Genomic DNA, 72,089 nt, shown 5'->3' on the forward strand with positions numbered 1-72,089 from the left:
ATGTTACTGGATGAAGGTTTTCTGATGATGGTTAGAGTAGTCACCAATCTGATTACAGGGGAAGGCCAGTTCAGGAACCCTCTCCATTATTGCTAGGAGATTCAGCTGGGGTCAATCTAGTAGATGCCTGGGGGTTTCCCTGGCACCTATTCTCTCCCTAACCCAAAAATGCCATCCCCCTTCATCAAGAGCAACAGCTAGGGAAACTGCACAGGGCTGAAATAGGCCCCCTGATGTGTTTGACAGTTGTATAGCTTGGTCTGTTTTTGGGGTTCCTAGCAGTGTGTTCATGACCTGTCCCTGGCACTTAAGCTGGCTTTTGGGAACCTATTTCCCATGCTGTGTTACCTCACCCAGCCTTGATGCAGGGGTAGGAGCTTGTTACTGCCTCGACTTGATAAACCATTCTTTGGTGACAACCATGGTGTCTTGCCAATTTCTGAAGGGATAAAAAGGAGTATTAGGGGCAAGGATGGGAGGTGGGGGAAGAGAGAAAGGAGAGGAAACTGTGGTTGAATGAAAACTTTAAAAAATTGGAAAAAATTTCAAAAGAAAAGAAGAGGACATGAAGGTGGAGGGGCATATGTTGAAGAGTGTTCAAGGGAACAAGAGGGGATGAGGTTAAGGTGGACATAATTAAGGAAAATATTATATGTATGCAGAACTGTTAAAGAATCAATAAAATCCTAAAAGCCAGTTTTAACTGGTTTGCAATACTATTGTTTAGTGACCATTTGTATTTAAAATATTTTAGGGGTAATAATTTGTAGATACTGTTAGCTCCTATGTGAGACTGCTACTATTAAGAGACAAGTTTCTACATTTACAGTAGGAGAAAACTGCTTCTCCTTTAAAAGTGTTAGCAAAGAATAATCTAAGGTTGTTGAGTCATTCCTTCTCATTTTTAGGTGATCTAGAGTAAACTTTGCTCAGTATAATACTAAATACTCAGAAATATGTCTATATTATTTACTTTGTGAACATGAGCTCTCTGGTGATGAACTGAGCCTACTCAGAAATGTAAGGCTGGAATTGAACATGCTGAGGAATTTGTCTTTCCCATTTTGAGCATGCCTGTGATTAAATATAGTCTCTCTAATTAAATTCCCCTTTACTCTCTCTTTAGGGAAAGTGTAGGTTTGTAAAAAAATCCCAGTAGTTCATTTCCTTTTGTAAGTAATAAAACTTTCTCTCTTGTCTTTTATCTCTTGTTTGTGTTTTGGTTTTATACTTACTGAGATACAACACTGCTACATTTAGTTACAAAATCATATACAATACTTTCAAAGTCTGGGACATTTTTACTTTTGAATTAATGTTTTAAAAAACTGGCTATTTACTTCTCTGTAATGTTGACATCACATTCAAGAATAATGCTAAAGTGGGAAACAGGGTCAATGCCTTTTAAGTAAGGAAAGGTCAGCAACCTGAACAAAAATAAAAGGAAATACTGCTAATAAAATCCAAAATCTTATAAATACCGTTGCAATGTGTATTGCAATATTTATATAGAAATAGGTTGTATTACATTTAGTCATATACATATCCAATTAAAATTACTTGAGGAAGCATCATTACTGTTTGTTCTTTTCCTATAATTCATTAACATTTGGAATAACCTTTGCTCATCAACATTTATCACATGGTCCAAAAATGGAGTCATGTGAGGAGAATTTTGAGTGATTGTAAGAAGACTCCAAGAAAAGAAGAAAAGACTTGTGTGACCTCAGTTTTTCAAAACATGGAATTGTTCTTGGAATGTATTTTTGTGTTCCTCCCAGGTATAGTGACTAGGAGCGTGTTTACTTCAGATTATTTAACAGTCTACTGTTGATTGTTTATATGCCTCTATGGAAAAACATGTTTTTGCCAAGTGAGGCCAGTCTTTTTGATCGTATACTTTATTCTAGTGACTCTTCTTAACCCTCAGATTGTATGTTGTCTTATGTTCTGAATACAGTTGACTATGGCATGAAACTTTAGTCTGCATTATTTATTGCCTCCATTCACTCAGTTCCCACCAGTGCTAGAGTGGTAAACAAGCACCAACAAGGTGTTCGCATAATTCAACTCCTTCTGCTGTGCCATCATTACTCATCCTTGTTATTCATCTCTTTCTTCAATCTTTGTATATAAATAGTAATTTAAAATAGTAAATATATAGGGCAGTCAAAAATACTTGTCTAAATAAATTAACAAATTAATATTATACAAGATAGGAAAATATTCAATATTTAGAGATGTGCAAATGTGTCATGAAGTATTAGAATATTAAAAAGGCATGAATACCTTCTAAATGACACAAATAAAAAGACAAAGGAATTCTAAATAATATAGATAAAGTCTTACATAATTTGATTTGTTGGAGTGATTATTTCCAGCTTCTAATTCTGGAAATTGATAAGAAGAAAGTAATGTTCAGACTACCTCTTTGAGGAAAGAAAGGCAGAAATGAATAGATTATTTATAGTGAGGGCTGCTCAGGTTCTTTTCTTTTCTCTAATATTCATGGGCTCTTGGGGGCATAGAAACATGATACAGTAATCTGGCATTTCAGTAAGGCTTTTACTCTCACTTGTTAAAAACTATTATGGCACTAGGTATCCACCAGTATCTCCATAGAAAAGGCAACATGGCTAATGCATAAATAACTTTTTGAAAGCCTACAATTCAGAATATCTAAGATACAATTATAGACATGTCTGTATCCTTAATGGTAACTCATCTTTTAAGCATTTTCTCCAATATTGGCACCAGCATTGTGCTATTAATGTATTTGACTGTACATAACCAGGTATCAAAGTGAAATTTCTCTGATGGTGTGTATGAAACTCAAATTTTATTTAAAGAGTCTCCTTTCTTTATGATTAGTTTAATGATTAGTTTTCTAATGAGCAGGAAAACTTCCCAGCAAATATACTTATCACTGAAATGAGGCAGTTTGTTTTAAACCTCACTGCCACTCACAACATTCTTGTCACATTGCTTCCTATAGGTCATTTACTCTTATGATCTAATATAATAGAAAACCAGTCTATTTTAAGGAAAAATAATTGATAACAAAATGTAAATCATGAATAAGATGTAAGTTACTCTGTTGCATGTGTTTGAATATCTTGCTTGCTGACAAGAGTCATCCTTCTTGATTTCTTACTGTAGAAACCAGTCCTTGTCTTACATTTTTTACCTAACTGGTTTTAGAACCATAATCCTTAGAAACAATAAATGCTGAGAATTTTCTGTAAGAAATCATTATTTGTAATAGCCAGAACTTGGAAGCAACCTAGATGCCCCTCAACCAAAGTGTGGATAGAGAAAGTGTGGTACATTTACACAATGGAGTACTATGCAGCAGAAAAAAAAAACAATGGAATCCTGAGATTTGCAGGCAAATGGATGACACTAGAAGAAACCATCCTGAGTGAGGTAACCCAGTCACAAAAAGAGAAACATGGCATGTATTCTCTCATATATGGAATTTAGAGATAGATCTGGGGAGTGCCAGCCTACAATCCCATGGCCAGAGTGTCTGGAAAACAGAACCTTCATTCAGTGGCTGATGGAAGAAGAGGCAGACTCCCACGTCTAAGCACTGAGCTGAACTCAAGAAAGCCAGTAACAGAGAGGGAGGACTGATGACCAAAGGGATTAAGACTGGGCTGGTTTAACCCCCAGAAACAGTTGACCTGACAAGGGTTAACTCTTGAATCCCAGGCTGATGCCTTGGAATCCAACATGGGAGTGATCAAGAAACGCTGAATGGGGGTGTCAGTGAGGAGGCCTAGGTAAACTATTGAGGCTTGGGCAGTAGATCAGTATTTATCCTGAGTATACACATGGACCTTGGACTCCCATCCAACAACCCTCACCCTGTACTCTTGGGGGAGGGTCTAGGCCCTGCCCTGGATGAAATGACTGACTATGGATTCCCACAAGGAGGGCCTCACCCTCCCTGGGGAAATGAGGGGATATTGGGGGGGATTGCAGTGAGGTCACAGGAGGAGAGGAGGAAAATAGAGAGGGACCTGGAACTGACTTGTGAAGCAACCTTGTTTCTAATCTAAATTTAAATTTAAAAATAAATAATAATTTAAAAATATATCAAAAGCAAGAACTCTCCTACTCTTTTTAAGGATCTGTGGTTTGCTTTCTGTTTAAATTCCAGAGAATATACTTTTAGGAAGGATTCCTCAGATAATTCATCCAGTTAGAATTTGGAAATTTTTGGAAAACTTGAGTTAAACCATTTACACAATTACAAATATAGACACAGACACACACCACCACCACCATCACTTACATCAACACATCTGAATTGGCAGCCGAAGCACATTACTTAAAACAATTCAATGAGAAATGAATTTATTTAGATTGTGATAACTCTGCTCATTAGCTCTCTGCTACTTTTTTCATCTTTAATGCTTTACTTTTTGATGCATAAGGCATTAATAATTGCCCAGAGATAGGAAACTTTGCCTTAGGCAAACTTCTATGCTAGTGCTATATAAACTTTTGGAGAGTGTATTGATCCTTTGTGTGGGAAAAAAGACAAATGAGGCCTCAAACTGTGAGGGAAATCAATAATTTCGTTGGAAGATAAAACATAACCAAGCACCTAGAAGAACTTAAAAATATAGCCCCCATATGCCTCTTCCCTCAAATTTGGATGAATTAGGTGTCATTAGTGGCACCGATCTTTATATCATCTACTAGGAAACAAAATAGAAACTGAAAGGACACTTTGCTTTAACTTCTCTCACTTCCATTCATCTGTACCTGAATTTCCCTGAAGCTGTGTCAGCACAGATTAAATTCCTTGCCTTGAAGTCTTGTTAGGTTAATACTAGTGGGTAGGAGATGTCAGCTGTAATTGAAAAGAGAAGCATAAAATCACAGGACATACACTTCTCACTTCAATTTGTTAGTCACTGAAGGTAGAGGCAGACACGACAAAGGAAAGCACAAACTCAGTCAGATTGACTTTTTGGAAGCATGACAAAATGTGTGCCATATAGGTGGAGTAGGCTAAAAATGCCCTTAACTTCCTGAGCAATGGTTACCTGAGTCATAATGATTATTTCTAGATCTATAATTTTGTTCCAAAATTTCACAGTTGAATAATATTCCAATATACATATGTACCAGGTTTTCATTATCCATTTTTCAGCTGACATCTTGATTGTTTACATTTCCTCCCTATTGTGAATAGGATGTCAATTAACATGGCTGAACAAGAATCTCTGTAGCAAAATCTAGAGTGCTTTGACAACATTTCCAACACTGGTGTAGCTTTTAGAAGAATTTCCACATTGATTTCCATTGAGTCTGCATTTGTGTATACTACCACTAACAATGAATAAGTGTTCTTATTTCACCACATTTATGCTGACATTTGTTGCTGTTCTAGTTTGAAAGTTTCATAGCATCTTTGGATATTCATAGTCATGGGTAACATGATTTAAGTAAATGATATATTCCGTTGAAATATATAATCTTGAGTTTCAGCTTTGTGATTTCTTTTGTGATTATTATAAATGCTGATGTTCTACCAGATGTATAGCTGGTAACAATTTTTCCCATTTTGTAGACTGCCTATTCACTTGAATGGTGCTATTCTTTACTGTACAGAAGCTTTCTATGTCCTTGAGGTCCCATTTGTCAACTTTCAATCTTAATTCATAAATTACCAATGCCATTTTCAGAAGGTATATACCTGTGCCTAAAAGATGAAGAATACTGCCAACAATTTCTTATATTAAATTCAGTATATTAGGTCTTATGTTGAAGCATGTTTTCTCTCGTATGGCAGGGTTACTTTGAATCTTTAGATAGGTGTGCTTAAATTTGAGTTTTCATAGTAGTGATCAACTGCTAGTGTGTAAAGTAATGTGGCCACTATGAAAATCAGAGTGACATTTCTCAAACCGGTTAAATTATCCAATCTCTGTGCCAGCTACTACTTCTAAATATATATCAAATGAATTCAAATTTTTGCGGCAAAGAGGCAAAGAAAGAAGACTAACAGTAGTGGGATACCAGATAGGGTTAGGAAAAGAGTGTGGCATGAGAACAATTAGAAAAGTGTATGAAAATGACAAAACAAAACCCATTACTCTATGTCATTACTCTACGTGATAAGTTAGATTTATTAATATAAAGAAAAATATAAATTTTTCAGCATGAAGATGAATTAAAACCAAAAGCTATCTTGTTAAAAATATTTAGAGAGAAATTTATAGATTAATATACTCAGTATTATAATATGCTTTTAAAGCATAATTTGTAGATTCAATGCAATCCTGATCAGTACCTCAAAAGGGTTCAAAAATAGCCTTTGTGTATCATGATATATACAAAATAAAGTTTATATATAGAAGACAGACAAGGCCTGAGAATTGAAACTACTGAAAACACAGCTTATTTAAAACAATAATAATTAAGTTGGTATGGCATATGTTAAAGATATATCAAAAGAATTGAATAGAGATCCCAGAAACACACCAATACAGTCAATCGGTTAAGTGACATAATTTCATGAATAGATGGTAGATTTTTTTCTTTTTTCAATGAATTATGTAGAAAATTGAACAATTTTTACAAAGGTGCATCCAGACCTATCATTTTATTTTAAAGCCAAATTAACACAAGCTAGATCATAGATCTAATTATAAGAAAATATTATATATGTTACATATAAAATGTTCAAAAATGTAAGTTTGTTGATAAGCTTCTGGACACACTAAAAACTAACCAACAAGAAAAAATTTTTATTAGACTATTCTGTGTGAATTATAATTTTAATCAAAGGAAAAGGCAAGCCACAAAATGTATACAATGTCTTTATATCAAGTACATGCAAAAAAGTACTAAAAATACTTAACAAGTGAGAAAAGTAAGCAAAACTAATGAGCAAATTATACGAGCGTATTTTATTAAAGATGGATGATGAGAATTTACATAAAATAATATTCAATGCTTGACTGTAGAAAGGACATGTTAAAACAATGAAGTACCATTATGTATCTAGCAAAAATTGATTAAATAATGAAAGTATAATTCTAATGAGAAAAGGAAAACTTTGTATTCATTGCAAATGAAAATGCAGACATATTACTAATTACAAAAAACAGTCCTGAGGTTTCTCTCTGGCTCCTTCTCTCTATCCCTCTCCCTCCCTCCCTCTCACCCCCCTCTCTCTCACACACACAGACATACTTCCTTGCTCATTTTTTCTTAATGGTCATATAACGAAAAATACATTGAAAATGATCTAGATTATCACCTCACTATTGATTTCCAAAACTATTCTCTAATTAAAAATAACCAACTATTCTTGTATAACTAATTATAAAGTGCTCAACATCCTTAGCCATTAGGGAAATGCAAATCAAAGCAACCCTGAGACACTGTCTCACTCCTGTCACAATGGCTAAAGTAAAAAACACCGATGACAGCTTATGCTGGAGAGGATGTTGAGAAAGGGGAACACTCCTCCACTCCTGGTGGGAGTGCCAAGTCGCACAGCTAATTTGAAAATCAATATGGTGATTCCTTAGGAAAATGACAATCAGTCTACCACAAGAACCAGCAATTCCACTCTTAGGCATATACCCAAAAGATGTGCATTCATACAACAAGGACATCTCTTCCACTATGTTCATAGCAACGTTGTTTGTAATAGCCAGAATCTGGAAGCAACCTAGATGCCCCTCAACTGAAGAGTTGGTAGAGAAAATGTGGTACATTTACACAATGGAGTACCACTCAGCAGAAAAAAAAATGGAATCTTGAAATTTGCAGGCAAATGGATGGCACTAGAAGAAACCATCCTGAGTGAGGTAACCCAGTCACAAAAAGACTCATATATGAATTTTAGACATGAAACAGGGAGTGCCAGTCTACAATCCCACTGCCAGAGCATCTGGGAAACATGGAGGACCCTAAGAGAGATATGCATTGTACCCCAGAGAAGCAGAATGGGACAGGATCTCCAGGATCTCCTGAGTGGACTGAGAGCATGGAGGAGGGGAGAGTGAGCTGGGGAAAAGTGGCAGGAAGTAGAGAAGGGCAAAGGAGGACATGGGGATCAGGAAGGTTGAGTCACTGAAGAATAGAGGAGAGCAGGATAAGAGTTGCCATAATAGAGGGAACCATTATAGGTTTGAGGAGAGATCTGGAACTAGTGAGATTTCCAGAGATCTACAAGGATGACAACAATTGGCAATCTAATCAATAGTAGAGAGGCTACCTTAAATGCCTTTCCCCAATGCAGATTGCTGGCTACCTTGTATGCCATCCTAGAGCCTTCATTCAGTGCTGATGGAAACAGAGGCATACACCCACAGCTAAACACTGAGCTGAACTCCTGAAACCCAGTTATAGAGAGGGAGTAGTGATGAGCAAAGGAGTCAAGACCTGGCAGGTGAAATCCACAGAAACAGCTGACCTGAACAAGGGGAATTCATAGACCCAAGACTGATGACTGAGAGTCCAGAAAGGGACTTACCCAGACCCGCTGAACATGGGTGTCCATGAGGAATCCGCGACAATCTTTAGGCCCTCGGGTACTAGATCAGTATTTATCCCTGGCATCTGAATGTATTTAGGGAGCCCATTCCACATGTAGGAATGCGCTGTAGAGAGAAGCCTTACTTGCCAGCCACTTTGGTTTTTCCCCACCAGTTGCCTGGGCTCTGCCAAGTTGTAGTCCCCAAATAACACACAAGATGCTGTATTAGTTATGAAGCTGTTGGCCTTGCTTGTTTCTTACTTAAATATATACCCCATAATTGTTAATCTAAGTATATCTCTTACTGGAGAAAAGGGTCTGGGCTTCTTACCCCTATGGTGGTTACATTTGACTCTCTGTGTTTCTCCTACCCAGAGTCCTCCTGGACTCCTAGTCCCACATATTTTGCTTCCCTATTGGCCAACAGTGCTTTATTGACATATACACAGGACTTCCCCATCAATTCTCTCTCAGCCTGGACACATGGGGGAGGGCCTAGGCCCTGCCCTGGATGATATGACAGACTTTGGACACCCCCATGGAGGGTGTCACCCTCTCTGGAAAATGGAGTAAGATTTGGTGGGAGCTTGGTGGGATTGGTGTGGAGCAGGGAGGAGAGGAGGGAGAGGTATCTGGGAATGATATGTGAAGCAAGTTTGTTTCTTATTTAAATAAAGAATAAAAACTCCATAGATTACACATATAACCATGTGTGTGTATAGAGAGAGAAGTATGTAGAATAACAGCAAAAGACTTGGTCAAATTTAAAAGAGATGAATGAGACAGAAGGGGAAAATAACAGGAAAGATGTCTGAAAAGTCATAAAACAATATACAGATACCTAAACATACATATACTAATCCCAGTCTGTGTATACATACACATATCACCTATTCTGGCAATACCTATCCCAAGAGCCATAGAATTTCCATCCTAAATAAGATTTATATTGATGTGATAATACAGAATGTCGAAAAATCAATTTGGGAAGGAAAGGGTTTATTTCAGCTTACTTCTTGAAGACCATCATCCATGAAACTCAGACAGAACTCAGGGAATGAACCTGGAGGCAGAAAGTGATGCAGAGATCACGAAGTACTGGCTTGCTCCACAAAGTTTTTTTATAGCACTGAAGACCATTTTTCAAGGGGTGGCACCATGTACTATGGTCTGAATCCATTACTATCAATAACCAATGAAGAAAATGAACCACAAAAATTGCCTAGATTGCAATCTGATAGACATTGTCTCAAGTAATATTATTTCTTCACACATATATCTATAGCTTTTATCAATATGATATAAAAGTAGCCAGCACAGTATAAGAACTCTAACACCAAGTATGAGAAGCCCTCTTTTGGGTTGTTGGTCAGTGTTGTTCAAGAGATTCCCAAACATTATAGGCTATAATTATTGTCCTGGGTTTCCCTAGAGGTGAAAAGCAAATCGCTGTTGCTGATAAAACTGTGAGGTTCAGAAAAATAACACTGAAGTCTGGAACTGACTGACCTAAAGACCTTCAAAGGCACCGTGCAAGTCTCTAAAGAGTGGAAAAAAGACAACAACAACAAAAGCAACTACACACACACACACACATGCACACACGCACGCACACTCACAGAGTCCTAACCTTCTGTAACACCTATGAGTTTCTCTTTCCAATACTCATAGATCATTGTGGAAAATGTACTGTCTTGTTCTAAGCCAACTTGTAACAAGGTAGAGTCATTTGAGAGAGAGATGAGAACCTCAATTGAGAAAGTGCTTCAAAATAATTAAGATCAGGTTTCAAGCAAGCCTGTTGAGCATTTTGATAATTAGTGATTGGTTTGAGAGAGCCCAGTCCATGTTGGGTGGTGCCACTCCTGACTGGTATTCATGGGTTGTATAATTAAGCAGGTGGACCAAAGCAGGGAAAACAATCCACCAAGCAGAATTTTACACCCCACAGCCTCTGCATCAGCTGTCTCCTGGTTCCAGCCCTGTTTGAATCCCTGTACTGAATTCCTTGATGATCAACAATCATATGGAAGCATAAACAAAATTAATATCTTCCTCAGTAAGTTGCTTTCATCATGGCACTTCATCACAGCAATAGTAAAATTAACTAACATGGAAAAAACACAACTGATCAAAATGCAGAGATGTAGAACCCCGACTAAACGGAAATGAACTCTTGGAACCCAGTTGCAAAGAGCAGTGTTGAGCAACGGAATCAAGACCAGGACTGCGAAACCCACAGAGGCAGCTGACCTAAACAAGGGGGAACGCATGGACCCCCGAATGATGACTTAGAGGACAGCATAGGGCATATCTAGACATGTGCCACCCCACCTGGGTGTCAGAGAAGAGACTTCAGCAATCTATGGGGCCTTGGAATGTAGATCAGTATTTATTCCTGGAATACAAATGGACTCTGGGAGCCCATTCTACAAGGACGGATACTATCTCAGCCTGGACACATGGGGGAGGACCTAGGCCCTACACTGGATGGTATAACAGACTCTGAAAATCCCTCATGGAAGTCCTCACCCTACCTGGGGAGTGGAGGGGGGATGGAGTGGAGTGAGTTGTTGGGGGCCAGGGGAGGAGGGTTGTGTAGGAGGAAACAGTATCCCAGCATTATCCATGTGACTCATTAGAGGCACATACAGATGAGGTAGTAAAAGGGCGGTTTACTGCACCCCCTAACCACACCCACTTTAGGCATGACTAAAGACATATATGGACGGACATAAAGACATATACGGACATAGGCAGTGAACTAGGTCCCTAGCCAGGCCCAATTTTGGGCCTGGCTAGGGGCGTTACAGAGGAAGGTACAAAAAACTGAACAGCAGAAGTCTAGCTCTCTTTTCCAGCTTTCTGGCTTCCAGTTTCGGCAGCAGAAAACTACTCGGCTCATCTGTGTTACTTGTTTGCCTCTTGTGAGTAATTTATACAATAAATACTTATTTTTACTTTCAGTAAGTGTGCTTTTATCGTTGCAGCATCAGGCGAGGGAGAGGCAACTGAGAGTAACATGTGTAAAAAGTTAAATAAATTTTAAAAAAAGAAGCCCCCACCCAGCTGATCTATCTACCACACAACTACTGTAGCTAAGGCACAAGGATCCTTGCAGAGGATTGACCAGAAAGAGTGAGAGAACCAGAGGCCCAGGAAATTTGCTGTGAGATTGTGTATCCTAGAAAAGTTAGAGAAGTTATACCTATGAGACTTCCACAAGGATGATACCAACAGAAAAGCTAATATGGAATGGGGAAATTCACCAGGTCTCAATACTTGATGAATAAACACTAGCAACTTAAAATTCTCAGGAAAGAGCACACCAATACCAAATGGTCAGCCCTGGAAACATACCGACTGGTAAAATTATACCGATTAATCAAATCATATTAATGTATGTATATTAATACATTTACACATATAAAATGATAATTAAAATAGCCATGAGTTTGAATGTTTTAACTATTTTTAATTTCAAAAGAGTATAATAATTTAAGACTTCAGTTTTAGGGAAATTGAATGTAACTTTTTATCTGTTCACCATGCATAAATTCATTCCCGAAAGTTAAAAAATATACAATGGAAAGGAAAAAGGAAGAGTTTAAGTTACAAAATTTAAGTGTCACTTCAGATTCTTGGTTTGTAGCCTCATTGGTCAAGTGCTTACCCAGAATGGAGGAGGCCTGAATTCTATAAGTGGCACTGTATAAAAAATAGCTGTGGCAATGTAGGCCTGTAATCCCAACACTTTGAAGATGGACTCAAGAAGACCAGTACAATATTTCACTTGTGTATACATATTTCTAAGTGATCCTGGGCTACATGAGACCTTATCTAAAGAAACAAAGTGGTACTTCACTGCAGTTGCTTCACTCTCCGTACTTGTTAGCTTTTATCTCCTTGACACAAACCAAAGTCATCTGGGAAGAATGAACTACATTTGAGAAAATTACTCCAAAATATTGGCTTATAGGAAAGTCCATGGAGAATTTACTTGATTGATAATTGATATGGGAATGTCCAATTGCTGGAAGTGGTGCCACCCTTGTTCACTTAGTCCTGGGTTTTATTACAAATTGAAATAAGTGAGGTATGGAGAACAAGCCAGTAAGCATCATTCTTTGGGAGTTTCTGCTTCTATTCCCACATTCGGGTTCCGGCCATGGTTGAGTTCCTGCCTTGGCTTCTCTCACTCATTGATTCTGATTGAAACTTGTATGTCAAATAAACCCTTTCCTTCCCTGGTTGCTTTCAGTAATGGTCTTTACTACTGCAGTGAATAACTAGGATACTCCGTGAATCCAAAGCCTGAGAAACACATCAGATTGATCTCAACTTTTAGCTGTTATATAATATACATGACCGACATTTCTCTAAAATGTGAAGTTCTCAGAAAAATAGAAGATATGAGAGATTATCTCAAACAATAAGACAATCAAATATAATAGCTACTATAATTAGTATCCTTGATGGGATATGTATTTTGGCTGACATAAGAAAATATAGACTACGAGAGTTTTGCACAACAGAATTTTACTCATCATAGTTATCAAGAATCTGAAAAAGACCAAGACAACATCAGACTTGGTATTATCTGAAGTTTTCTTTACCATTTTGTGATGAATCCTAGCTCAGTAAAAACACAACAAACTCTCTTGGCCTGTTTTATAATGGTCTCATTTCCTTTTATAAAGATTCTGCTTTCATGAAACAATCTTCACACAGTCCCTACTTGTTAATCTCCAAAGATTGGTGATTAGATTTTAAACACAACTAGTTATAGAGGAACAAGCATTCAAATAATAACAGGTGAATAGAAAAACACATTAATAAAACAACAAAAAGGGAAAAGAAAATGTGACATAAGAAAAGCAGAATAAATTGTAGGTTTTATTGAGAGCATACAAATTTGGAATTATTCCTTTGAGGTATCTACTGCTTTCCATCATCTGCAAAGATATCTCATTTTGAAAAGTGTGCATACATTTATTAAGTTTCCCTGCATAGCTTTTTATCTCTTCCTTGCTGTAGTTCATACCCCTGCTACAAATCCTTAGGTAATAACATTAGAAATATGAACAAAACCATTTGACATCTGTGTTTTCTCCAGATGAGAAGTGGTGGTAAAGAGAAAAACAGAGACACAGGGCTCCAGACATTATTTGAAATTTCAAATTAATACATTAAAATATGAGCAGAGAAAAGATATTTATAAATTACTATGTAGAGAAACTCCATTAAGAAATATAAAAACATTCCTTTTTGTTGTTTTCAGATTGAAGGGGATAGAGAAGGTATATTTTTGCCTATTTGAGTGAGCATGTGTGTAATACATTGTACTTATAATTCAAATGGATTCCATGTTAGTGTATTTAACAACACAGTTGGAGTTTTGAAATTATTTAATTTTTGTATATCTTCTTCACATCCAATGGAATGATCTCTGTCACAGCACATGCAGATAGTCATTTTGGAAAGCAGATAGATGGCTTTAGTTTACATTAATTGCTTCTTTTTAAGAGAGAGACAGAAATCTCTCTTGATGTAACTAGCTTTTATGATCTTTAGGCACCTGGGGTAAGATAATGAACTCTAATATGTGTCAGGAATTATTTTACTAAAGTGTTAAATTATGTGCTTTCAGGAATTCAAAAGTTGTATTCAACATCAAATCTCATTATAAGTATTAGAATCCCTTTGACGAAGAGGCAAAGACTGATCCGTGACCCCCTAGGTATATGAAGAAGTTGACAGGCAATGAAAATGAATAAAATCAGCATTCTTTTCTCCATATGCAGAGAAACTTTAATTGACCTCAGGCTAGTGACTATTTCCAAAGGTGTGACATTTGACTCATGATTATTTTCTAGCCCCGACATTTCTGCTCTTCTCATTACCATGCATTTGTATCAACATGGTAAAATTTTCATTTCTATTCGTGTGTGTGTGTTGGGGGCATCATTTAGTTTTCCACATGTATCTTTCATTATGTCAGATGTATTATTTGTCCATTTTATTCAAGTAGAATAAAGAAAAGCTTGAGATGAATTAAAGTTGTGTCTATTTTATTGTGAGGTAAAGAGACTAGAAAATCAGCATTTAATGGTTGGATGTTAAAGCTAAACGTTATCAGATTCCTGACCAGTATCAAACAGTGTGTTACTATTTCAATACACTAAATTGTTGGAATAAATTTCTACAGGAAGACCTAGAGTACCTCATACATAATAGAAATAGGGGAGTTAAATTTTGTTATTATAATTTTCATTTGACTACTAATAAAACTGAGACTAGATTACAAATTTTTGTTTAGTCTTAAAAACTTAGCAGGATTTTAATTTTTTACAGTACAAAATTATCTTCTCACATTTTAAGAATTACAAATATCAAGATTTATCATTAATTATGTGGTGTATTTCAATACATCCAGCCTTTCAGTATGATGTGTATGTCAGTTTTCTAAACTTACTCCTGTGCTGGCTAGTTTTAAGTCAACTAGACACAAACTAGAGTTATCTGAAAGGAGGGAATCACAATTGACAAAATTACTCCATATGACCAAACTGTAGGGTGTTTTCTTAATTAATGTTTGATAGGGGAGGGTGAAATCCTTGTAGGTGATTCCATCTTTGGTCTGTTTTTTTCTGGGTTCTATAAGAAAGCAGGCTGAGTAATGTATGATAAGCAATCAAGTAGGCAGCACTCCTCATGACCTCTTTTTCAGCTCCTGCCACCAGGTTTCTGCCTTGCTAGAGTTTGTGTCCTGACTTACTTCAGTGATGGACTCTAGTGTTGAAGTATGAGCCCCATGAACCCTTTCCTCTTCAAGTTGTTTTGCCCCAGGTGTTTTGTTGAAGTAATAGTAACCCTGACTAAGACAATTCCCTTGAATGGGAAAACATTCAAGTTGTTGGTGCAAAACACAACTCTCATCTCAAAGCAAGTAAAGGGTGATTGGCTTTGAGTCTCCAAAATCATGCTTCAATGTAAAAAGTTTTACATGTGGTTTTGTAGTCACAGAGCAAAAAAAAATCTAAACCAAGGGATGTTTTTTCAAATACCTTGATAGGAAAATCAAGTAGACAGTAAAAGCAGGTACATATCACAAATGAAAACTAGTGATATTCTTAGCTTTGGATTTAATCAGAGTTTTCATTCTGTTGAGTTATACAAATACCAAATTTTCTTTACTTATGAGTTTGTATGTCTGTGTGATTGCAGTGCCTGAGAAGGCCAGAAGAGGGAATCAGCTCCCCAGGAGATAGAATTATTTATGGTTGTATAAGGCCCAGCGTGGGGGCTGCAATTCTAACTCAAATAACCTAGAAGAAGACCAAGCAATTTTAACTGCTGAACTATCTCTCCAGTTATCCACAAACACACACACACATTTTTGCCTGATATTTGAGAGGGTGTTAGCACAGACAAAATGATTGGGAGAAAGAGATGGGAAGGGTCAAAGGTAGCCCAAGATAATTTGACTATGAATCTGTCACATCTTCCTTCTCTGTAATCATGCAAATTTAACCAATGAGACTTCAATATATGTGTGATTTCTCTCTGTTGATTTCATTTCACACTGGTTAAATTTAATTTCCTTGATCTTCTTCCCATGTCTTTACATTTCTTGTTCCAAATATTACATATCATATTTTTCGTTCTTCTGTGTTTATATTTGTAGATATTTGGAATTTATGATTTTAAATATCTTAACACTAGACTAACTTTAGGGAAAGAAAGTCATGTCATACTAATATTTCTGTACAATGTTTATCACAGTGCTTTTGCATTATATTAACTCTGCATGAGTAGATCAATAGATGAGTAATTACTGTTGTGGATCATAACACTAATAAATTATTATACAGATTACTTAGGGACAGATTCATATTTTAAACTGTCTTATTGTGGTTTTGATTTAATAAGAAAAAGGTAATCTAAGATTCTAAGAATTATATCACCTATGACACCATCTCTTGATTGTCATGAATTAAGCCCATATATCTTTGCATTCAAACCACACTGGAATTTTCCTTATCTCTCTACAAATACCAATGATATAGGCAAAATTGTGTCAGGAAATGATTAGTTAACAGAAGAAAAATGAGAGAAATTGTTTAAAATATATAATCTTCTCTTTTTAAATGCCACATCATAAAAAACTATTAGTAGCACTGTCCTTCAATAATTAACCAAAATTTCTATGTATACACAAAGGCTATCATGTATTTCATTATTACCATATTAATTTAGTACACTGTTATTTTATGCTTAATAAATTTGTCTAAGTGAGGAAATGAAACTATCTTGTAAAAATATGATAACAGAGCAATGTTAGGAATTTGTTGTCAAGAATCAGGTACTAATACCTGGTATTTATTGAGCATTTAACTGGGTCAGGCTTGCTTTTACATTCATTGTTGTTTTGTATTTTAATTTTGAGATTATAATATAATTACAATTTCATTTGCTTTCCTGTCTCCAAGATCTCCCGCTCACTTGCAAAGTTGTGGCTTCTTTAATGAGAAATTTTTACTGTATGCATATATTTATGGGTACGTGCCTATATATTCCTAAATCTAAACTGTTAAGTCCATATAATGTTACTTATGTATATTCTCAGGGTTGAATGTTTAGCACTGGAATACCACTTTCATGTGCTCTTCCCTGGGGAAAGCAACATTTCCTTCTGCCTTTTTTTCTCAATTGCCTGTATTTCTTTCTGTAGGGTTGAAGTTTCGTGGGCTTTTCCACATCTACTTTAGCATGTCCATTGGTATCATCCTAGATCAGCTTTATTTTTAGTAGTCACGTTGGTGAGACTTATGAGTGTAATTCTTGATGTTACAAGTAGATACAACCCCATAGCTGACTCAGTGATCCTCTGGCTCTTACAATCTTTCTGCACTGTCTTCTGCAATGTTCCCTGACCCTTAGATATGGTAGTGTTTTATAGATGTATCCATTGGGATTGGGTCCAAATCTGCATGTTGATTTGCTGTGATTTTATGTAGTGGTCTCCATCTGCTGCAAAGAGAAATATTCTTTATGAAGGGTAAAGACCACATTCATCTGTGTGTATAAGGACAAATGTTTACAGATTGTTTTAGGGATAAATGATAATAGATTGTTTAAGGGATTATGCTGCTTTAGTAAAGCCAAAGATCTTCCCCCAATAACCACGATTTCACTAGCACTACATAGTTTGCTAGGTTTCCAGTGCCAGATAAGGTCTAGGTAACTGGGAGCAGTATGTAAAATAAGACTGTTTTAAATTAATGGAGTATTTTCTCTGCATTTGTCAAAATTACTAATACATTAGACATTGGTGATATTTATGGCCTGTATGATTTTATACTCATTATATATAAATTTTCTTTAGATAAAAGGGGAAATATGGTGATATTTTGTATGTGCTCTAGTAAATAAACATTGCCTGAAGATCAGAGGGTGGAGCTAGCCACTAGTTAACCATTGAGACCAGGCAGTGGTGGCAGACACCATTGATTCCAGCACTTGAGATCTCATGCCTTTAATCCCAGTACTTGGTAGGCACATTTCATCTAAGCACTAGGAAGTTGGAGACAGGAAGTAGTAAGATGGTAGAGAGAAGAATATAATGCAGAAGGAGACAGGAGCCCAACCCTTTCTTTTCAGTCTGAATATTTTGTAGACATAAGAACTTTAGTGGCTAACTGCTTTACTTCTCTGTTCTTTAAACTTTTACAGCTTAATATCTGACTCTGGATTTTTATTATTAAGTCCAATTAGAATTTATTACATTGTCCCTGTGACGCTATATTGAACAGAAGAATTTCATCTATGTACAACAACTGAATGATGTCTTCTTGAGAAAAAATAAGGTTGACAGAACAGTGCACTCTTAATCTAGGGAAATTCTGAGAAACTAAAATATAAATGGCTATTTAAAAATATGGAGACAAAACAATGATTTCTTTCATATCTACAGTGGTATGTCTGTCATGTTATTTTTTGGAGCATCAGAAAGAAACATTATGCCATTCAGTCAAGGGGAACATAACCAAAAATTTGTTAATAGAAATTTTAATCTCCTCTATAACTGTATATATATGCATATATTCTTAAAGATCAGGTGCCTATGCTAAAACGCAAAGGATACATAGATTAATTGACCTAGTTTTTGATGATAATTATTTCCATTTTAAGTTATGAAAAGTATTTGTTTATGGGAAAGGTGTTAAACAGTCTTCTATCACTGAACCTATATTCATCTTACCTATTATTTGATTTTAAATTGAGACAGGGTCTTATGAAATTTTCCAGGCTGGCCTTGAACTCACCATGTCCTCTGTCAGACCATGAACTTGTAATCTCCATGTGTCAGCCTCTGAATCCTTAACAATAAAGGCTTATACAACAAAGTTGACCTTTTAAATTGTTTGAGGTACCTATGTAACTGACTAAAATTAATTCATACTATTAAGAAAAGAAAGAATAGGTCAAGTTTTCCTGTCCTGGCTGCCTGTTCCAAAATAATTGGCAGTCGCTTCCAAAATCACTTGGAGACTTAATATCAATTATCAATGCTTGGCCAATAGCTGAGCTTTGTTGCTGACTAACTCCTACATTTACATTAGCCCGTATTTCTTATCTATGCTTTGCCACATGGCTTATGTCATGTTCCCTCATATTTTTGACCCATCCTGCTTCCTTGGTGGCTGGCTGGTGTTTCCCTGACTCTGCCAGGCTTCTTTCCATCAACCCACTAGTTGGGTTGTCCCACATATAATTCCTGCTTGACTACCAGCCAATTCGCATTCTATTAAGCCAAGCCAAGTGACAAATATTCACAAGGTACAAAGGAATTATTCTACAGCAGGGAAGCAAGCAAACCTCTATTGATAAAGAACTAGTGTGACTTAATATGTATACTATCTTCAGCATTTGATTTTGAGATTTTGACTTTCCTGCATTCTTCTTTTAGATTTGTATTAATTAAATAGAATAAGATTGACTCTAATAAATGTGTTTAGCACATTTAACTTTGTTCATCTCAAATCGTTAGTCTTCTCATGATATAATATCTAGTAAATTTCTGTTCCACTAAAAATATAAATTGTAAACAATAGAAAAGGAAAATTTACAATCTTTAAGTCTATCATTTAATAAGTAACAAATGTAATGTGGTTTGATACTTTGAAAGTAAAGTATAATTTTCTTGTGGGTTCTATAAACACTAAAATTCATTGAGGAATAACGAACGGTTAGTATTTATTTTTTCCTGGCAAGTATTTGAGAATCTAGAGTATAGTTCTTTTCTGGGGATATGTAAGTCACCAACAATGAGAAAATACAGATTCATTTAAATTCTGTGCAACTCTACTTAATATAATATTTAATATGCTGACATTTAAAATATTTATAACCTATAACATCAAGATTAATTATGAGGTCACACATGTCAGAAATATATTATTACTGGAAATGAGCCATCATTTAGATGCTGCTATAGGCTAATCATTTTTGCTGCCAATCTGTGCCAATTACAAAGGCTATGGATATGAGGTAGAAATCTTGTAGATATAAATGTCACTTTTCTCCACCTGCTAAAAAGTGTGCTAGAAACATTTACAAAATAGAGCATATATTTCAAAGCTATCAGGAATTGTACTCATTAACATATCAAGCACCTTATTTTTGTCATAGCAGAATCTCAATACTTTGTCAACCTTTTTTGTTCCTACTTCTTATTGGTAAATACAGTAAAAGATACACCTGACATTAAACTGATAGTTTGCATTCAAGAGTAGTACTAGGTTGGCTCTCTTCCCTCAACGACTATCTTTTTTCAAATAATCGAAGTGAAACTAATCATTGTTTATAACAGTTTCTGGTCTAATTTGTAAATTTAGAATGGTTTAGAATGTGGGTTGTACTGAAATGAATATGAAATAAAAATTCTTTTGAGACATTTCTGTTCTGGTTGCAAACAAATGAGTTCTTTTCATGCACCTGGAGGGTTTATGAAAGCTCAGTCTTTCAGTCTCACATCGAAAGTGTATGCTTAAATAAATGTAGTTGGTGGTAATTTGCATTTGCTACGCATTTCCACATAATGTTCATGAAGTTCATGCCAAGATCCCAGGTTTCTAGCCACGTGTTAGTATTTAAAGGACGACTCCTTACCCTATACCATATACAGTAATTCATTGAATATGACTCCAAATATACAAGGAACAAAAACCCCCATTGAATTATAACCAATTGAAAAAATTGTACTGATAGTTTTCTTTATTAAACACACTGACTTAGTTAATGACTAAATGAAAGCACAGCATATTTTGTATACTATAGTAATATTTAAATAAAAATTTCTACTAAACAAAGCCATGATTAACAAAAAGTAATATTCCCTGATACAGATTTTTTTCATAGTATTAGGACAGAAAATAGTCTTGTTTACAGGAACTGTGGAGTGAAATGGAATGAATAACTGTTAGGCCTAAGTCTTGCGTGAGAAAAAACAGTTCCAAAATTTTGAGCCAAATTTAAAGCAAGCGTTAATTAAATACTGGTCAGATAGGTGGGCTCTGGCTAGGTCCTTCTCTGGGTTCCCAGGAAATGGCCCAAAAATCACATTCTGCGAACGTTTAAAAAGGCAAAATGCACAATTCACTACATTTCCCATTGGATCCAAAGAGAGGGAAGGATGCATCCTGGTGTTGTATTTCCTACCTAAGTACTGTCTGCCTACTTGTAATCAAGAACCTCTAGTGTAACTGGTTCAAACAAACTTCTTTAGGGGAGTGATAACCTGTGGATTTTTATTTCCCAAGAATGACAGACAGCCCTCAGCACTCCAGAAAGTTATTTTATCCTCGGGCAAGTAGAGTTTACAAAGGTGAACTTTGCGTCTTATATTTTCCTCTTGAGTAATATCCTGAGTTAAATCCTTGACTCTTGTGATTGGTACCTATTTATATTATTTTATCTCAAGACCCATTTTGCAATGTCTCTCGAGTACAGCCTGACGGTAATCCAGAACGATTCATATATAGACATCCTAAAGTCGTTTAATACCTTTTTCTTTTCTTCATTAAGCAGGCCATGTGATGTACTGTAGAACTCTTTTAATTAATGAAACTATCTGTTGACAAATCTGGGCTTACTTTCCCAGTGTATGCAGTTGTTAGTATAGATAGCCATTTTGTCCCCTATGCCAGGGAGTTTTCTTTACACTTAGCATGACTACAAATAGAGTTCTGAACATATTGAGGCTTAATCATCTTTAACAGTTTATAATAAAACAATACTGTCTGAATTGAACGTCTTCTTAATACCAACAGAAAAAAATTAAATTCTGAATATATTCTATAGAAAAATGGCAACTTTTCTTTCCTTGTCCTTACATAGTGCACCTCTACAGAATATCACAGTTTCTTACATGACTCAGTTTACCAAAATATAACTTACCAATGTTAGCTAAACAAGGAGTTAGTCATCTATTTTGAAATCATTCTCTGTTAGCCTGAATAGACCTTACATAAGGAGAGACTTTCCCAGACTGTGTAGGTTTATGTCTTGCTGCATCATAAGATAGGAATAATTCAGTCTCTGGTGCTTAGTGTTTGGTGATCATAGATGTGGTCTTAAATTTTAGCCTTTTATTTATCTATCAAGATTTAAAACGTTGTATAAAATATCTTATACATTTAAAATGTCCCATAAGCTTATAAACTTAAATTATTTTAAAAGCTGTTCCACAAAATATATCCAGTTTTTTTCAACTAAATTTTCTGTAAAAGTCCAAAATTTCATGTTAAAGAAGTTTAAAATCTCTCAACTCTATGATGCTGCAATCTCAAAATAAAGTACCTGTTAGGATACAGACATTATGCTGGCTTATCTCTGTCAGCGGGCAGGATGAATGCACAAGCATTCAGACAAATACTTAGCAATATCACTATGATATGCACTGTATGACTAAATCGTACTTTGCATAGCTGTGTAAGGCTCTGTATGCTTTTGCAAGCGTTCCTTTGTAAACAGTGTTTGCCTGTCCCTCAAGCTCTCTTCATTTCCTTTCTCAGTGTATCATCACAGCTTCCCTTTCACCTCCCCCTTACCAATAAAATACCACATAAGTCAGTTTACTCTGTGACTCATTTCTTGCTGCTTATGCTAAACAACTACATTTGGTGAAGTTACTCTGCCAGGCTCTCCCTCTATTCATTGTTCCCTATGACCTGGTGGTCTGAGGCACACAGGGACCCTGAATGATTCATTATGGCAGCCCACATTCCAACCACCAGTCAGCTGTGCTATTCTGAATATGTCAGTATAAACAATTCCCTGGACCTGTAGCAATGAAAGAAGATCATCCTGAGTCCGACTCCATGATCTTGGAAATAGGAGCACCCCCAGCCACCGGTCTTCAGGGCTATGGTTGGTCCCTTTTGTAAGCAATCACCTCCTGCAATTTCCCATGAGTGAGGCTTTTTGGTCTCTCCAACTCCATGTCCTTAGTACCATAACTGCACCTTTGTTTCTCAGACTTAGGTCCTTCAGGCTCCAGTGTTTCACTCTTCATGCCTTCTTGTCTCTTGGATTCAACATCCTTTGGGCCTATTGCCTTTGCCCTTGTTCTTTCAGCTGATAAGTCACTGAACAACTTGAGCCATTATCATTGACCCTGGCCTAGAAAGCCATTGGATCTTTCTGCCTCAGTCATGGGAAACAAGCTGACAAAATATAAGCCCATCCACTTCTCTGGGATGCCTTTTAGAAAACCTAAAGCCTATACATTTAATGACATTTGTGAAGACTTTTTGACTCCCTCACCTCCATATTTAAAAAAATGGCCCAAATATCCCCCTAGAAACCAACTCAAATTGGCGACCTATTGGCTCTTTAGATTCTAAAATTTTATGGGATCTTTCTAACTTCTGTCAGCAGATGGGTAAATGGACGGAGTTACCATACATCCATTCTAACTCAGTTCTAAACACTCCCTCCTTGCTTCCTATTCTTCATCTCATGTCCTTCTAGCTATGCGATCTGAATTAGAAGAATCCTCCACTAATTTAGATGCACTAACAAACCTCTACCATTTTGTTCTCAATGAATTCCTTCTGCCCCTCCAGTCTCTTCTTCCTCTCTAGCAATGGGCCACTCTAGCAACCTGACTTTTGAACCTACTTTCAACCCCCCAGTTTCCCATTTTTATGACACTATGGGCTCCTTCCTTACACAAACCCATCTGTCTACAGTTTTCCCTTCGAGAGAGGTGGCTAGAGTGGATTGATGGGTTAAGGTACATGTCCCATTCTCACTGTCAGAACTCTTCGAAATAGAAAAAAGCTGGGTTCTTATAACCCTACCACTTTCATAAAAGAATTCCAATATATTACAAAACTTATAGTCTCGTCTTTCATCACACACACACACACACATATATATATATACATACATTATACACATATATATTATATACACACACATATATATGCATATATATATATAATTTTAGCTAACAATCTACTACCTGAGGAACACAGGTGAGTTTGGGGATCAGGCAGGCTAAAACCCATGCAGACAAGGTTTATCAAACTAATGTAGCTCATCCTGTCAGTGAGGAGGTTGTCCCAGATCAGATCACAACCTTCAATGCCTTTGTAACACCCCAGGGAGCATTCTAGCTATAGATTAGTTTACAACCTGGTTCCTGAAAGGTCTATGTAAGGTTGCCCTTAAACCAGTGAAATATGAGAACTTTCAGGAAATCATTCAAGGCAGACATGAAAATCTGTCTCAGTTCCTAGCATGCCTCACAAAGACCGTGTTGCAATATACTGACATAGACCCTGAAAATCCAGAGGGCAGACAGCTCCCTATGACCCATTTCTTTTCCCAGACCTTCCCCAACATTATGGCTGGGCATAGTCACCTGGAGAGAGGGCCCATAACCCCACAGGCAGAAGTATAGTGCTGGTCTTTAAGATGTATTATGGGAGAGATCAGAAAGTTCGTGAACAAAAATATCAGTTGCTGTCCAAGGATATGCAACCAGCCACGGCGACTGCCCCTGAGGCTTCAAGTGTAATCAGGAAGGTCACCGGGCCTGGGCTTGCCCTAATACCCATGGGCAATATAGGCCATGTCCAAAATACCATCAAGAGGGACACTGGTTAGTCGATTGTTCCCATGTACATCATGGCATGGAGAAATCAAAGACAGACCACCCTCCAGCAGACTTTCTAGGCCTGGCCATGGATGACTGAGGGGTTCTGGTCACTCTTGACCTGAAAACTGTCTTCTCTGACAGGGATCCCTGGATAGACAACATGGTATCAGGGTGACCTGTTTTCTTCTTGGAAACCAGATCTACATACTTGGTCCTGAGGAAATTTTGGTTGACCCACCTCTCCTCATCTCCCTATTGTTGGTGTAGAGGACAGACAGCCTTACTGACCTCATCAGACCCCACCAATCAACTGCATTTTCAGTTACTCATATTTGGTTTGCCAGCCTGTCATGTACTCTTACTGAGAAGGGATCTTTTAGCCAAATTAGAAGCTTTTACTTGTTTTTCTCTTCCCATATGCTTGACCCCTGTTTTGCAAGTGACTCCCCTCCTCCCCCTCATAACAACCTACATTACTGCTTCTAATATGTCATTTCCTTTGCCAGCCTCCCACGTGGACCCCCCAATTTTAGGACACCAAAAACCCCTCTGTTGCTAAGCACCATTCCCCAATTGTCATTCAATTACAGGGTCCTATACAGTACATTACCCAAACCCAATACCCACTCTCACTCCAGACCCATAGGCGACTTAAACCAATTATATCTGATCTCCTAAGAAAAAAAACTACTTCATCCCATATCATCTTCTTTTAACAATCCTGTACTTGCAGTTAAGAAACATAATGGTAACCTACCACCTAGTTCCAGACCTCTGGTTCATTAATTCTGCAGTAGTGGTCCTCTATTATATGGTGCCTCATCTCTACAAGCTTCTTTCCACTATTCCCTCAGAGACCTCTCATTTCTCAGTTCTGGATCTCAAGGATCTTTTTTCTCTATTCCACTCATCTCTCACTTTCAATTATCTTTTCTTTCACCTGGACTGACCCTGATGCTTATTTCTTCACACACACAGGAAGCCACATTATCCCAGGCCAATTATACAAGGTATACAATTCTCAGTTCCTTTTTACATGAGGGGACCCAAAGAGCAGACTATACCACAGTGTCCAATACTGGGGTGGTGGAAGCACAGGCAATCCCTGCCCATATTTCTAACCAACACGTTGAATTAATAGCTCTCACCCGTGCCTTCCAATGGGCACAGAGACAATCCCTAAATGTTTGCACAGACTCCATATATGCTTTAACATCCTCCTTTCCCACACTGCTATCTGGAAAGAGTACAGGCTACTTAAAACAAAAGGAGGATCCATAACTAACTCAGGTCAAATTATGACCATGTTAAAAGCCTCCTATCTCTTCAAAACTGTAGAGATTATTCACATCCAGTCTTACAAGGAAGACAACTCAGTTATCTCTAAGGGAAATAACTAGGATGGCAAGGCAGCTAGGGCTGCAGTCATCCAAGGCCCTGACTCACCTCACTCACCACAGGGAGTTCATACACGACAACCCACACCCCCACAATCACACTTTGACTCTCAACAAATTCTGTCCTATTTACACCAGCTCTTTCATCCTAATAGTCTGGATCTGTCTCATTTTGTCAAAGCTTACCTCCAGCCCACTCCTGAGGACTTGCATTCCTTAAGAACCACTACCGCATCTTGGGAAACCTCTCAGATGTCAGATCTTAATTCCAGGTACAATACCCTAACTTTTCCTACCCACCAGGCCAGGGACTCCTTCCTAGTAACTGGCTGGCAACTTGATTTTACTCTCAAGCCCACAGTCAGATGAGACAAATATCTCCTCATCCTAGTGGATATGTTTCGTGATGGATAGAAACATTTCTGATCTCTAACAAGAGAGCTCAGGCAATCTCTGACCTCCTCCTCTGAGAAATTATCTCTTGATTTGAAATACTGCCTCTGTTTGTTCAGACAAAGGATTGGATCTCACCTCTCAGATATTTCAAATGCTACATAAAGCTCTCAACATTTTTTGGCATTTTCATATCCCATAATACCCCCAGTTCTCATGAAAGATAGAATGAATTAAGTGCTCCTTTAAAAAGAGTCTTGTTAAAATGTCACTGGAACATCAACTTGACTGGGTTAAACTCTTGCCTCTGGCTCCAGAATCTCCCCCAAATGACTCCTTTCCATTTCTTCTTTGAACTCATGTATGGGTACCCAGTTTTGACCCCTGGTTTCTCATCTAAATTTTCACCTCTCTCTGATCACCTACTCACCCTCTTACTCAATAATCTCCATTCCCTCCTATGAAACTTACTCCCTACCTCAACCATGTACCAACCCTTGTCCATCTCCAATGAAAATCTGCAATCATGTCCTTATCTGTCCCTAATGCTAACAACCCTCACCCATTTTCCTTAAATGGCAAGGCCCCTTCAAATTATTGTAACTCCCACAACTCTAAGCTTGAGTGTTGATTGAATCAGAGGACCCTCTTTATTGGATTCACTTATCCCATCTCAAACCCTTCACCTCTCCTCCTCAATTTCATCCTTCTCCGTGAATAGCAACTCCAATAGTACCCTGCTCCGTTAATGTTAGAGAACACTGAGATCAACTTCCTTGTCTCCAATTTCAGAAGAATGAGACTTCATCCCACATTTGTACTCTGATAGACAGGAAACCCCATATACTTTCCTTCCTGATCATTTTTCACTCCCCACAGGCTGATCTGCATTCTCTGCTTTCTACTTATTGCACCCTGCTTCATCAACTCCTCCCTATGTATACCCAATGACTCATTAAAAACATCTAATCAAACCAATTAGTTGTTGTTAAAAGACTACCAGCTGTTAGCCACAGAGGTAGAGGTGCAAGACTTTCAAATGTTCCCAGGTGGTAAGAGGAAAAAACACTGCAGACTCAAAAAAGGAGACTCACAAAACAAATTTTAATACAATGCTTTACTATTAACAGCCCTCAGAAATTAACGCCTTTGTCTTCTTAGTATTAGGGTGATGACATGATGGTGGGGAAGGAACAGATACTTTAAGGCTGCTTAAGTAAAGACAAAAAACTAATTGGTAATGAGGAAAAGTGATTTGAGGCATTTAAAGAATGAAAATTTCCAGGTTCTTTTCTCTATCTCATTATGTTACTATTACAGTAAGACTCCAAAATTCATAGTACTAATATGAATTGATAAAAGCCTGATAAGCTATTAACCCAGCAAAATTTAATTTTGCTAAATAGTATCTATCAAGAAAACTGTCCATTTCCTTTAATTTTTCTAATTTTTGAAATACGGGTTTTCAAAGTATGACATGAAGATTCTGTGGATTTCCTCAGGGCCCATTGTTATGTCCCCCTTTTCATTTATGATTTTTTTAATATTCATGTTCTCTCTCTGCCTTTTGTTTAGTTTGGATAAAGGTTTATCTATCTTGTTGATTTTCTTCAAGTACCAACTCTTTGTTACATTGCTTCTTTGTTGCTTCTTTATTGATTTCAGCCCTCAGTTTGGTTATTTCCTGGAGTCTACTCCTCCTGGATGAGTTTGCTTCATTTTGTTTTAGAGCTTTCAGTTGTGCTGTGAACTTTTCTCTTACACAGTTTTCAAAGTGTCCCATAAGTTTGGGTATGTTGTATCGCTATTCTCATTCAATTCTAGGAAGTCTTTAATTTCTTTCTTCAGTTCTTCCTTCACCCAGGGAATGGTGCAAATTGGCATTGTTCACTTTCCTTGAGTTTGTAGGTTTTTTGCAATTTTTGTTGTTGTTGAATTCTAACTTTAAAGAATGGTGATCTGATAAGATGCTGGGGGTATTCCAACTGTTTGAACCTGCTGAGGTTTGCTATATTTCTGAGCATGTGTTTGATTTTTGAGAAGGTTCCATGTGGCGCTGAGAAGAAGGTATATTCTTTTGTGTTTGGATTGGATGAAATGTTTTATAGATATCTGTTAAACCCAATTGAGTCATAACTTCTATTAGTTCCTTTGGTTGGTTGTTAAGTTTCTGTCTGATGGTCCTGTCTTGTGGTGAGAGTGGGGTGATGAGGTCAAACACTATAATTGTGTGAGGTTTCATATGTGGTTTGAATTTTAGTAATGTTTCTTTTACGAATGTGAATGCCTTTATAACTGGGACATAGATGTTCAGAATTGAGACTTCATCTTGATGGATTTTTCCTGTGATGAATATGAAATGACCTTCTTCATCTCTTTTGATTGATTTTAGTTTGAAGTCTAATTTGTTAGATATTAGGATTGCTACACCAGCTTTTCTCTTGGGTTCATTTGATTGGAAAATCTTTTCCCAACACTTAATTCCGAGGAACCACCTGTCTTTGAAGCTGAGGTGTGTTTCTTGTATGTAGCAGAAGGATGGATTCTGTTTTTTGTATTTATTCTGTTAACCTGTGTCTTTTTATAGGTGAGTTAAGATCATTAATATTGAGAGATATTGATGACCATTAATTGTTAATTCTTATTTGTTTTGGATTTGATGATGGTAGTGGTGTTGTGTGTGGATTCCACCCCTTTTTTCTTTTGCCTATTGGCAAAGAGGGGTTATCTATTGCCTGTGTTTTTGTGAGTGTAGTTAATTTCCTTAGGTTGGAGTTTTCCTTCAAGTACTTTCTGTAGGGCTGGATTAGTGGATATGCATTGTTTAAAACTCATTTTGTCATGGAATATCTTGTTTTCTCCACCTATAGTGATTGAAAGCTTTGCTGGGTATAGTAGTCTGTGCTGACATCCATGTTCTCTTAGTGTTTGTAGAACATCTATCCAGGACCTTCTGGATTTCAGAGTTTACATTGAGAAATCAGGTGTAATTCTGATAGATCTGCCTTTGTATATTACTTGGCCTTTTTCCTTTACTGCTCTTAAAATTCTTTCTTTATTCTGTATGTTTGGTGTTTTGATTATTATGTGGCCAGGGTCCTTTTTTGTGGTCCACTCTATTTGGTGTTTTGTAAGCTTCTTATACCTTCTCATGGTGCCCCATATTTCCTTAATATTTTGTATTAGGGATTTGCTGGATTTAAGGTTTTCTTTGGTCCATGAATCTGTTTCTACTAGTATATCTTCAACACCTGAGATTTTTCTCTTCCATCTCTTGTATTTTGTTTGTTATGCTTGCATCTGTAGTTCATTGTTATTTACCTAGCTTTTCTATTTCCAGCATTCCCTCATCCTGTGTTTTTTATTCTATTCCAGTTTTCAAGTCTTGCACTGTTTGAATTGCTTCCTTCAGTTGTTAATAGTTTTATCTTTACTTTCCTTGTTTTCTTTAAGAGATTTGTTTATTTTTTGCAATTTTTTTGTTTTTCTTTTTGTTCATGTCTTGCATTTTTTTCTTACATTTCTTTAAGGGATTTTTTTCATTACCTCTTTGAGAGTATCATCTTCTTAAAGTTGTTTTTAGGGTCTGTCTCTTCTGATTTATCTCTGTTAGAATGTTTAGGTCTTGCTTGTTTGGAGTCCCTGGACTCTGGAGGCATGATAATTATCTTTCTGTTGTTGACTTTTCTTATGCTCTAGTCTTCTCTTCCCTTCTTACAGTGGGTACTGGTGGGGTATCTCCCTCTCCTTGTAGGTACGTGTCAAAGATTCTCTTCTGCTGGGTACAAGCAGGTCCAAGACTCTGATGTTTCTCCTCTTCCCATGGCTGAAGGCTGGACTAGCACTTGATGTTGGCAGATTCTGGATGGGCTGTTCATCTGGGATAGGTTCCCCAGTGTGCAGTCCCCGGGGGCTCTGAGCAGGGCACTGCAAGATAGGCTGGAAACAGGGCCATGCTTACCTCCTGCTGTTGGTGGAGGTGGTACTATTATGATAAAGCTGGCAAACTCTGGATGGGCAGGGATGGGTTCCCCCTTGCTCAGTCCCCCGTGCTCAGTCCGCCGGTCTCAGGAGGCTCCAAGCAGGGCACCAGAAGACCATTTCCCTAGTCTTGACACCCAATTGCTCAGTTACCAGGACCTAAGATATTTTTCCTAAATTTAACTTTATCTTCTGCCCTGACAGCATCTTACCAGGCCCAAGAAACAATGGATGGTTCCACATAAACTGGACAACAGTGAAACAACCAGCACCCCACTGTAATGTGCATTCTTTCTGCCAGCCTGGTCCCAGAGCCGAGTCAGTGCCAAATGAACATGCAGGATGGTATATTACTTATGAAGCTGTTGGCCATTTGCTATGGTTTTTTAATGGCTAGCTCTGACTTAATTATTAACCCATAATTATTAATATATATTTTTATAAGGACTTATCTTTCCGAGGATGACAGACTTGTGCCCTTTCCTCCCCGAATCACGTGGTGACTCCCCACTCTTGACTACATTTCCCAGAATCCTCCTCGACTCCTAGTCTCACCTATATTGCTCCCCTATTGGCCAACAGTGCTTTATTCATCAATCAATAAGAGAGACATATTTTACTGAATGACAGCTCCTATCACTCCGCCTTTCTCAAGTACCCCAAAGATTGTCAATTTCTACTGAGTCAGCTGGAAGCAGTCTTGAGAACTTGGTAGCCCCATCCCTATCCCACCTGGTATCCATTATAATCCCTTGCCTTCTAATAATAGAAAAGGTAAGATTTTTACAATCCATGCATTATGCTGGCTTGCCCCAGTCAGCTGGCAGCATGTGTCCACTGACATGCAGGCAAATACTTAGCCCACCTGGCCCTATGTCCATATGTCTCTGTGTCATGTGCTGCCTGGCTTCATTATACCTTGCATGGCTACATCATGTGTTGGGTGGCTTAAGGCTCTGTACACATGCTCAAATATTCCCTTTTAAGTAAGTTCCACCTGCCCCTCACCCTCTCTTCCCTTCCTTTCTGGTCAGCCAACACAGGTTCCTCTTTCACACTCCCTTCCTAATAAACTCCCACATGGGTCTGTTATACCCTGTGACTGATTTCTTGACATTGCTGTTAATCAACTACAGTACCCTTTTTATTTCAAGAGTAAAGATACAGGACACACCCATAGTCTGCACAAGGCAATACCAAGCACTATCAGTACAAATGATTCAATGTTAATAATTTGGGATTCCCCTGGGACTTTCCTAAGTGGCTTGGGTCATTTTCTGGCCATACCCTCAACAGCATACACAGCCTGTCTTATGGATCTCAGCTGACTCTATGATGCTTTAATATCTTTAAAAGCAATACAATCTGAGTTACTCTTATGTGACAAAGTGTGGCTGTCAGCAAGATATGTTCTTGTATATGAACACATGGAGGGGAAGCTTTAATGCATAAGTAGACAACAATTATTTTAAGGCCTGTATTTCATAAACTATGTTTTTTTAGGACAGGACAGTAATTGTCATACAAAAATACATTTAAATAAAAGTATCTTGGAGATGCATTGCCATCTTCTTGGTTGGGCCACACTACATGGTTGCCTTTAATCAAGATGGTGGTGAAACCACATGACATCTTTTCCCTCCAACCCCAACAAAGGAGGATGTCAAAGCATGGTGGTAGGCCATGTATGACGTGTATTCTGAAATGGAATCATGCCACATAGTTCCTTCAAGATTACTTATGAACATATTTCCAAAAACCAAACCTGTATTATAAGTTTTAAATCAACTTTTTATTACACATATTATAGATTTTTTTAAACATAGAGAGTTCATGTAATACTTTTTGGCAATTAAATGAAATCAATAATCCTTTTAGTTGTTTTTCTTTGCTTCTTTTTCTCCCCGTCATAGCTCTTGACCCTTGACATAGAGACTTTTAAAGCATGCCTGAGTCTGTAAAAAGGAGAGCCACAACCCAATTCCACAGCCAGCTTTTCAATAAAGTAGAATAGCATAAAACAACTTTAATATTATCTATACCCAAATGGCATTTGAATGTTGCTGAATTAAATCCAGTGATCAGAATATATAGAGATATATTCTGAGCCCAGTCAGCTAGCAGCAAGAAAAAGGGCAAAATTATCACCAAGAAATACAGTAAACTCACACATTCAAAGATCAGTCAGAAATAAACATGTGGTTATCATCACATACTCATTCATTCAATTGAATCAGACACAATCCTACTTCACCTCCATGTTTACAACAAAACTTACACTCATATCAGAAAACACAGACCCATTCATATACACAAACCCAAAAGACAAAGCTTTTTGCACAAAACAGACAAAACTTTCCTTACCTTCTTCAGTGTTGTAATTTCAATGAGGGTGGGAGGGCACCTTCATAGATACAGCTGCTGAATTCAATGCCAACAGGGGTCATAGTGTCTGTCTGCATTGTAGGGGAAAGGGAATACAATGGAATACTTTGGTGCAACAGGAGGCTGGGTAACCTTATGAGCTGTAGTTAGTGGTTACAGGGTGTGGACATAGAGCTGAATTTCTAGCTGCACAGTGGTGCTGCAGTTGGAGGCCACCTACTTCCTTCCATATGAGGACTCTGGTCTTCTGCTTGAAACTCCTGGACTTTTTTTTCAAAGCTCCCCCAGGAGCACAAGCCTGGCCCTGGACACTGCACTGTGCTCCCTTCTGTGCACATAACTGCCACATACTTCCACTGACTTCCGTAAACCCAAAGTTCTTCCATTTCTGGAGTGATCTTTGGATCAGCACTCTAGCTTATCAGCTTTGTCATTTGCTCATCCAGTTCCCTGAATCAGAACACATGAAGACAGGTATAGACACAGAGCCAAAATGACACCAACAACAGCAAAGCCCACAAGACAGAAACATTAACAGTTGGAGTTATTCAGAGGTCTACCAGTCTGACTAGGAGAAATTCTCTTAACAAATAGGAGGCTGCTTTTTAAAAATAGCCTCCCCGAACAAGAAGCTAAGAACCCACCAGAGGCCAGCTCTCTCTGAGTTCTCTTAGCTCCTGGAACACCTAACATCCCATGTTGGACCTCGTCAAGTGCTCACCTTGGTCCCTAGTGACATGAGGTATCCTGGGATCCTTAACTTTGTGCTTTAGCCTACACATTGAAACCCTGTTGATGGGCACCCAGGCACAAGGCCTTTCTAAGTTCCTTGGCCCCTGGTCTTATTAGGGCTTCTTCAGGGCTCCAAGGCAGATCAGAAAAGGAAAAACTGGTGGTTCTGGTTGAATCTCCAATTAACCATAAATAATCCGTGGGTCATGGAACATCTCTCTTTGTCAGGGACAAAGGATTTGTCGGTCTCATCAGGCCCCCTACACCCCAAGATTGGGATCCACAAACCCAGAATCAAGAAACCTCTGCAGGTGATGGTGGAAAAATAAAATGCTTGCTATTTCCCTTTCAAGTGCCACCCTTCATCTTGGGAATTTGCAGAGTAGAAAGCATAATCATGGGGTGGAAAATCTAACTTCAGCAGAATTGGGGTGGAGTGGTTTTTCATCATCAAATGTTAGTCTTGTGATTATCAAGAGAAAAATTAGTTCCACAAATTTGAGCCAAATTTAAAGTAAGCTTTAATGAAATTCTGGCCATGTAGATGGGCTCTGGCCAGGTCCTTTTCTGTGTTCCTAGAAAATGGCCTGAAGTAGTTTTTAAAAGGCAAAACCATAATTCATTGCATTTCCAATGATTTCCAATTAGGAGTAAGGATACATCCTGGCTGATTTCCTGCCAACATGTGCTCAAACACGTCTGGTGTAGTGGGTTCAAACAAATATATTTAGTGAAGTGAAAACATGTGATATATTATGTCTCTAGAACTGCAGCTTCCAGCATTCCAGACACTTAATTTTGTCCTTGGGCAAATATGGTTTGCAGGTTAAGTTTGAGTCTAACACGACATCTTCAATTATTGAATAAACAAAAATTATAAAGCATAATAAAAGAAACACATTCTTTGATGGTTTTAATCAAGGAAATTGTTAAAATCCAATATAGTCACATGAAAAGAATGTAGAGGACAAATTATAGGTCACTGGAGAGAGAACAGTGGGAAATTATTGATTTAAAAGAACTGGGTTTCTATTGGAGTGAGGAAAAGTTGTGTAATCAGAATATGCTCATGCTGTCGCAGAAATGTAAATATAGTAAAAAAAATCATGGAGTTACCCAAAACATTGAAATGGTGACTTTTTTGTTGAATTGCTTAATAATAAAAATAAAAAATGTATTCACCAAAGAGACTGGAGATTCTTTATTAAACATTGTCTGTTCAACTAAAGTACAGTAAATTATGCACCAAAAATATTCCTTATAAATACAATTTGCCAAAATGTTTTTTACTATGTTGTCTTATATAGCTAGCATTACTGACAACAGGCTTTGGTCACAGAAATGCAGTTTTCTCTGGAGATGAGTAAGCTGTTGATACTGCAGGTAGTTTGGCAGGTTTTCTGACTCCATTTCATACTCACAAGCAACATTTCCTTCTTCTAAGAAACATAAGCTTTGTATTCTAATTTCTAGAGATAGACAAGGCATATTATAATACACATAATATACCAAGGACATTTTTCCCCAATGAAGCAAAGAGTTACAATTTTATTTAACTTAAAATGTCTTATATTGCATGAAATACATAACTTCTACATAGACATGGAGTAATTATCAGATCCTGGAGGTGCTTAGAACGTTGGATGAAAGATCGTCATTTCTCTTTGACTGTGGGTGAGTAGAAAAGGTAATTCAAGACAATAAATGTATGAGTCATGGGATATAGTTGAAATTAATAAAGTTTCTTTTCTTAAGAAATTACTTCAAGATATTTAAAGATTTTTTACACACCAAAGATGGAAAACTTATAAAGATTCGATTCATCTTGTATGACACAGTTTGTGATTACAAATATTTTGGTATTTCCTTAATTAAAGACTTTTCCTCATTGTCAGCATTTGTCATTTAACACGCATTATTCTTATTGAAACATAAATGAAGCAGTCATAAATTCTACATGACTATAGACATAAATGTTTATTTTACATAGTTTCATGAATTAATAAAAGATCAAGTTATATTTACAGAATATATTCTGTGAATTCTTTAAGTTGAAAGCAATGTAGTTTTGGGAAATACGCAGGAAAACTCTAGACTAAATTCCTATTGGTTTGATTTTAACTCAAATTTTACCACCTGTTTAATATTAAGATAAATATTCAGTCTTTTTGAAACTCTATTACTTATACTTTTAATGGGAAAACTAAGAAAACCTATTCTATATGACTGTTATGAAGACTAAATAAAAGTCAAGTAATCAGGAAGGGCTCAATAATTTTAGTTGCCATGTATTGTGATCATAAATTCAGTTACATACAAAATAATAATTGTCTGTAAATGGCATTTAATTCACTAATATGTGGTTTTCAATATGAGAATATTATTAAAAATGAATTAGATTAAAATTCAGGATTCTTGTATTAGCAATTCCAGTATTTTACAGATTATGTTATACTAACATACATTAATTGCTCTGATGTTTAGATGCAAGGTTAGCTTACATATGTTCATTTTGAATGAACTCCTCTATATGAGTTCTGAGAGCTTCTGAAAAATTACTTCTCTTTAAATGCTTATTCCACTACAGAAATTGTAGTATTTAACCTGAAGTCACTTATTTGAGCAATACATTTTTAGCAGATCCTATCTTAGTGTTTAATTTTCAAGAGACAATTTGGTTTGCATGGCATTTTTAAAAGAAATCACAAGCAAAGAGTAACTTACAAAGTTTTGAAGCAGTTGATATTACCACCAAGATGGAATCAGATATCCTGTTAGTGACAAGGTGCCTTTGGATTATACAATAGCTGAAATGTATCCTAAGCAAAGTTTTTTTCAGGATTTCAAACTAAATATGAATAAATCATAAGAAAATTACTAAAGTAAAATTGGTGAGTAAAATCAACCTTCATACACTAGTTTCCAGGTTAGCATGTACTGCCTCATTTCTCAGCCCATTTTTCTTTTAGGTACAAGGCAAATTGTTTTTTAATTTGCCCAAGAGCAGAGCAATTGGGGGGAGTTATTTAGTTGTGGCAATTGTTCTATTGTTCTCAAAGAAATGTAACAAAACACTTGGGGCAGGGGTACACCACCAGGAGAGCAGAGAACATCTCTATATCTTATTGACACCTAATCTGATATTATTTGGGGGGAACTTCTTATTAAATACTAAAGGAAAAATTCAAAATAAATTACATGAAATACCTTCCCTCAGAAATATTTGAAGGAGTCTTACCAATTTAAAGTACCCCAAGTCTGGTTTCTCAGATGCTCTCAGGTTTACTTGGTTATGGGTGAAATAAACTGGCTGGTTTTGACTTTTATTAAATCTTCTCTTGAAGTAGGTGCTGAAGGATGTAGATTCAGTGTGTTCTGATGCTTCTGTTCGTATGCAATTACACAAATGCTGTTTTGAATGCCAAAAGCATGATTTAATTATATCTTTAATTTCCCATCTTTACTTGTCACTTAGAGTTCACATCACTTTATTGCTTTCCTTTCTAATTTTCCCCTTGGGTTAAAGACGAAGTGTGATAATAGCAAATAATTAAATTGCTTTCAGTTCAGAATGTCAATGTGATTTTGAGTGAAAAATATCAATGAGCTTTCTAAAAGAAAAAATTAATTCCAAGATTCTTTCTTGAGAAATTATTATATTAAATAGGCAGTAAGGTATATATATATATATATATATATATATATATATATATATATGACTTCCTCTATCTTATTGACAACTAATGTGATATTCTTTTTAGAGATTAAATCAATCAGACTACCCCAAAGTCAATAATTGAAAAAGCTTTAAATGTTGATATCCAATTAATTATAAGAAAAGGAAGCTGGAAGGCCTTGAGGAGTCAGTTACTTGTTCCCAGCAGAAAGAGGACCCACTATGTCCAGGCTAGTAAGAACACCGAGACAGTTCTAAGAGTGTGATATGAACAAAGGGTGTAAATTATGAATTGTTTGGCAATATTTTGAAATAAATGAAGAACCAGTCTCATTTTTGTGATCTCTCTCTCTCCCTCCCTGCCTCTGTCTCTGTCTCTGTCTCTGTCTCTGTCTCTGTCTCTGTCTCTCTCTCTCTCTCTCTCTCTTTCTGTGTGTGTGTGTGCGCGCCCGCAGGGGCCTGTACACCTGTCTGTCTATCTGTCTCTCTGCCTGCCTGCCTGCTTGTCTGCTCTGGAAAGGAATTGGATTGGAAGTTGATAAATAATGAAAGTGTTAGGTGGTTACTTTGAGTGAGGTGTTGCTGAAAACCAATGAAATCCCAACAATTTAATTTTTCTGATTTGGGACATAGTATATTTCTTTAAAGAAGGGCTAGCTAAATACGAGTATGTTCTATTTTACACTTATCATTTCTATCTTTGGTCTGTATGACTTTTCCTCTTTACCTTCAGGTAGGAGTTGATGCTGAGGTCATGAAGGAGTGATGCTTACGGTTTTTCTCCTTATGGCTTACTCAAATTAGTTTCTTCTGTAAGAAACCCAGAACCTCCAGCCCATGGGATGCATCAGCCACAATGAAAGAGGTCCTTCTCCACAAATCATGAAATTAAAAAGTTGACTACAGACCTGCCTCCAACCTGCTTTTATGGAGGTATTATCTCAATTGAGCTTCCTTCCTCTCAGATCATTCTAGCTTATGTCAAGTTAAGATAATTCTAGCTAGCACAATATTTATAAATAATGCAAGAACATATAAGCAAAAGAAAATAGTAAGTAACTACCCAAAGTAAAAGTTTTGTGTAATGTTTGGACTTAAGGAATAAAATATTTAGCAGAGCTGTTCATGAATTAGAAGTAAATATTCATTTAATATGACTTACTTATACAAATTAAATATCATCATTAAAAACTAAGTCTTCTAAAATTGTTATATTGAGAGCTATATTTTAGATGAATGGTAATTTACAGATATATGAATGTGTTGTTTACTTACAAATGATAGCGTAACACTATCTTAGTTTGTTTATAAATTCTAATAGAATTCTATAGAATGAGTTCACATAAAACACAAGTATTACTCATAATTTTGGGTCCTGAAACATGCCACATGAAAGAAGTAAATTTGATGTTTGGTGAAAGCCACTCTGAAAACCTACCGTCTTTATGCTGTGTCATTATGTGGTTGAAGGGATGGGCAAGATATCTAGAGTCTCTTTCAAAAGGTGCCAAAATATCTCATACAGATTGACGTGTTCCCCATATTTGAGTACATATATTTAGGGATTAGACTTCAACATATGAATCTGAAAATGTAATAGGGAACAAATTTTCAATCTCTAGGAAACACATAAACTATTACACAATTGTCTTAGTCAGTGTTCTAATTCTGTAAAGAGGCACCATGGTCATAGAAACTTGAATGGCACAGGATCTCCTGTGGGGAATGGCAGAATGGGGGGAGGTGAGAGGGAGCTGGGAAAAAGAGAGGGGTCGAAGCAGAGGGGAGACCAGGAAATGAGTGAGCAAGAAGTTGGAGTTGGGGGAAGAATAGAGGAGAGCAGGGTGACAGATGCCATAATAGAGGGAGCCACTATAGGTTTGAGGAGAGATAAGGCACTAGTGAGATTTTCAGATATCTATAAGGATGACACCAACTGGCATTCTAAGCAATAGTGGAGAGGTTACCGTAAATGCCCTTCCCCAATAATGTGAATGATGACTATCTTGTATGCCATCCTAGACCCTCCATCCATTGGCTGGTGGAAGCAGAGGCAGACACCCACAGCTAAACACTGAACTGAACTCATGGAAACCAGTTACAGAGAGGGAGGAGTGATGAGCAAAGGGGTCAAGACCAGGAAGGTGAAACCCACAGAAACAGCTGACCTGAAAAACGGGGAGCTCATGGATCCTAGACTGACAGCCGAGAGGCCAGCATGAGAATGATCCAGACCCCCTGAAGGGGGTGTCAATGAGGAGGTCTTGGCATTCTTTGGGGCCTCAGACAATAGATCAGTATTTATCACTGGCATCCAAATGGATTTTGGGAGCCTATACCACATGGAGGAATGCACTCTCAGCCTGGACACAAGGATGAGGGCCTAGTCCCTGCCCCAGGATGACATGACAGACTTTGGAGATCCCACATGAAGGGCATCACCCTCCCAGGAGAGTGGAGTTGGTGTTGGGTAGGGTGTTGTAGGGGTTGGGAGAGCAGGGGAGTGAAAGGGAGCTGGGATTGACAAGTGAAGCAAGATTGTTTCTAATTCAAATATAAAACAGTTTAAAAAAGAAAATAAAGCATTTACTTGGGACTTGCTTGCAGTTTCAGAGGATTAGTCTAGAACTGTCATGGTGGAAAGCATGGCTGCTGGAATGCATACATGGTGATAGAGAAATAGCCAGGAGTTCTACATACAGATCCACAGGGCACAAGAAGCCCATGGGCCTGGCTTGGGTTTTGAAATCTCAAAGCTCACCATCAGTGACACATTTCCTCCACCCAGGACATACCTTCTATTTACTCCCAACTAGTGTCACTCCCTGATGAAGAATTCAAATGTTTGTTTATGGGAGTCATTCTTATTCAAAGCATAAAAATAAATCATCATTATTTTAATGTGAAGTTATTCACTGTTTAATACTTAGTTTCCATAGATATGTTTTACATTGGGAGTGGGGAATATGTATATTCACTATTTTATGAATAAGTGATATAAATTTGATTATGCTTTCAAAATAAACTATGCATTACCATTAGCCATTAGGGAAATAGTGGTCAATATTAATAGAAACCATCATAGTTGATTTTTTCAAAGATATTGATTATTTTTTAATTATGTATGTATATTGGTGGATGAGTATGTGCACACACGTGCTGATGTCCATGCAATAAAGAAGTGAGTATTGAATAGACTAGAGCTGAAGTTACAGGTGGTTTTGATTCACCTAACATAGAACATGGGAAGCAAGCTCTGGCCCTCAGAAAGAGAAGTGTTTACTCTTAATACTAAAGTCAAGAAAAATAGACACAAGTTACTCCTTGTATCTCCAATTTTTACAGATCTTGTTACATTTCTATCTGATGAATCACAAAATAATTAATGTACAGAATTAGAAGTATATGCCAATAAGTGAAAGATATAGTTTAAAACAAACACAAGTTAATCAGTAACAATTGTAATATAGCCTCTTTTGTGAACTACCAATTGAATGGTTGATAGGTCTGACATTATACATTTTGAAGTAAACAGTAAGTTAAACATTCAAATGACACACTCTGGATAATGCATAAATCTAACCATATGATTTTTAAGAGTAGGTATTTTGTATTTGTAAACTTTAATGCTATTGTGTTTTAATTTATATTATATATATATATATTTGTATTCTTAGCTACTATTCTGACATGAAATGGTTCTAAATCCCATAAAAGAAGCTGTAGGGTCCTAGTATAGTTAAAGTACCTTCTGATGCAGAAGAAGTGATAAGAGGATAACAAAAAGCAGATTTCCATTGAGGTATGCAATTCAATTAGCAATACAGAACAGAAATTATTCATTTATTATTTGTATAAGAAAATAAGAAATTCAGGAGATTCTTTAATATAAAGTGATTTTATCTCAAACACTTTCAAAGTCAGATATTTTAAAATATATTGAGATTAGCAGAAAGATTTTTCTTTTTACATAGAAAGAAGCATGAATAAAGCATATTTCCTATTATTGATCAGAATAAGTAAACTACTTTGTTTTGTTCATTTGTATTCTAGTCATGTCTTTTTTGTATACTCATTGCTTAGTGAGACACTCATCTTTTCTGAGTCTTAAAGTGCTAAGTAGTGATAGAAAATATTCTATCGTGTTGAAAGAGCATCTGTGAATATAGAGGCAATGAAAATAGTTTCCATTGAATACTGAGTGTGGCAGACAATATCCTAAAATTTTACAAAAGTTATTTTGTTTATTCTTGACAAGAACCAAATGAGATCTTAGGTGCTATGTTAAAGATAATGAAATGAGTTTAAAACACTGCTAAGAAACTTTTCCACTTGACTTTTGAATACTATTTTGTACAAAATTATCTTCCTTTTGTTGTAATCTTTAAAAAAATCTTTCATCCATCAATTCTCAATTCAAACCCTTATCCCCCTTACATGGAACTCAAAGCATTAATTTTATTATTGTACTCATTTTTTGAGAGACTCTAAGCTTCCAGAAAATCATTTTCCACTCACCTTAGCAACCTCAGTTTTTATATGATCTTAAATATTGCATAAATGTTTCCAGATTGTGTGATATACATGATCAAAATAAATACTGTTTTATTTCTTGGTGGTGCAAACTTAACTATTTTGATTATTGAATTTTAAGTGACTTGGACAAGAAAACTTTATGTCTCCTTTTTATATTATGTTCCTTTAAAATGTCACATAATTGAAGACTCTGCTTTTCTCCCAATTTCACCAAATTAGTACAAAAAACACATGTACTTAGTTTCCTAAAGACATGGTTAATAGTTGGCTATCAGATATAATAAATCAATTTAACCTAGGTACTAAAGAATGGATCTTTTATTTATCTTATTACTGTGACAGTACTCTTAACTGAAAATAATGATTAATAGAGGGGTATTTTTTGAATCGTGATTTTAGAGGTGTTAGTACATCATAGCAGGGAACACATGGTAAGGAAGCTTACATCATAGCATACAGTAAGGAAGTATGACAACAACATGAAAGAGATTCCCAAAAGTAAGCTAAGTACCAGGGACTGGTCATGATTTCACTGTCAGGAACCTTAAAAACAGTTCAAGTTGAATAACTGTTATACACACGCAGAGGACCTAGGTCGGTCCCATGCAGGTTCCCTGTTTGTCCAAAGTCCATGGCTCCATGGAGCTCAGGTCAGCTTTTTCTGTTTTCCGGCCTCATGGCTTGAATCGTGGCTTGTAAAATTCATCCTCCCTTTCTTCACAAGATATCTAGTTCATGTACCCCATCCACTATTGTTAGGAGTATTAGATTGGCTCATCCTTGTGAATTAATGGGGGTTTCCCTGGAATTCAGTTAATCCCTAGCCCCAAAAGGCTCCCCTATTCAAGATGTCTCCTTTATTCTCCCTCTGAGTCCCACCACAACCTGCCTTCTTCATGCAGCCTAATCAAGATCTCATGCTTTCATCTCCCCACTTTTGACCCCAATTTGCCCAACAGTTATATTTTACTTACACTTCCCAGGGAAATTCATGGACCCTTCTTTGGGCCCTTCTCGTTATCGCCTCTCTCGGGCTTTGGATTGTAGGTTGGTTCTGTTGTTCTTTACTCCTAATATCTACTTATGAGTGAGTAAATGCCATGCTTGTCTTTCTGGAACTGAGTTACCTCACTCAGGATGTTTTCTGCCCATATTTCCATCCATTTGTCTAAAAACTTCATGATGTCATTGGTTTGTACAGCTGAGTAATCCTCCATTGTTTAAATGTACCATATTTTCCTTTTCCATTATTCAGTTTAGGGGCACATAAGTTGCTTCCAGATTCTGGCTAATATGAAGAATACTGCTGTGAACATAGTTGAGCAAGTGTCCTTGTGGTATGATTGAGCATCCTTTGGGTATAACCCTAAGTTGGTATAGCTGGATCTTGAGGTATATTGATTCCCAATTTTCAGAGAAATTTCCATATCAATTTCCAAAGGTTCTATGCATGTTTGCACTCCTACAAGCAGTGGAGGAGTGTTCCCCTTATTCCTTCATGCTGTCCACAGTGTTTTGGGTATTAGCCATTCTGACAGATGTAAGGTGGTATCTCAGAGTCATTTTAATTTGCATTTATATGATGGATAGGGATGTTGAACAATTCTTTAAGTGTATTTTGACCATTTGAGATTCTTTAGTTGAGAATTTTCTGCTTCATTATGTACCCCATTTATTAATTGGATAATTTGGTAGTATGGTGCCTTATTTCTTGAGTTCTTTATACATTTTGAAGACCAGCCATCTGTGGCATGTGGAGTTGGTGACTATGTTTTCCCATTTTGTAGGATGGCGTTTTGTTTTATCGACGGTTTCCTCTGCTTTACAGAATCTTTGCAGTTTCAAGAGGTCCTATTTATTATTTGTCTATCACAGTGTCCGTTCTAATGGTGTTATAAAGTAAATAAATTAAAGTCTTCTAGAGTGAGTATTAAACAATATGTTGTCTAGATGAAGACCTCCTTTAATATAAAGACAAACACAAATAAGATCAGACATTTTTGGATGAACATGGTGCCCTGTGACTGTAATCCCAGGAGTTAGGGATCACCAATTGAAGAACTACAAGTTTTAAAACAGCCTGGGCTACCTAGTGAAATCCAGGCCAGCCTGTGCTATAATAGTGACACTACAATAAAGATAAATTCATAAAACTTTTGAGAAAATTTATTATACACATGCTACTCAAAAGATAGAATAACACCAGCAATATTAGAAAATCAAATTTCAGAGCAACAAAAGGAAGCTAACAAGATTAAAGAAAGATATAATAGGGACTGGAGATATGGCTCAGTGGTTCAGTTTGAATTACACTTTTAGAGGAATAGAGACCTAGGTTCCAAGCATTCAGGCTGGGCAGCACACAGGCACTCACACATGCATACACAAACATAATTAAAATAAAATAACTTTAACAGTCATTGTATGGTTATTAAAAAGTCAATTCCCTAAGAGATAAAAATCTATTAATGTGCATATGCCAAAGAAGGATCAAGCTGGCTAGTCAAATTCTAAGCAGGGATGGGGAACGGCTCATAAAGTACTAACCCTAACTAAGGAATTATAAGCATTGATGTATGCTGTCTGGGGGATAAGGGAGGGAGAGAGAGGGGGAGAGGGAGAAAGAGAGAAGGGCAGAGGGGGAGAAAGAGAGAGAGAGTCAGTTTTCTCCAGGGATAAGGGCTCTGAGAGGTAACCAGTAGTATAGTAGATGTACTGACATTCGTGTACATACAAGTAGTACTAAGTAGATTCAACGAGTTTAAATGAAAGACCATGTGAAGTTGGGAAGAAGAAGTGTGGACAGATGGAGAGGACTTGGAAAGGAGAGAATAGTAGGTGGATCTATTTGATCAAAACACATTATACACATGTATGCATTTTTAAACAATAAAATTACAAATAAGGCAAGACCAAAACAGACCTATCATTGAAGTCTGGACCTGGAAATGGGTATATCATAAATAGCATAAATTAAAATACATGAAAATTGTCATTGTGTTGATTGGGTATTCCTTTGTTCTAAGCTCTTGGTTAGCACACAGAGATCTGAAATAGTTGCTCCTGTCATATTTTTTTCAACATTTTGTTTATAGCAGACCCATCTTCTGGAACTTTTTCTTCTATTTTACTGATGTAGCAGACAGCAGCTGTTAATTATTGAAACAGTTCCTAGTCAGAGAAAAAAAAGAAAAAGAAAATAATACAGCAAGATTTAAGGAAGCAGAGGAAATCCTGTTATCTTTAAAGTTCTGAACAGAAAGTGCCCTGCATTACAATACACTTAGTAAAAGAAGTCTGAGTAGAACACCGTTCTTTTTGAAGGCACTAAACATACACATGCAGACTCCTGAACAATTTGTTTTAATCTGCACAGTCTCAAGCAGGGTATACAAACTTAAATTGACAAGATCTTTTTTGACTAAAATACCATTATATTTCTGGAAATAATGTTTGTGTCACCTGGAAGATTCTAATGTAAAAATCCAGGACACTTTGATATGTGTTGCTGTTGAGATATGAATAATGGTGTACAGAATCACAATAGAACAAGTTATGCTTTGAAAAGTAAATCTGACAAGGTTATCGATGTTGCTACATAGGAAATCTGAAGCTCAGGGTTGATATGGTAAATGCCACTGTAGAAATAATCTTATTTAATTCTCAAAACAACAATATAAGTCAAAGCTAGCTTGGTATCATTAAGTGGATTTAAATTTTTATATATTAATATGTGATACATTTGTCACTGGTCATTTTTAAATTCCTTGGGGTTTCTATTGTGATGTTTCTCTTTAATCTGTTAGTTTTCAATTGGATTCAGTCGTTTAAAAATGCAACAGTTATCATAATGAAATTATAGTGTGGATGTTTAATTGTCTGTGTTTAACTTAATTGGGGAAATAATAATCATTTGAGAAAGCTTGTCTTTTATTCTTATCAGAGAATTATTCTCTTATTCAACTACAGACATTTTTTCATAAAATATTTCTTTAAGTATTTTTGTCTATTTTACCACTTATATGTTCTTCGTGATTAAATAAGGCAACAGGATGTAGCTTTACAGTTACTATGAAGAAATTAACAGTTTTTCTTGTCTTAATTTATTTACCTTTTGCATTGATTTTCTTTTTTCCTATAATGAGTCAGGTCCAGTACAAGTTCAATCTTTTTTTTTTTCATTTCCCATGATCCTAGAGATTGAATCCAAGGCTTCCTGTTTCCTAAACCTGTGCTGTATCCCTGATATATACCTCAGCACAATAATAAATTGTTTGAGCTCCCATCCAAGTACTAACCAGTCCTGACCCTGCTTAGCTTCCGAGACCATGATTGTGAAACCCACAAAGACAGCTTACAGGATAAGGCTGAGCTCTTGAATCCCAGACTGATGGCTGAGAAGCCAACAGGGGACTTATTCAGACTCCATGAATGAGGCGACAGAAATCACTGGGGCCTTGGGTAGTAGATCAGTGTTCACCATGGTTTATGAATGAGCTTTGGGAGCCTATTCCAAATAGAGGGATGCTCTCTCAGCCTGGACACATGGGGAAGGGCCTAGGTCCTTCCTTGGATGAAATGACAGACTTTGGAGATCCCCTCCAAGGAGAACCTCACCCTCTCTGGGGAATGATATGGGGATTGGGTGCGGGACTTGAGGGCTGGTGGAGGGACAAGGGAGGAGGAGTGGGAGAGGGAACTGGGATTGACATGTGAAGCATTCATGTTTCTAATTTAAATTAAAACATATATTGAGGAAAAAATGTTTGACATAGTGTTTCAAATAGTTTCTAGATAATCCGAGAAGACTATGAAATCGAGATTCTTCTGATTTAACTTCTCAAACAACTGGGATTCCATGCCTACCACACCAGGATTGGCTCAGATCATTAATTTTTAGCCTCTCCCCTATTTGGGATATATTTTTTCAGATCTCTTAATAGTGACTGTCTAATTATTTTACAACACTAGAATTTTAACTCAAACATAATCTTTTCAGAGAAGACTTGCCTGATTTTTTCACTGTATATATTTTATCTAAGGACTGTCCATTTAAGATACCTTAAGTTTTCAAATTCTTTGTACAATTATTTTTACATTTTGTTTCCTTTGTTTTTCTCCTGTCTCCTTCTAGTAGATTATAAATCAGCCTCAGAGATCTACTCATCAGATCTTCAGTATTGGAATGCTATTACAAAATAGTAGCATTTTTCAGTAAATAAAACATGCTCCCCCATGGTTATGCAAGTGATGAAATGCTGCATTTTTAGAGAAAATTTCAGAGCCGTCAGCATATTTATCGGTGCTGCAAAACACCAAGAGAGGGCCATGGAATTTTGTCTTAAATATATATTTTGAGAACAGTGGACCAACATGCATGTTGTTGTCAGTTGCACCATTGCCAAGTGTAGCAAACTTGGTAAGAATTTAATGCTTAACCCACATTGTAATCTTTTCTGTCCTCAAACTCACAAATTTAAGTCAAGTGTGCTACCATATTACTGTGTGAAGATGCCGATTCCAAGGAAATAATTAATCTGAATTGGCATCTTCAAAGTGAAACCATAGTTTGGTTAATCAAATTCCTCATAAACGATTTTAGAGAGAATGATTTTTATGTGTGTGCCAGCTCCTTCCTCTATTTCATGTTCTATCCTTCTTTTACTCTATTGTTCTCCATCTCTCTATTTCTTGCACTACAAATAGATCTTAATAGCAAAGTAGGAAAACTGACATCAGTAACCCAGAAATAAATCCCTCACTAGAAATGGAATGTCCTAGAAACTTAATATCTCTCCATGGATAGATGGACAGATATATGGAACTGAAATTGGTCAGTAACATGTTTATTGTGGAAACAGGAGGACTTGTGACTGATCTCCAGAAACCAGGTTTTAAAAAAAAGAAAACAAAGGTATGCTTGATATATGAATCACAGCTCTTGGGACTGGAGGCTAGGCAATTACCCAGGGTCCCTGGACAGCCAACTTGGTCTATTTGGCCAACTGCAAGCTAGTAAAATACCCTGTCTGAAAAACAGGGAGAGACCACACCTTTGTAATAACATCCTAAGCTGTTTTCTACAATCCACATTCATGCATTGCTCCCCCACACAAACATGCACATTCACACAAAAATGAGAGGTGGATATACATATAAAGGAAGTGATAGACCCAAGAGATCCTAGAAATTTTTCTGGCTTGTAGTTACTGTTGATATAACTTCATTCAAGGCACAATGGTCATTGGAGTCTACTGTTAATCATATTGCCTTAAAAGAAGATAGTTAAGCAATTGAAAAAGTACTAACTTTTACTAAGGCATATTTTTCCAGGTTTAGGATCAGATGAAGAAAGTCAATAGTTAAAAATCTCTTATGAAATGGAAGTTCCACAATGTCCACCAGTTCTACAGCACCTTCTGACTTTCTCTTTAAATATTTTTAATTAATTTCTGATCGTGTGGTGTTTCAGTCCCTTCCAGTATAATGTCCACATTGTAAACTAAAGAGAACATATCACAAAAGGTACTTATGCCCATAAAATCAGCTCCACTCTAGGATTCTTTTTAAGTCATGATACAAAAATCAGGATCATTCGACCAGCCCTTGCTATAATAAAATGAGATCATGCAAAATCACTTTAAGAGAAATCTGTGGTTTTGAAAACTGACAAGTTGATATCATTTCCTTAGACTTTGGGGACATGGATATCCTTTGAAACAAAACTTGAGCTTTTTGTTTATCTGTGTAGCATCCATGGTTGTCCTGTAACTCACTCTGCACTGAAGATCAGGCTGGTCTGGAACTCAGAGATTCACTTGTCTCTACCTAAGAGGGCTGGGATTAAAGGCATACAGTACATCTGCATAGTCCTTCATTTAGCTTTTTATTTGTCATTAGTAGGACTACTTAACACTCACCAAAATAATATCATAACTGAAATATGTTTATGACTAGTAAAACCTGAGAAACAAGGACCAACTTTTCTTCATTAATCATCTTACACTTGTTTTCACCTATTTTATCAAAGTATAGAGACCCAAGTTTAAATCTCAACTTTCTTCCTTGCATGCAGGGTACATATGAACATATTTTTCTCACATTTATCACATTTTCTCACATTATCAAAAATGTTGTCATTAATACATATTACATCAGGTAGTTATGAAGATTAAATGACAAAAGCCTTTATTTTGTGTCTAGAATATACCATATACCCAATATACCCACAAATATTCAGTGAATATACTAAATACTGTTCCTTTAAGTGTCTATACATTCATAGATAGCTTGAAAATTACTAATTTTCTAAAATGTAATAGCAACCAATGCAGAAACTTTAAGCTACTATAAAATTTGATTTATTTCTCATCATAAAAAAGGTAACATGCTGCACAATCAGTATTTTTTTACTTTTTCAGAGATGCTTAATGGTACAATACATGGACAGGAAGCACAGTAACAAACTAGAGATGCTGCTTGATTTAAGATGAGAATATGTTTCAATAAAGGCACTTTAAACTGAAGGCACCATAAGCTGAAAATGTATCTACTACAACTGGCCTAGCAAGCAAACATAGTTTATCAAGGCAGTGCTGTGTGCAATATCAGTTGTTTACATTCATTGCCATATGGCTGTCTAGGAGCTGAGACTCAGTGCTGCTGTTCTGCATTGCAAAAGGATATTGTCCCATATTTTCTCTGCCAAGAAATTAATCAAAATGTAAAGTGTGAAAAACAATTTTCAATCAGTGTTGATAGCATTCACACCTTCACATGAGTCAACAAGTGTGGTACCCCTGAGGTAGGTACTAGCCCTGAGCCTTTGAGATAGGCTCTCATTCCATAGTCCAGCCTTGCCTTCAACTCAGTAATGTAGCCTACATGAGCATCAAATTTAGTGTCATCTTGTCTCAGTTTCTTCCCAAGCAATGACATTGGAGGCATCACCACCATTCCTGACTGAATATCATAAATTCAATTATAATTCCAGAAACACAAACTTTCATTAAACTCAGTGCTTTGCTATATTTTGAATACCTGACCCTCCCCCCAAAATTGTGTGTGTGTGTGTGTGTTAGATACTAAATGAGGGAAAAATAAATAAAGAGGAGGACATATTGCTTTTAGGTATGTTGGAAATTTATTGTAGACATTAGGGAGAGAAGAGCCAGAGGCCCAGTGATCTGGAAGGGTCCAGAGTGGACACAACATATCAAATAAACTAGGCCATGTGAGGAAAGAGGGTAGAGAAAAGAGAAGAGCCGGTAGCCAATATGCCAGGAGGCAGAGGCTAGAATTCCAAAGGGACCACGTACAATATAAGCAAATTATCTTGGTTGTATAGGAAATAGAAAAGCTATGGGAAGGGAAAACCAAGCCCAGTCCTTGCTCTGGAGAAGTTTAGGATAGGGGCAGTCTTATGCCAGTCTTGAGGACCCTGTTACAGGTAGGGACTGAGAGATGCTGGGAGAACTTGGAGGCCAATGTCAGTTTTGATATATTAATAGGCTTCTCAATCATTTGTCCTGGGTTTGAGACCTAACAGACACTTAAAATTATTGGGAGGGGGAAATGTAAAAGGTGATTGCAGGACATGGTCTACTCAAAAAAATTATTGAAGATGTTAGCAGTGGTGTTGGTTTCCTATAAAATAAGCAAAAACTCTCCCCTATGTATTTTTCTCAAAAATGATGCAATCTGTCATGGTACATGAAAAGTTTCTGCACCCTGATAAGTCTATCCACCAATGCAACAATTCAAATCAGATCAAATCAAACCTAATTGAAAAAGCCCACATTTAATGGATACAACGCTCCTGCATCGCCTTCCAGCGACCCATAGAGGAGGTGGGAAAGAGGGCTCGGGTGAAGCTTCCTCCATGATATCCCAGACTCTTTGGGTATATGGATGCCAGAGTGAAGCTACCACCATAACAGTACAAGCAGTACAAATTCCGTTATAAGATGTTGGCAATTTGATATGAAATTCTTATCCTCCACCACTAAGAGAAACAAAGTTCAATATGTTGTAAATATCTCACAATCAGATATTCTGAAATAGTATCAAAGGAAGGACAAATAGACTTAAATTAGTTAAACTCACCTATTTTAAGTTGCAGTAGTAAAAATATTATAAACCTTCAAATACTTACCTAATATATTCTTGAGGACAAAATAAAATTATAACACATTCAGCTAATCCCGTATACAAACATAAGGCTCAAAGTGTATGGAATATGTAGTTCTATGCTTAAGTGAGAGAACTGTACACCTCAGATAAATAAGGGGAAGCAAATGATTTGCAGTATTATATTTAATCCATCATGGGTTTTTTAAATTACTTGTTCATTTTTAGGAATAAATTTCTCTGCACTAATTTCAGATGTTAACTACCTCTGGGCAGAAGCTAGATAACAGGTGTGGGGAAAATGAAACAGTACAAACAAAAGGATATGACTTCTATTGGCCAGTCTGTAAGATTTCTTTGCAGAGAAGATGATACTTAACTTCTTACACAGGAATTAAAAACCACTCTACATGAACAGTGTGTCCTTGCATCTCAAATACTTGACCAATATTGTCTATGCATTCATTATCAGATGGCCTTTCTCCTGAAATAGAAAGTAGCCTCTTAAAGTTATGTGAATTCCACTGAAGTATTTTCAGTGAGAATACAGAAAGTCATGATTTCATGATCCATAAATACCCATTTAAATATGCCTTGAATTCCCACTTTGACATTAACTGTGCTATACGAAAATCCTTGGCACAGGAGAGAAAAGCTTGACCAAGGACACTACTATTGTTTAATTTATGTATACAGACTACAGCAAGAAAATTTTTATAAATATATAGTTTATGGCTTTGAGTTTTCATGGATATGAATTGCATTCAGTGTAGGCCAGAATGGTCGCAGTCTTATATGTAGCCAATGCTGGTCATGAACACTTTCTCTGGCATCCAGCTGCAAGAGATGGAACATATTCACAGTAGTTTGTGGCCTTTATAAATTATATCTTAAAATTTTGCAGCTGGAATTGTGGGAGAGAGCATGGATATATGGAAAAACATGCTTAGCATTACTTACAAACAAAATATGGAGAATATTTCAAGTAAGTGTTTTTAAATGCATTGAGTGTTCTCTATTATAAGCACTAAGTCTCATCTTATTATAATAATATGTGTAGATCACTAGGCACAGAGTTCATGTATAGTATGCATTTACTTCCTAAGACAAAAATGGAATATAAGAATATAATACAAATGTGTCAACACATGTTTAAATTAATATAAAATAGGCTTACGGTTAATTGGGGATTTAAAGTTTTGTGTCTCCAAAATATGTATGTTCTGTATGTTAATTATTAATTTCTTAAATAATTAATGGGCTCCATAAATAATTCATAATTAAGTTTAACATTTAGAAAGAAAATTGATCGGTGAATATCCTTATAACCTTTGCTTAATTTAACACAAACTCCACCTTAAAAAAACTGAAGATTGACTAAAGTTATCCTCCTGTAATTATAGCAGACTGAATCAAAAGCCTTCTGTTCTTCCTTTAATGAAATTCTAATAAAACATCATTCTCCTTTACAACTACCTCTAATTGAGGAAAGCGAGGTACACTAAATCTATGCATAGAAAATCAAATCATGTCTTTTAGTTTTGGGGATTAAAGACAATAAAATTTTACAGATAAGGAGATAAATAATGTGTGGAATTGTCTGTCTCCCAGACTCACAAATGTTGTAATCAAAATTATCTCTTCCATTTGTTTCTATTTGCCTTGACCTTTTCAGATGCAGCTGATATCATATTGATATAAGATAATAGTAAGAGTTTAACATTTAGTACATATGCAAAGTGCTTAATTAAGATGTCTCAAAGACAGTAGTTTTTGTCAACTGTCACTGTAACAGAATATTTTTGCTTAAGTGACAATTCCACTTAAAAGGAAAGAAACTTATCAACAGAAAGGAGTTAAAACCATGATGGGGAAACCCACAGAAACAGCTGACCGGAGTTAGTGAGAAATCACTGATTCAGGCCTGACAAATGGGGAACCTGCATAAGATAGAACTAGACTCCCTTAATATAGATGACAATTGTGTGACTGGGACAATATATGAGGCCACTGGCAGTGGGTCCAAGATCTAACACTAATGCACAAACTGACTTAGTGGAGAGATATGTAGAGATACCTTGCCCAGCCTAGACACAGGAGTATGGGGAGTGGGGAGGTATCTTGGTCCTACATCAATGAGATGATGGGACAGACTTAGTATACTTCCTAGGGGATGCCTTACCCTCTCTGAGTGATGGGAAGTGGGGGGAGCAGGAAGAGAGGAGGGAGGGGGAACTGGAATTGAAATGTAAAAATAAACTAACAAAATTAAAAAAAACAGTTTACTCTGTATCAGTGACTTTTTAAGTACTTCATTGAAATGAAATTCATTTAATATATACTCCAATTTATATTCTCTTTTTGTAGGTATCAAATTCACAATGAATTTTTGGTAAATTTTTGAATTTTTTTCCTTTTTTCCTTTTAGAAACACTCTTATTTATATATCCATCCACCCATTCCCTCACCCTCCCTTCCTCCCATGATTCCCACCGTCCCCCTAACCGACCCACCACCCTCCATGGGGGATCAACAAAGCTCATAACATCATCTGGGGGAGGACCCAGGCCCCCCTTTCCATAACTGGGCTGCAATGGTATCCCTCTATAGGGAATGTGCACCCAAAGCCCATTTGTGACCTAGGAATAAACCCTGGCTCCACTGTTAGAATGTCCCATAGACTGCCTTGGCCTCCTAGCTGGTACCCATATTCAGATACTTCCCGCATTTTACGACTGATTCCCACACTTTAGAACTAAGGTCTGCATGCTCTCATTAGGTCAAGTCAACTGTTTCTGCGGGTATCTCTAGTTCCATCTTAGTTCATTTAGTCATCTCTCCTCCCTCTCATCAACTGGTTCTTGGACTATGGCTCAGTGCTCAGCTATGGATGTCTGTTTCTGCTTCGATCAGCTACTGGGTCAAGGCTCTAGGAATGGTAACCAAGGTAGTCATCAATCTCTTTATGTGGGGGCAATCAAAGGCAGCCTCTTCAACACTGATTAGATTCTTAGTTGGTGATATCCCTGTGGGTCCCCTATCATTTCCTCTGTGCCAGACCTCTCTCCAAACTTGTACTGGCTCCCATTATCAAGGCATCTCCCATCTTGCCCTCTTCTATTCCTACCCTGTCTCAGTTCTCCTGTTCTCCTGGGCCAGAAGGACTCCTACGTGGGTGACGAGGCCCAGAGCAAGAGAAGCATTCTGACCCTGAAGTACTCCATTGAACACAGCATTGTCATCAACTGGTACTATATGGAGAAGATCTGGCACCATACCTTCTACAACGAGCTGCGTGTGGCCCCCAAGGAGCACCCTGTGCTGCTTACTCACGCATTCCGGACCCCAAGACCAACCGAGAAAAGATGACCCGGATCATGTTTGAGACCTTCAACACCCCAGCCATGTAAGTAGCCATTCATGGTGTGCTGTCCCTGTATGCCTCTGGTCATACCAATGGCATTGTGATAGACTCCAGAAATGAGTCACCCACACTGTGCCCATCTATGAGGGCTACGCTCTCCCTCATGCCATCCTATGTCTCGACCTGGCTGGCCGGGACCTGACAGACTACCTCATGAAGATCCTGACCGAGTGTGGCTAAAGCTTCACCACCACAGCCGAGAGGGAAATAGTGCGAAACATCAAAGAGAAGCTTGCTATGTTGCCCCGGACTTCGATCAAGAGATGGCCACTGCTGCATCCTCTTCCTCCCTGGAGAAGAGCTATGAGCAGCCTGATGACCAGGTTATCACCATTGGCAATGAGCTGTTCCGTTGCCCTGAGGCTCTTTTCCAGCCTTCCTTCCTGGGTATGGAATCCTGTGGCTTCCGCGAAACTACGTTCAGTTCCATCATGAAGTGTGACTTTGACATCCTCAAAGACCTCTATGCCAACACATTGGTGTCTGGTGGACCGTGAAGATCAAGATCATTTCTCCTCCTGAGCAGAAGTACTCTATGTGGATTGGTGGCTCCATCTTGGCCTCACTGTCTACCTTCCAGAAGATGTGCATCAGCAAGCACAAATACGATGTGTCCTGTCTCTCCATCGTCCACCGCAAATGCCTCTAGGCAGACTGTTACTGAGCTGTGTTTTACACCCTTTCTTTGACAAAGCCTAACTTGCACAGAAAAAAAATGAGACAATATTGGCATGGCTTTATTATTTAATTTTAAAAAATGTTTTGGTTTGTTTGTTTTTGTTTTGGTGCTTTTGACTGAGGATTTAAAAACTGGAGCAGTGAAGGCGACAGCAGTCGGTTGGAGCAAGCATTCCCCAAATATCTACAATGTGGCTGATGACTTTGATTGTGCATTTTTTTCTTTTTTAAGTAATTCCAAGTACCCATGAGATGGCTACAGGAAGTCCTTCACCCTCCCAAAAGCCACCCCGATTCCCTAGAGGAGGATGGCTGAGTCCATGCACTGAGCTCACACTGGGGAGATGACAGCATTGCTTCTGTGTAAATTATGTACTGCATTTTTAAAAAAACTTCTGCCTTAATACATTTTTAGTTTTGTTTTTATTTTTGAATGGTCAGCCATCGTGGCCCTCTTATATTTTTCCCCCCAACTTGATTTAGGAAAGATTTGGTCTCCCTGGGAGTAGGTTCAGATGATGAGGCAGCCAGGGCTCGCAAGTACACTGACTTGAGACCATTTTAATAAAGTGTGCATCTTCCAAAAAATTAACAAACAAAAGAAGAGAAAGTGGGAGGTACCCTTGAACGAATTGGTACAGATGAACGCTTCCTGAACATAACACAAGTAGCACAGACATTGAGATCGACAATTAATAAATGGAACCTCCTGAAACTGAGACGCTTGTGCAAGGCAAAGGACACAATCAGCAAGACAAAACGACAGCCGACAGAATGTGAAAAGATCCTCACCAACCCCACATCTGACAGAGGCCTGATTTCCAAACTATTCAATGAGTTCAAGAAGCTAGTCACCAAAACACCAAACAATCCAATTAAAAAGTGGGGTGCAGACCTAAATAGAGAATTCTCAATAGAGAAATCTAGAATGGCTAAAAGACACTTGAGAAAGTGTTCAATATCCTTAGCCATCAGGGAAATGCAACTCAAAACAACTCTAAGATACCATTATATACCGGCCAGAATGGCTAAAATCAAAAACACCAATGTCATTCTATCCTGGAGAAGAGGTGGAGAAAGAAGAACACTCCTCCATTGCTGGTGGGAGTGCAAACTTGTACAACCATTTTGGAAATCAGTATGGCGGTTTCTCAGGAAAATGGGAGTGAGTCTGCCTCAAGATCCAGCAATTCCATTCCTGGGCATATACCCAAAGAATGCACATTCATACAACAAGGACATATGTTCAACTATGTTCATAGCAGCATTGTTTTTAATAGCCACCTATTAATAGCAACCTCGATGGCCTTCAACTGAAGAGGGGATAGAGAAAATGTGATACGTTTACAGAATGGAGTACTACTCAGCAGAAAAAAACAATGGAATCTTGAAATTCGCAGGCAAATAGATGGAACTAGCCGAAACCATCCTGAGTGAGGTAGCACAGTCATAAAAAGACAAATATGTTATATACTCAATCATATATGGTTTTTAGGCATAGAGAAAAGAATTACCACCCTACAATCCACACCACCACTACAGCTAGGAAACAAGGAGGACCCCAAGAGAAAAACTCATGGTCCCCTGAAGAAGGGGAGGGGGAAAAGAACTCTAGAGAGGGGCAGATGGAAAGGGACATTTTCATATGTATATATTATGTATTTTGATCATATCCATCTATGACCACCTTCTTCCAATTCCCTGTCTTCTTTCCAAGTTCATGTCCTCTTTTATTAAATTGTGATTCTTAACACTTTGTATCCAACTAGTACTGCCCATATGCAAAGTAATTTGGGGTATCTTACTAAGGCATGACCTAACAACCAGTGGCCATGTCTAACAGAGTGAATCTCCCTTTCACACATTCATCTGTCTTCTCAGTACACTGTTGAGATTAGCCCTAATCTATTGGTATAGACATAACCCTGAACTTTTATCCATAAATGCAGAATGAAGAATTAGATATCACAGCAGTTTCAGGCCTCATATCAAATTAGAAAGTGGTTTGTTATGGCTGTAATCACCATGCCCCGACCATAAAAATGGGACCATATTGTGGGGCAGGATTTTATTACAGCACGAAGTGTACTTTCTCCAAAGAAACTCCTAATTGGCATCATATCAAACCTCAGCAGCTACGAAAAATTGGAATAACTCCATGCATCTTATAAGACCAACATGCCTTAAAATTAGAATTCAACAACAACACAAATCGCAGAAACCCTACAAACTCATGGAGATTGAATAATGCACAACTGCACCAATCCTGGGTTAAAGAAGAAATTAAAAAAAGAAATTAAAGACGTCCTAAAATTGAATGAGAATGAAGACACAACATACCCAAAAATATGGGACACTTTGAAAGCAGTGCTACGGGGGAAGTTGATAGCACTGAGTGCCTACATGAAGAAACATGAGAATAGTTATACTAGAGAATTAACAGCACAGCTGAAAGCTCTAGAACACAAAGAAGCAAACTTCCCCAGGAGGAGTAGATGCCAGGAAATAATCAAATTGAGGGATGAAATCAATCAAGTAGAAACCAGAAAAACACTGAGAAGAATCAATGAAACAAAGAGTATTACTCAGCAGAAAAAAACAATGGAATCTTGAAATTCGCAGGGAAATGGATAGCACTGGAAGAAACCATCCTGAGTGAGGTAACCCAGTCGCAAAAAGAGAAACATGGCATGTACTCTCATATATGGATTTTAGACATAGATCTGGGGAGTGCCAGCCTACAATCCCATGGCCAGAGAGTCTGGGAAACAGAACCTTCATTCAGTGGCTAATGGAAGTAGAGGCAAAGTCCCATGGCTAAGCACTGAGCTGAACTCAAGAAATCCAGTGACAGAGAGGGGGGACTGATGAGCATAGGGGTTAAGACTGGGCTGGTTTAACCCCCAGCAACAGCTGACCTGACAAGGGTTAGCTCTGGAATCCCAGACTGATGGCTGGGAATCCAGCATGGGACTGATCAAGACCCCCTGAATGTGGGTGTCAATGAGAAGGCCTAGGTAATCTATTGAGCCTTGGGTAGTATATCAGTATTTATCCCGGATATACAAATGGACTTTGGGCTCCCATCCAACAATGAGAGATGCACTCTCACCCTGAACCCTTGGGGGAGGGTCTAGGCCCTGCCCTGGATGAAATGACAGACTGTGGACTCCCCCAAGGATGGCCTCACCCTCCCTGGGATAATGAGGGGATATTGTTGGGGTTGTTGGGAGGGCGTGGGAGGAGGGGAGGGGAAGGGAAAGGGAACTGGAATTGACATGTGAAGCAACCTTGGTTCTAATTTAAATTTCAAATTAAAAATAAAATATAAAAAAGAGAGAAACTCATACAGCTCCTTCAGGCTATGTTACTCACCAACAGGGAGAAGGTCTCCTAGTCATTTAAAGGTTTCATTTTCTAAGTACAACATCCAAAATATGTGATATCTTCTTCAATACGTTCCCACCCCCTACTTATGGTGGGCAACCAAAAACAATATCAATACCCATTTTGTTGTTTTTGGTGCCTCCGGGGACTCCTGTAATAATAATTGGTTTTCAATATCACTCAGCTAAGCAATAGATGATTTGGTTTCATAAATGGACATCTGGAAACAAAGTTATTGAATTCCATACTAAAATTGCCTCATCTTACACTTATGAATCAAATCACATGGAACTAAATTTAAAAAGAATTAGATATAGAAAAGATATTTTAGGTAGTGAATATTTAAAATTTAGTAGGGTATAGAAATGACAGACAATGTTTTAGTTTTTTAAAAGAGTAATTCATCATCAATGTTTGCTTGTTTGCCATTCTCCAAGTATCTTTGACCCATGTGTATTCCATGCATTAGTTTTCACTAACCATATTATCAGATACACATGAACTCTTCAGACAGCACTGATAGTGCATCCTATTTTGTTACTCAGAAATTTAAATACTGTATGTATTTTTAAGACTGTTGTAGTAAACAAAAGCAGGTCATCAAAATTTTAAAAGATACATAGATATAAAATGATTATTTAATTTAATAAGCAAGGTCTATGTTGGAATAGATCACAGATTTATAAAAAAAGAAATGAGAAGCAGATTCTTTTGAGATACTTAAAATTTGACTGAAACAGAAGTAATTTTCTATGCCCATGAATATCAAAACATAATTTAGTACTATTCAAGATAATGTTACTCAAACACTGAATTCATAAAGTAGTGTACCAAATACAGTGATGTGAATATGTTTCCAAATTAGCTTGCCATGTAAGTTTCAAAAAGGAAGCCATTTCTGAAAAGGAGAAAAAAATAAGAGAACAGTAGAACAAAACCCAAGAAACCCTTGCTATTTCCGGAAGGATATTAATTATTGATTCATTTATATACATAAATTTAACAGTGAGGAGAAATGATTTCATCATTACTCCTGTTGTCTGACTGCATCATTAATCTCCATCTGTCAACAAAACACGTAGGGATTATCTCTGGTTAAATATTAACTGAAAAAATGTTTACATCGTCATGTTAAATCAACATAATATGCAGAATAAAATTATCAGAAGCAGCATCAGAGCTGTAGATGAAGTCCTTTAGTGAGAAAAAAATTCCTGTCATAAGATAAGGGACAAAAGGGAAATATGATAATGATGTATCTTACATAATAGAAATGCTATTTTGGAGGCTATTTCAGTATTCTGGAAAGACCTTTTGTCATTTATAAACTGGTCACAATTTTTTCATCATATTTCACTAGGTAAAATAGTTAGCAGGGTTAAACAGAACCCCTTCTAGACTCAATTTGAGGCTTTAGGTTTGATACGGATTACATCTTGGCACGGTATGATGAGCTCAAAATTAAAAGCATGAAGGGTTTGTGTCTACTTTCATCTCTAGCTGTGTCATATTTTAACCATTTTGTTGTTATTTCCCTTGTAGTGTTCAATTTTATAAGCTATGAAATTGTATGGAACATACCATCTCTGAAGAAAGTAATTTTCAATGGTATTCTTTGATGAGATTAAGCCTATCTTGTGGGCAACCTAGTTGTTAGAATTGTATTATCCCTCTAAAATAAACAGTGTGAATAGTTTAGAAATAACAAATGCATGATGCAATCCTCTAAATAACACTCTATGAAAAGTTGAGGTCTTCGGGGACCAGCTTTAACAGAAATCACAATGAATGAATAGACATGCTGCTTGTATATTATTTCAGAAATGTGAATCATTGAAGAGACAAGATGGAAAAAATAAACGAAATGAAGTAAAGGTCATGAAATGACATACACATGAAGCTAAAGGCCTGAGATGAGATATGAAGGTCAAATTCCAGAGTTAGAAGGAGTGAGATACAAAGCTCGAGAGCTAAAGTAATTTGAAAAACTCACTTTTCATTTAACTAAGCGCGTTTCCTGAAAGATGTTGTGCTGTGTTAGAAAAAGCAATATAATGCACGAGGGGGAATCAGGCATATAGCTCTTCTGTGGCAATCTCAGCTAAAGGCCTGAAAGCCCTGCCTGAATTTTATCCTGGTATATTTTTCAACTGACCAGTTTATGAAATGGGGAATCATGGGGTGTGTATGTCCACATCATTATTTAAAATCACAATAAAAGATAAGGTGGCAGAAATGGTTATTAATATCTGAAGAAAATATTTCTAATGCACAAAGTATCTTATCTTTATTATTTTAATGTCCCAAATTATTTGCAGCAATATGTGGATATCCTAATAGGAACTCTAGTCACTTTGATTTATAAAGCATATCTGTTTCTATTGGAAATTGAACTCTGCTTTGTTTTTGTATTGCAAATTTCATTATCAGAAGAAAATAATTTTTCAATTCGTCTTCAAATTAGGACACTGAAAGTAAAGTAAGAGTGTTTGGCTGGAATACAGAAATATTTTTTCTGGAAAAACTTTGTGTTACTTCAGAGTTTGTGACACAGTTTTTATATACATACACCTTTGAAAATATAGATTTCTGCAGGTTATTTTGCAATAAAATTGTTTCTTCTGTAGGTAAATTGAAAATGTATTATTCTGTTTGCTAATAAAACATTTTATCAATTAAATTGCTGAATCATTGTGAAACTGAAGAGTTACAAGAGGAAACATTTAAGGGGCAAATGTACCTAACACAAGGATGCAGATTACCAAAGATTCATTTTATTACAAAATACTCTCACCAAGACAAAGTGGATTAGCGTTCAAGACACTAATGAAGATAATTTTGTCAAGGTCATTAGATGCTCAATAGTGTTTGGAGGAACTGTAAAAGGATTGCACCTGGCTGCTCTCATAATGGTTTTTATATCAGGAAGTGGCAAATGGTGTGCAGATTGGTTACCAATTATTTTAGAAGATTAGTTACAGCAGTTGCAGATACATTTTGATGCATAATGGCAGACAAAGACAGGTTCATCTGTTATAAATTCTACATTTATAATAGGCAGAGGCCCATCAATTTGTGTCTAATTATGTTCTTTCATGTGAAGTATAAAATACCTTAGGGTTTCTATAATAAAGCCTTATTAAAGTGGATGAAAAATAATTGTGAAACTATTCCGGTTAGTGCTAATAATAATACAGATGCTATTTGCTCTGATAGAACTTCGAGGGCTGTATCTACAAAAATGTCCTTCTTCTTGGTTTCCCTCACTTCCTGCCAATGAAATTCATGTTAGAAATCTGTTTGTTTAACTTTTTGGATTTAAATAATTTCAAACACCATTATGCAAAATAAGAATGATTATTTGGCATCCATGGTTTACATGCAAAAGAAAAAATATGTCACCCTTAAAAATAATAAAAGAACAAATATTTCAAATATATGATTTTATATTCACCACTAATTCTTGAAAGCAGAGGACTGTGGAAATCATTATAATTTCTTTTAATACAGCCATCTGTCCTAGCTATTCATAGTCTTCAATTAAAGTAATATTCATTACTATTATGTGTGACTTTCTATTATATAATATTTAAAGTTTAAAATTATATAGAATTGTTCCTCCTCTTATCCAAAGAACTTCCAAATAGATCAAAAAGGCAGATACATCCATGGTAACCAATATAAGCTAGATTATGTTCACCATTATATATTAGGAAACTAAAACATGGGGCAGGAGATATGATTCATAGGTTAAGGGCACTTGCTGGTCTTCCAGAGGTCCTGAGTTCAATTCTCAGCAACCACATGGTAGCTCACAACCATCTATAATGAGATCTGGTGCCCTCGTCTGGCCTGCAGAGATACATGCAGACACAATACTGTATGCATAATAAATAAATACATCTTTTTTTAAAAGGCTGATACTGCATCCAGAAAGAAAGAAACAAACAAAAAAAGAGAGAAAGAAAGAAAGCTAAAATATGTAAAAGATGCAACAAAATATAGGCAAGGAATGTAGAAAAGTCTCATGGAGATGTTTTGTATTTAGACAGATCTTTGGGTACATCTGAACATTAATATATTGTGATTGCCTTTTTCCCTTGAGACAGAATCACTTACTGAATCTCAAGTTAGGGTGGAGGCCAGCTAATCAAGTAAACCTTCTATTCATGTTGACACCATGGTAACAGACATGTATCTATTCATAGTTGTTTGTATGGGTACTAGGCATTTGAACTCAGGCCCTCATGCTTGCTCAGCACACAGCTATGACTCCAGCCATGGAACTGATTTTTCTTTTTTAAATCTGGTCTGTAACTCTACATTCTTGGGTAATTGAAGCCTATTTTAATTATTATTATATCTTCCCTCATGACTTTTTCTTTCATTTCTGTGTGTATGCATGTATGAGTGTATACAAGTGTGTGTGGATGAACACTCACATATGTGCATGCATATAGAGGTCCGAGGTTAGTATCAGGTATCTTTTCTTAATCATTTTCCACATTGTTTACTTACACAGGACTGATCCAAGAGTTCGCCAGCTAGACTAGATTGTCAGGCAAGTAAGCACTAAGGGCATTTCTTTTTACCTGGAACTACAGGCTTATAGTTATATATTCTTTATTAGTTAGATTTCTCCACAACTCAATGCAGGCTCATATTCCCCAGAATTTTAATATCTGGCCTAATTCTCAAACGTTAGTTCCAATAAGTAGACTGGTTTTCCTATTTTTTTCTGGCCTTCTTTCTTAATTCAGATTTCCATATTGTATTTAGACTATTATATAGTCATGCTTTGCCCTTTAGACATTATCTGCATGCATATAGTAAACTTCCCTTTAAAGATAGCCTTTCCAGTTGGATCCAAATTATCTTACTGAAGCCAGGAGAAGTGATACATGCCAGTAATTGTAGCACTCAGGGCAGGGTGGCCATGATAAAGGAGAACGTGGAATTCAAAGTCAAGCTCTGTCACATGGTTAGTTTGAGGCTATCATGTGTTATAGACCTTGTTTAAAAAACGAACAAATATTTTACTGAGTTTTTCTTTTTTCTGAATCATTCTTTTAATTCAGCATCCTTGGGTTCAATCACCTTGGGAATTAGATTATGAAGCTTCTTCTGATGATCTTCCTGTAACACCAACCAGCATAAGTGCCTGTCCATCGTCTGATAATACTATTATGCTCATCTCCTGTTTGGTTAGTTTTTTCCAAAGACCAATGATGATGCCAAAGTAATTTTTACTTTAAATGTTGACTTTTGGAGGGTCACAGCATACTAAATGTTTCCAGTTCAATAGAAATTTTATACTCAGAGTCAGTCAGAGGCATTTTGAGTGACTTATGCCATCACAGAGATTAAAGGCCCTTAGGGTACATAATAAAAAGACACAGTCCACTTGCAACTATAGACGCTTAGTATACTCGATAAAAGCATTTTTATTTTCAGTAACTCCTTATTTCCTGTTTGTCTTTTGATACTCAAAATCAATAACAGAACATTTCCGAGAAGAAGAGTGCTTCAATTTCTTTTGTCTGATTTTCCAAACAAGGACTAGGCTTTACAAGCAAAGATGTTGAACAAAAGTACCTTTCATTTCTTTAGAAAACAGGATTTTGTTGAAGGAATAAAATAATTCACCATTCTTGAATAATTTTTAAAGATGTGTTTTTAAATTTAATTATGTATAAATATGTATGTAAATATGAGTACAGGTGCTCACAGAGTTCATAGGCCTGTGTCTTTATACTTTCTATTGCTGTGATAAAGACCATTAATTTGGAAAGGAAAGTGTTTGTTTGGTGTATATGTTCCTGTCACACTCCACAATCAGGGCAATTCAGGGCAAGAACTCAAACAGGGCAGAAACCTAGAGGCAGGAACAGAAGCAGAGGTCATGGAAAAACTCTTCTTAGTGACTTGCTCCCTATTGAATACTCAGTCTGCTTAGTTACACAACCCAGAACCACCTGCCTCCACATGCTACTGCCCTCAATAGGCAAGGCTCTCACATCCATTATTAATGAAGAAAATCTCCCTAAAGCCTTGCCTACACAGCAATCTGATGAAGGCATTTTCTCAATTAAGTTTCGGTCTTCCCAGATGGCTATAGTTTGTGTCAATTTGACAAAAATTCAAACAGAAAACCACACTAATCAGCACACTGTGAAACTATAGGCTGTTGAGTATGAGTCACCTGAGGTAGATGCTAGAAGCCAGACATAACAACAAAACAACATGTGTTCTTAAACCCTGAGCTATCTTTCCAGTCCCATATAGTTTGGCACTATCAGGAACTATATCAAGAATTATGCTGAATTCACTCAGGTCACAAGATAGTTCTTGCATATCACAGACCATGCCAGGAGAAGGACATTATACATAAGAGACAACTCATTAAGACCAATATGAAGTCTTCTAGTGGCAGTAATAACACCAGAAGGAATAAACAAATTTGAAATTTTGTAGCATATATAGGTATATTTTGAGATCTAAAACTCCAGGATGATGGCTGTCATATACTTATCCTCAATCTAGAATAGTCTAGTGACCATGAAGAATGCAACACTGGAACACCCGGTCATGTTCAAACAACTGTAATGGATGTTGGGTAAAGGTCATTTAAGTAAGTTTCAACTGAATTAGAAATGTGCAAAAGTAATACAGTGAAGTTATTTGTATTGTTTTCCACTAGTGGGAACAAGCTTGACCTTAAGATAGTATAGTAAAAAATATTAGAGATTATAGAGATCCCAGAAGCAGCTTAGTTGCTATATAAGAATATCAATGAGCTAGTCATTAGTTAAATGCATTTCATCATTAGTGGGTAATGTATTTATATGCATTTTATGTTTGCAGTTTTTATACCTACTTGAAAAATCCATAGTTTCAATATTTCCCAGCTGAAAAGAAAAGACAGTGTAGAGTAAGTGTAACCTGAAGTGACAGCAAGAAACACAACAGATTGTAGTTCATTACCAACGGAAGAAGAGAATAGGCCCATCATCTGAATAGATGCTGGTATTTTATTCATTAGGAAAAAAGGGCAGCAAACTGTTTTCAGCAGAAACTGGAAAAACATACCAATCCTTTTGTCAATACTGACCTTAAGCAAAGCCACAACTAAGTTCCTTAACTTTGTAAATAAATATTGATGATGTTGAAAGAAAAGCTTTCCTAATTACTTTTGTTATAGGGCAGCAAGAAAAATATTAGCTTCAACATACATAACAGACCTTAAACTATCCCTTTGGCATCAATCTTAAATAGTTACTTCTATAATATATGATGGAGTATCTTTCATATGCTAGGTATGTTGGCTGAGGAAGCACAGTGTGTCACAGATATTAGTAAAACTTTTCTTCAAGGTGCTCAATGTGCAAGGGTAAATTTATAGTTGTATCACTATTTAAAAATGTAAACTTACTTCTCAGATTATGTCATTCCTGTTACAGAAGCTTCTTGATTCTTCCTTTAGACAGAGAATCTCACTCTTAATACTAAACTTTGTGAGTCTTGTGAAATGAACTAAACAAATAAATCTTTAAAACTCAAACTCTTCAATTCAGTGTATTTTTAAAAAAATCATCTGCAGATGAGCCTAATAACAAAAGAGAAGAAGCAGAATTCCGGCTTACTGTTTAGAAGTATATTTATTTCATTTTCTGTTTTTCTGTTCCCAATTCTAATGATTAGAATGGATCATCCTCTGTTTTCTTGCCAGCTGAATTTTAGTGTGTCAATGGTAAGTGTCATCATCTGGACTGTCAAATTTATCATATAGATTGTTCTTCAACTGGATCTTGAACTGCATTCTTAATATTTATGTAAATGCCAACTGTGAAATCTTTCTACCTATTTACAACTAAATGTCAGTTCTGAGACTCCCCTGAGAGTATATCAAGATGTCATGGTACTGTCTTTGGATTATAGATTGAATATCATAGCTTAAACATTGTTTATTTTATCAGAATGATCCAGATCTGTAGTGGCAGAGACATTTACTATACTAGAAGCTGAAAATATATGAAAAAAACTTAAGGAATGCGAGTGACAACAACAATTCTGAAGTTTATCAGTGTTAGAGAAAAGTAGAACAAGGGAAAAGGGACTATCTGGAGGAAGAGAATTCTAACATAGTAATACTAAGAGTAAACTTCCTTAGGTAGATCATGTACAGTTTCATAAAGTAACAGGATAGCCAACATCCCTGGAGTGAAATGAGGAGCTAGAGAAGTGTGAAGTATAGATAGAGAGACATGAGGGACTTTGATCCTTTAGTTTACTTAAGCTTTTTATTTGATATTAGTTACATACCATGTGCTTTGATTATATTTACTACTCCTCTAGCAACTCCTCCCAGATCTATTTCCTGTTTCATATCCAGCTAACTTTATGTCTTTTGTTCTTAAAAAAATCCTCCCAAGTCCAACTTGTGTTGCTCATATAATCTTGTGTGTGTCCCATTCAACTGGAATGTGATCATCTTACCAGGAACTGTATCTTAGAGAAAATGATCTCTTTCCAAGAATATAAGGATTTTCAATAGCTCTATTGGTAGGGATGATATTTTAAAAGATTTTTAAATCTTATTTTAGTAAGAGAAAGAAGTTGATGGTTTCATATACAGAACAAAAAAATCATTTCTAGCCAGGCAGTGGTGGCAATATGCCTTTAAACCTAGCACTTGGGAGGCAGAGGTAGGTGGATCTCTGTGAGTTAGAGGCCAGTCTGGTCTACACAGCGAGTTCCAGGACAGCCTCCAAAGCCACAGGGAAACCTTGTCTTGAAATATAAAAAAATCATTTGTAACACCATATATATTACATATCTAATAGGAATGTTTTCTTAGTAGTTAAGTCTTGTAGTGTTTGTGAAAGTAATCTAATTATTGAATAAAAATAATAATCTTAAGGATCAGCATCTTATTTACCTAACTGCTATTAAAATGAGTATTGAAGCTGCAATTCATTCTATCAGATACTTAGTAAAAATTGCAAAGGAGTTAGATGTGCTTCAATACTTAGCAGTACTTAGTTTACTATTAAGTAAAGACAATAATATGAAACACTTTTAATTATCCTGGTATACAAAAAATTTATAAAATTGTAAGACTGGGAAGCCTCCAAATTTTGGTAATGAGATTCTCTAATTTTCACTATCATCAATCAAATCCACAATTTTCACTCATTTAAGTGATAATTAGTGGGTTTATTTATTGTATGTGTGTGTGTGTGTTTATGCATGAATGTGTGTGTATCACATGTATGTCTAGTACCCTCAGAAGTCAGAAAAGGGCATCAGATCACCTGGAAATGGAGTAAATATGTATTTGTGAACCACAATGTGAGTGCTGTGAAATAAACTGGGGTAGTCTGCAAGAGTAAAATATGCTCTTAACAACGAAGTCATATAATCAGCCACCTTAAACACTAATGTTGTAAGAGGTAAGTTAGAAGACTACTTAACACACTACTGAACACCACACAATGTGGCTTTAATAACAGTGTTCAAAAAGTACTCCTTAGCTCACTTAAAATTAAGGTAAGAAATGGATATCAATTCATTTTGTAGCTATATTTTTCAACATATCAGGTCATACTATATCAATATGCATGTTTTCAGTCACTGTAGAAAATTAAATATTATCACGTAGGTATTTTGAGAGTAGATGATATTGGCATGACAAATTAGATTTTATACTACCAACACTATCAAATACAAACCACTGTCCCAGTTTTCTACATAAAGTGAGAAGACCAATGATAAGATTTAAATATTTTGCTCAACTGAAAAGTATCAGTACAGAAAGACATATCGGGAATATTAAAATTCGTTATCAGTATGCCTTTCATTGTATCCTGGCTCTTTGTGCATGCATTTAGTTCTCTTTATTCATTTGCATTTATCTTAAATATGATAGAAATATATGAATAGATATTCAAGTAGAACATAAACAGCAACCACAATTACCCTCTACATCTTCTAATTGCCCAAAGAAAGGAACACTAAAAATGGCCCACATCTAACCATCTTCCTACTGGCAGTCCTTGCCTAGAAGCAGTGCAAAGAAATAAAAATTTCAGAATTTTAGCAACAAAAAGACTCCAAATTTTCAGCAGCCTTGACTTTTGACTAATGATATGTGACCTCCTGATAGACAAGATTGCAAAAAAGTACAAAATATTTTCATTACTTACTGCTTAAGTAAGAATATAAAGGAAGTATTGTGACTCCTTTCAAAGACTTATTTATTATAGTCTCTATTTCCTAAGTAACTGTGTGTGAGTCAATATAAGAATCTGTATATAATAAAAAGTTTAACAACAAACCATAATATATAAGAAAATATGTATATGAAAATGCTGTTAAATTTTAAATAAGATTAAAGAATACTGTTTTTTTTGTAAATTAGATTGGCAATTTTAGAATACCATTTTGTTATGCTATGGAACATAAAAACATTATCATACATTCATCATTCCTGCTTTAATAAATCTACTTAAGTTACAAAAAAATTAATATGCTGACTTATAGTATAAATCTATATCACAGACAAAGAGTTATGGAAAGAGATTTTGTTACATTTTCAAAACAGATGTTATTAAACACAATAGCAACCAATTTACCAGGGAAATGTGCTATTTATAAAAAAAAGATTGTTGTATTAACTAATTTATTTTTATTAATTAAATTTTACTTTGGTTTTTCAAGAAAGTGTCTCACTATGCAGTTTTGGCTGTGATGGAACTCATTATTTAGACAGAATAGGCTGACTTCAAATTCACAGAGACCACCTGCTTTTGACTCCAAAGGCTGGGATTAAAGGCATGTCCCACTATGCTCAGCTTGTGTTACCTCTTTTGGCACTAATTTTATTGATAATTAATATCTGCTTTTGCTTTTATAGTTATATAAGTACATGATACATTAAAAAATTATCTGACCCTCAGCAGTGTCATGGAAATTTTACTTTGTATGAGCCATCTTGATAAAAATTTCATTTTCATTTAATTCTGTTTAATTAAAATTTTCTCATCTGTTATTATAACAACTTTCAGGACTTAGTAAATACTATAAGAATTTCTGAGTATAACATTCTGTAGTCCAAACATTTTTACATGCTATCATTGAATGTGAGAAAATTGCAATTCCCTGTTCATACATTATATCATAACTCAGAGGCATTCAAATACTTTATATATTTAAATGTAAATATTTACCTCTAAAATCATTTTTCTAAAGATAAGACTGTATTTTACTAGACATTAAGTCTATAGTAAAATATTGCATATTTTGTAACATATAGGCTATGTGGTTTTATTATTTATTACTTTTCAAGCTGCTTTCAGTCATAAAATTATAGTTTTAAAAGTCCATTTGCCTGAGACTTATGGACTACTATGATGATGCAATCAAGGGAACCTGACAGACTAGGTAATAATAACTTGAACCCATAGGGGGTAGCTCACTCATTTTTCTCAACTTAGGCTAACCATTTAGTGTCTGCAAATGGTTTGAAAACTAACATTGACTTTTCAGCTCAGAAATAATACTGTGGTTACCTGAACCACAAAAAAGATATTTGACAAGATGGTGTAAAGTAATTCATATTTTGTCAGACAGGTCCTGGGGGGATGTGTTAGAAATTATAGACATGTGATGTCCAGACACTCTTAGCATCGCGTTAAATTTATGACAAGGATTTTAGATTCATTTGTCATTAGAAATCCTTTGAATATAAATTACCAGTTATCAAATAAGAACATAAATAAGTTCTTTAGGTGAAAGTATAGACCTTTCCTACCAAATATATGAAAGATTCACAGAAAAATCTAATACATAACATAGGAGTAGAATCTCTGAAACCATTCACAAAGGTATCATTTCAACTGCTGAGAGAAGAATCCAAGTAAAGAAAATAAAGAATATCCAGAAATTGTTCAGTTGATTGTAATCTTAAGAAGCACCTAGAATGGCATAGTGCAGACAACTATAATATTGGTACTGGGAGCCAAGGACAGGGAAATCAGTAATGTGAAACCAAATTAGACTATAGGGTAAACAGTGTCTGAAAAAACTACAGACTCACGAAGAATATTAAGATCACATTAATAATATGCTAGCGATTACAAATACTTTTAACTTAGGTATTTTACTTCAGAATGTAGGTACTGGAAGTATTATTATTATTTTTATATTCTATTTAAGAAAGGTAACTTGACGGGAATTAAAAGGACGTCATGGGAGCACATAAGATAATATGTGATGGAGTCATGATTCTCTGAGCTTTGAATTCAAGGCTTTCCAACACACCATTTTAATGAAAACAGAAGTGTCTTATAGGCTATAGGACAGTTGAAAAGAAACATCCCAATTTACTCAGGAAATCTTGTACATTTCTCCTTTTTGGTGGGGGGATCCATGCATATCACACTTAGGATCCTCCTTTTCTCTGGGATTTTGGGTTGTAGGCTGGTTATCCTTCACATTATGTCCAATATCCACTTATAAGTGAGTACATGCCATGTTTGTCTTTCTGTGACTGGGTTACCTCACGCAGGATGAGTTTCTTCCAGTTCCATCCATTTGCCTACAAATTCAAGAAGAGGGGAGAAGTGGAGGGTGAATGAGATCATGAGGGATCAGGAATGTCAAATTGGTGGAAAGACAGAGAGGGAGAACAACTAAAGAGATATCCTGATAGTTTCCCATTATGGGGTTAACAAGAAACCTGTCACTAGGGAAGATCCCAGGAATCCACAAGTGTGACACCAACTAAGAATCTAACCAATAGAGGAGAGGCTACCTTAAATGTCCTTCCCCTATAATGAGATTGATGACTAACTTAAATGCTATCATAGAGCAATAATACAATAATTGGTGGAACCCGAAGCAGAGGTTCACAGCCAAGCACTGAACTGAACTCCTGGAATCCAGTTGTAGAGAGGGAGAAGTGATAAGCAAAAGGGTCAAGACCATGCTGGGGAAATTCACAGAAACAGCTGACCTGAGCAATTAGAAGCTGGGGAACCAGCATAAGTCTGAATCAGGCTCCCTGAACATAGGTGTCAATTGGAAATCCTGGGCAGTCTATGGGGGTAGTAGAACCAGTATTTATCCCTAGTGCCTGAATAGGTTTGGGAGCCCATTCCCCATGGAGGGATAGTCTCTCAGCCTAGATACAGAGGGAAGGGCCTAGATTCTGCCCCAAATGATATGACAGACTTTGATGATCCCCCATGGGAGGCTTCATCCTCTCTCAGGAGTGGATAGGGTTGGAAAGGGGGAGTGGTGGGGGGGAATGGGAGGACAGGAGGGAGAGGGAACTGGGATTGAAGTGTAAAATGAAATTGTTTTTAATTTACATAAAATTAATTTTTAAAAAGTTCCTTTTCCTGTTTGCAATTGCTTTTTAATATTGAGTTCTTCATACAGATTGCATATTTTAAATTGTGTTTATTTAAACCCAGAATAACTGTTTCTAGTACAAATATAAAAACAACAGAAAAATTAAAATGTTAATAAAATAAGAAAAATTTCTCTTCCGTGTGTTGACAGTGGTGAATATTTTACTATAGCATGATACAACTACTGAGAAACAATCACAGAAAACATGTGCAACATAATACTGGTGTAGCTGGGAACAAGGTCCTTATATTTATTTAAAGCTCCATCTTAACTGT

General features: G+C 36.6%; 1 pseudogene; it reads left to right on the forward strand.

Moving 5' to 3' along the window:
• Nucleotides 1-22,863: 22,863 nt before the first annotated feature.
• Nucleotides 22,864-54,982, forward strand: LOC101826493 (annotated as a pseudogene).
• The last annotated feature ends 17,107 nt before the right edge of the window (nucleotides 54,983-72,089 follow it).

The sequence above is a fragment of the Mesocricetus auratus genome, unplaced genomic scaffold (genome assembly GCF_017639785.1).
Source record: "Mesocricetus auratus isolate SY011 unplaced genomic scaffold, BCM_Maur_2.0 Super-Scaffold_100003, whole genome shotgun sequence".
In the NCBI taxonomy this organism is placed as follows: Eukaryota; Metazoa; Chordata; class Mammalia; order Rodentia; family Cricetidae; genus Mesocricetus; species Mesocricetus auratus.